This window comes from Mytilus trossulus, chromosome 6, assembly GCF_036588685.1.
Source record: "Mytilus trossulus isolate FHL-02 chromosome 6, PNRI_Mtr1.1.1.hap1, whole genome shotgun sequence".
NCBI classification, from domain to species: domain Eukaryota; kingdom Metazoa; phylum Mollusca; class Bivalvia; order Mytilida; family Mytilidae; genus Mytilus; species Mytilus trossulus.
The window spans coordinates 72,902,876-72,963,823 of NC_086378.1; the positions used below are offsets into that span (position 1 = coordinate 72,902,876).

Consider the following 60,948-nt stretch of genomic DNA (forward strand, 5'->3'; position numbering starts at 1 on the left):
GCAACCTATGTAAAACTGGTAAATTATTAAACCAGGGATATCGTTACAATAAATTACTTAAAACCTTTACTAAATTTTTCCATAGATATAAAGATTTGGTTTTGAAGTTTGGTTGTACCTGCAGAAAACTTATTTCAAACGGGATAGCACATCCTCATTTTTACGGAAATGTTGTTAACCGTGCCCGGAAATTTAGAAATGATCCAAGTAAACTTGTTGCTCCTTTAAATAAACTTATTCTAAAAGGTAACCTATTCAACACTGTAATAAGACCATTGAATATTGTTTTTATTGGTATAAATATTGATTTTGTTATCAGTAGATTAAAGCTAACTAAATATTACTAGTATGTTATATACATATACATTTTCATGGATCTACAATCTGTCGATACCTGTAACTTGGCATTGCACAAGGTCATGTTCTTCTCTGGCTGTTTATGACGTCTTTATACTAAATCCATTGCATGTTGGATGTGTACGGATTGAGTGTTTAGTCTTAGTCTTCTTTTTTATTATCTTTAATCATTTACACATAAGGAAATGCCTGTACCTTGTCAGAAATATGACGGCTGTTTCACATTCGTTATATGTGTTTAAGCTTTTGGGACTTTCAATTTTGAATATCCCTTGGTGTTCTTTTTCTTAAACTTATTTCCATACCGTAGGTCGAATATGATTACGACTACGCTGAGGTCAATCACTTCCAGAAGCACAAATAAAGACTAGAATGAGATAATAAATATAGGAATTGATACAAGTCCTTCAGAGACTGTTCTGTTGTACATGTAGTTCTTATACTCCTAAGTTTCTCTGTATTTAAATCAAACATATATTATATCATAAATGTAGGGTAAAGGTTATAAGATAGTAAATATAAATATTCAAGGAAAACTGGTCTTTAAATCGTTCATCTGTTAATTTTAACAATCAATTCAAAGTTTAATTGTATGAATCAACAATTTTCCATTTCGGTGAAGTTGCTTTTTGTTTGACGCAAAGTTATCTGCGAGGTTATCTGCACAGAAAAGAGACGGATTCTACCATTTAATACATCAAGTAGACTGGCCAACATTGAAAGATCTAATTACAAGTAAAGTAAAACAAATAACATTCAGCCCAGAGATTCAAAATGCTTTACATACAACCTACTTAAAGTAAGAGACGTGAAAATGTCACAGTTTTGCACACATTTTAAAAGATGTGGACACATCCATCAGCTTCATCACAAAAAATAAGTGAAAAAAGGTCTTACTTGTGAATTACACTGAAAGTTGAATACTTGGTTTGATAGATAGAAGGTGTATTTTTGTTTATTTGTTTATAGCAATAGTGATATAGATAGTTAACAACTTATGCGTATCATGACGTATCCATGCATAGATGACCTAGTCCGTATTTAATTAGAATAATTTCGTGCATTGGTCGTTGAATAATTAAGGAGAATAAAGGACTAAATAATAAAATAATAATAATAAAAGATTTCGGAATATTTAAGAATTCAAAGTTCCATTCAACAAACATTCATGCAGATTTTAAAATTAACGATGATCAACCTGCTTTAAAAAGCAACAAAATCTAAATTTCTGAAAACCTTGAATGTTTAAATCCAAACAATAAAATATTAAAATCAAGGATTTGACATTAAAATAACATAACTGAGACCCCTAAGTATCAAACAAAATGGAAAAATTGGTATATAAATTGGGAATAAAATTTGGCTAAATCTAAGTAAAATGAATATTAATAGAAAAGTTAAAGAATTTCCATAGAAATGTGTACAGAGGATTATATATACAGAAAACAGACTGCAAATAATGCATATGTCAAATGGTAAACGTCACTTATGTGATAAAATTAATAATATTGAAATTCTTGAGCATTTATTTTATCAATGTAACAATGTTAAACCATTGATAGAAACGGTAGTTAGAAATTTTAAACTTTTTAACCTTATAAGCGACGAGGTTCTCGTCGAAAAAAAGATATTTTATTTGGAATTCGTACAGAGGATTCGAATAATACCATTGTTTGTTCAATGATACTTTATTTTAAATGGGTGATTTTGAAAATACGCAATAAATGCAAATTCGATAAAATTGAACTGAATGTGCAGTCTATACAGGCTTTGCTAAAACTGCACATGAAAAACGAATTAAATATATATATAAAAAATGGGGAATAAAAGACAAAGGTGATATATTACTTACTGCAGATATTAACAATGAATTTTGTCCTAATAAAGGTACATGTAAAGGTAAAATAAACTTCAGCGGAACTATAAAAAACAAGGAGCCCCATTATCAAAGATAAAGATGAATGCTCTTTTAAAATGTTAAAGAATACAGAATATAAAGCTTTCCGTTCAGACCTTCATATGGGATTGATGAACATTAAATTTGATTAACGGTGCCAATTCTTAAGGACCAGATACGCATTTCGACAATAAATGCCCGGGGCCAAAATATTTGAAAACTAATTAAAAATGCAAAGCTTGTATACTAAAAAAGACAATAGCGTATAGCCAAAGATGGTCAAAGAATCAAAGCTTTGCACAAGGGAGATACAGTGATTGCTGTGAATTAATTTCAAACGCAAACATTCAAGTAAAAAACTAGGGAGTGACAATAAAGCAATGTATACAAGCTTTCAATTTTGAACACCTTCCTTTCAATCGCTGGAATATTAGATGATATTATGATTAAATATAAACGTATACTTAAACAGCCTTTAACTTTGATTTTATTTTTCAGTAGTACTTATGTCTGTATATGTAAAATGACAAGCTCTTTTTTAACAGTCTTGTTGAGTCAAACTTGTTTGTCTTGCTGTTACTGGGTTTGATATATCATAATGTTTGTTTTAAGGAACCAATCAATATTTCTACAAAGCTACTGGTAATGCCTAACACGTAGGACTGTCTGTATGTCTGGACTGGTATTTTATCAACGTGTATATATATATATATATATGAATTAATCAATTGTCTTTTGTCGTAGGTGACTTTTACTACAAAACACAATTCCTCATGTCTTCCTATGTTGGCGTTATAACTCAAACCTTTGCACGCTAAATGTAGCATTTTTGTTTTTATCATTCTTTTAGTGTTGTATATCTATAACTAAAATGTATACTGCGTTTACATTTTACATTTCTAACTTAATGAGAAAAATAGTCTTTGATAAATCGACATAAGCATGTCCGTCTGCCAGTTACGTTTGGTTGTGATTTAGACAAAGAACATGAACACAAGAGCAATGCATTACTATCAACATAATAGTACATAGGAATAAGAAAATACTTGTGCAAAGTCTCATAGAATAAATGATCTTACGGCTTAGGATGATATTTTTTTAGAATACTATTTTAACGTAAGAAACGTTTGTTGAAATCGCAGTATATGATAAAGTCTCTTGGACAAAAAGTTATCGGTCAAGTAAGGAAATATTTTTAAGACGCTTTGGTATCAATTATGTAAAATATATCAGAATAATAACAACAACTTTGTCATATAAATGTATTCAAGAGGATAGCTTGTTCGGATAAAAAATAATCTGACACAAGTCTAATACGAGAGCTTTCGTTTGAGTATATAAACACTCAGCTTCATAACCAATTGTTGTTTTTTTTTCTTTGCTACAAATGCAATTAAGTAATTTTGTTTTTTTATGTGTTTCTGTTCATTACTAAGAAATTATTGTATTCTAAACTATCCAACAATCATCTTCACCGAACCTTTGGACAATTCATCACAATTACTTCCCTTAAACTTATAAAGAAATACTATAACACAAGTGTTTGATTTTTAATGATTTATAAAAAAAAAATGTGTCGTAGTTAAAAGTATTTCTCTCTCCCATTTGTTTTAATTTTATTATGAAATTAATTTTAATTATCTCCAACTTTCATAACACGGAACATTACTGTCCTATTCATCATTTTCTATCTGTAACTGGTCAATTCACATTTATTTTTGAGACAACAGAAAAGAAGAAATTGTTGTACTTTAGGTGCAAATTATTTTTCGCTGTCAAGATCACAAACACTAGTCACTATGTGAGGTAGAATAATCGAAAAGCTTCAGTGCAATATATTAGAAAGAGTGATCGAACCGATGAAGTATGTCCCGTTTTAACAATGACATTTACACACCACATCAATTCAAGACAACTACAGTAGAACAATGCATCATTTCAATAGGCCTAACTGTTGATTTCATACAAAGGCTACTTATTATAAACAAATATTACTGTCCAGCTAACGAATAAATTTATGACATAAAATCAGAAGAGGTGGCATAATTGCAATGAAGACACCTCTAAACCAGATCGAAAAAAATAGAAGTTAACAACTATAGTTCACCGTATGGCATTCAACAAAAAACAAATCCCCTACGAAACAGTCAGCTATAAAAGGCATTGAAATGAAAAATTAAAACAATTAAAACGAGAAAACATACGGTCTAATTTATGTTAAATAAAATAGTGAACAAAATACAATTATTATTATATGCAACAACAAACGTCAACTGACAAGAGATAGACACATACATAACATGCTAACGGGAAGTACAATAACAGAAAGTTATTATTATATCTCACATATCTCTTAATTTTCCAGTGTTGGTCATAATAAACTTTACGATTGAATTGTCAATCATCTTGGAACCTTGTAAAATATCAAGCTATAATATAGGGACACCCGAAACAAGTGTTCACAGAGTTAGTCAAAATGATTTTTGTTATATTCACAAATGAATGTACGATGCTACTGTTAGTTTATAGCAATTTCTTTAAGCCTTTAGAATCTTCATTACAAACGTCATATATAATTTGTCATGTTTGTTTAATTAACAGTTTCACATACAATGATATATGATTAATATAGAGATAATAAAAAGGTTTGTAAACACAATTGTTAATAATATGCTGTTTACAGTGTTAATTTAATTTTATATAGCATAATTTGACATTCTATGAACTTTTTTCTTTTTGATGAGTGTTATAATGCAGGCTAGGAGGACAACAACTATGATTAGAGCTCCAATGCTTATTCCCACCAAGAACGCAATACTTAGGCCGTCTGTGTTTTCATCGTCAAACCAGTATTGGTCATTTAGTATAGAAACGGTTATGATATTTGACAAATCGCCGGTATTGTTTTGATCATCAACTGCTCTTACTGCTATGTAATATGTTGTATTTCTTTGGATGTTTGGTATTCGAAAAACGAAAGACTCGGTTTCCCCGGGCTCTTTTGGAATTATTCCAGCAGTAATGGATTGCTGATGTCCAGGGTTTGTTTTCAATGTTTGAAACTTATCAGAATATCGAATGTCGTAACTAGTTGCTGCAAAGAAAACAAATTATAGATGTCATGTTAGTTTGTTCAGTGATATTTGCGTATTACATATTTTGATTTCGAATAAATGTGTCTTATGGATCTGTTCTCACTTCCAGAGCACCTGATATCAGTCCGGGTTCATGTTACCTATCTTTTATATTGATATGTGTGTGTTTTTAGATTATACTATTTTTGTCTTTGGTCGTATTTAGTTTCTTGCAATGGCAATATCAATTTATGTTTCGATTAAGTAATTTGATCATCCTGTCGGCATCTTCCGTCTCTAGTTTGCAATTGTGACGAATGTATATGAATATCAATTATATGAAATTACCTGTTGACAAAACTTTGTTTTTTTCGAAAAATAGATTACTTTAGCCGTATTTGGCACAAATATTTGTAATTTTGACTCCTAAATGCCTTTTGACTTTGTACTCGTTTGTCTTTATAACTATTTTGATCTGAGCGTCACTGATGAGTCTTATATAGACGACACGCTCGTCTAGTGTTTAAATTATAATCCTGGTACCTTCGATAACTTTTATATATTCGTATAACTTTTTCGTGTGTACTTTTTTTCTTTTCCATTCTATTTGATAGTGTAATTACCCTACAGTTCTCTCAAATCGCGGACCTCACCTCAACCTTTTATTTTGTCAAATTATTTGATGTACATCGTGGACTTGTTTCCTAATAGATCAATGTTATTTCAGGCAAATCAAAACGGCATTTGTTAAATTTCTTCTTTGCTATAGTCATGATATGTTGATATTATCCAACTAAAAAGTCAGTTTTCTATAAATTGATCAAACAGGCCATTTAGATCATAATCAGATCCAGGTTGAACTAGTATGCGCTATGTTTTGTGCATATTTATGCTCTCCAACTTCATTTGGTCTTTTCAGCTTTATCTGTTGGAGCGTCACTGGTGAGTCTTTTGAAAAAAACACGCGTCTAGCGAACAACATGTAAATCCTGGTATAAATGATGAGTGAGTTTGATTTATAATAAAGAATAGTTTTTAAAGAGCTTATTCTTCGTTCTTGCTTTTGGTTATGACAATTTAGTAAGTTACTTAATAATATGAAAATTATATTTTTTTCTATCATTCCATGTTCTCGAAATGGTTGAGAAGTGCATAACAGGTAAAGTGTGTCACCTGTCATGTTGCCTATGGCAAATACAAATATTGGTTTACCTAGCATTCAAATATTGTCATAAACGAGGAAATGAGAAGACGATTGTGCTTAGTAAAAAAAGGAAAGATACTTGGACATGGTAGTGAACTCATTCTTAGTTTGTAACTACAACCCTCCTTCAAATGTTTGTCATGCACATTGTCAGTAACTACACACAGATGTTCACTATATCTTATATCAACTTATATTATTGGTGATAACTTACCATTTCCTTTATCTAAATCGTCGCCGACTGCATACCATGTTATAGTATATGTGTTGTCTTCGTTACTGATGTTGGTTAGCTATAGAGTTAAAATTGGGGATGGTGGTATCAAATCAATATTTTTATCGAGAAGTGTATAATTTTTCACAGTTATTTCTCTAGAAAGGGCGACTCTCATGAATGGACCAATAGGCTGCTCTTCAAAATCATCTGAAAGAAAAATAAACAAGTAATACTGCGGGCTAATGCTCACTGATGATTCCACCGTCCAAATAGTTGACGGTTAACAGGAAGTTGTTAAGTGATAAATGTGAAAACGCATCACAATGTTAAGTTGGCTCTTATAAACACAGAAATCCTTGTAATGTAGTTTCTGAGAAAATTGTGACGAAACTTCAATGTCATTTGTAAAATGATGTGAGTGTTCTGTGAAAGGGAAGTTGTTGAGTGATGAATCTGAAAACTCATCACGTAAATCTGCCTCATATAAACCAAAATTTTATAAATATTTGTGATTTAGTTCCTGCGAAAGATGCAACGAAACGTATCCATGGGTAGGACGAACGGATAAACAGCTGCATTGGTGGATGGACGGACGGATATCCGGACGAACGGACAGATAGAGGTAAATCTTGTATATATTTAGATTGTTTTTGTTTGTATTATCGTACACGTATACCTTTAAAGCTTTGCTTTTTAGTTGTAACGGAAACTTGGCAAAACATTTAGGAATGTTTGGTCCACAGTGCTCTTCAATTTCGTACTTTATTTCGACCTTATGAAGTTTTTTAATTCGAGCGTCACTGATGAGTCTTTTGAAGACGCAATGCGCGTCTGGCGCATATACAAAATATCAATCATGGCATCTATGATGAGTTTATAAACTACTTAAATCTGGTAATTTTATTAATTGCCACAATGATGTATGCCAACTTCACTTCAGGGTTCTATACAATATTTGTTTTACAAAATATTTTCTTGAATGTTTCAAGTTTGTAAAAACTCTTCCCTTTAATTGCATTATGAATAAAAACAAATATCTTTAAAGGTTTCTACAAATAGATAATATCCCTATGTTTAGTGAAAAAAAAACAGATAAACTCAAACATGCAAATTAGCTTATTTTTTGCCGCGAAGTGCTGTTATATATATACACATGATGCTTAGAACGAAATTGCCAATATACATATTGTATCAGTTTTAATAATATACCGAAAGTATAAAACAACAAACCAGTAAACTTTGTTCCAGGTGCCCTTGTTACTTCCACAACAACTTTTGCAGAGTATCCTTCTACTATAACTTTGATACTTAGGCGACCGTTAGCATTCAATTCATTTGGTAGAATATAGCAAGAGTAAATACCATCATTCAATGAGACGTCAGCACCTAAAAGGTTTTAATATTGTATATAGATACGCATAATTGATTTTTGTATCCTACCTCATGGTGAAAAGCAGCTGTCAGAATAAGGAATGCTGCACTTGATAATTCTTTTATTTAAAAACAATCAAAGTCACTTCTCCGTCATTTGGTCTGTATTGAAAAGAGAGTTACTGTGGATTCATTTATTTTCGTTGGTACCAATTTTCCTGGATTTAGAAAAACTTGAATATTCGTGGATATTTATTTTCGTGGTTTTGCTGAAGTCTGCATTCAAATATATAGAAAAATTATCATTCGTTGAATATTTAATTTCGTGGTTTGACTGTGCCCCCAAAATCCACGAAAATTGGTATCCAACGAATAATAATGAATCCACAGTATATCGTTTGCAATAGTAATAGTACACCATCTTAGTGTCAGTCATAACGAGAGAGGTGTCTTTATCATTTGATTTTTAACAACCAAATTAATATGATCGACTGTAAAACGACAAAGTTCAAATGACTTAAAGAGATCAATTAAACATCTCTCTCTCTCTGTCACACAAATACATAGATACGTATACACACATTTAAAGACGGTTACCTATAGCGTTGTCTTTCAATATAGTATTGAAACTATCTCCAATTTCATTCTCAATTACAGCGATGACAGTTGCATTGTTTACTGGCATTGACCCTTTGTACACGGCTGCATATAATGGAAAGAGGAGACCTGCACTGTGTTGTATTTCTGGCTCTGTATTCAAAACGTTTACTTGTAGAACAGCTTGTTTTGATGACACAGGTTTTGAAAAGATGCTTAGTGTACCAGATATATCATGCGTCGTAGAAAAGAGAAATACATCATAGTTTCCAATCTAAAAAATATGCATGTTTATGATGTGACTTTTGCAATCAAACCGTCACAGTACAGTCTTGAACCTTGTTTGCCTTGCATTTTATATAAGCAGGGTGAAGTGATAAATATTCCAGGTCATGCCACCAGTCAGTTTTATTCAAAGATCAATAATTGTATATGTAACTTTTGTATAGTTTCATATGCAAAAAGTAAAATAACAAAAAACTCCCCTGAAAAATTAAAAAGAAACGTCCGTTATCAAACGGCAAAATCATAACCTCAAACACGGGAAATAGTTGGATAACAACTGCCATATTCATGATTTGGTATGGACATGCTCACATGTAGAACATGGTGAATTAGACCTTAGTGTATAGCTTGTTAAACCTCTCGATGGTATGGTAGTAGCAAACAATTAAAAAAATAGTTATCATTGTAAATATTTTTCTGATATCATTCGAATGCTCATAGCGTCGTCGATAGAAAAGAAGGAAAAAACATATCAAGAGGCAAACAAAAAATGACACAAATATTTTAAGAATAGCTAAGTTGTATTTTTTTCTGAATTTTTAGAAAATAAAGGCATTGGTACCACAGTATTTTAAAATTGACGTCTTTGAAAAAAACAATAGTAAATTGTGTAATTTAAGTTATCTACATATATATTTATCTTATTTACAAAACAACAAAAACAAATCAACGTGTTTAGTGAAACAATACATTTACAGTGTACATCATGGTTGCATACCTGTGCGATTCCTGGAATCTTGACGTAAATCACACTATTATCTCCTGCAGTGCCTATTTTGGTATAGGTCATCTCTGAATTTTGTATTGTTAAATTAACATCCCTAACTACATGTGTCGTTAACTGAACAATGGTGTCTCTGCCAATGGTATCATCAATGACAAAATTTGTTTCAAATACTTGTAGTGTCGAAATGTCAGCATGTACAGTTTTTATCTACAAATAAATACTAATTAGACATTGAACAAAACAATAAAACATCAGTTAAATCATAGACGTTGACTAAAACAAATAGTTCGTTTCAAGTGTTTTTACTATTTCCTAGATTGAAGAATCATAAAATTATTTCATTCAGAATTTTTATCCGTTGCATATAAACAAAACAATTATAATAATAATCAGTTTGAGTAATAAGTACACCATGAACCATTAATTCTTTTTACATATTAAATAAACAAAAATCAGACAATTCGTGTATTCTTGTTCAATTACCACAGTTGATTTAGTTTGCAGTGTGATAAATATAAACAGCATCTTGTTCCTAATATATACGGAGTGGCTATTTGTCCGGCTAGCCGGACGAATAGTGCCAGGGCTATGTGTCCGGCCACTGCAATACGCATGTCAAATAATGTGTATTCGGAAGTGCGTGTTATATTATCTTCAGTAGCACCAGTGGATCGCGTGTAATCCGGTCACTGATTTCCAATGTTAAGATCATGTCTTGAAACGGCGATATCAAAATTTGTGATAAATTTTGCAGTTTTCGGAATTTGACAATGGAACACGATAGTTTAATGTATGTGCTACAAAGAATGATACAATCTTATAAAAGGCACTAAAAAAATGAAATCACAAAGAAAACGGAAAATAAAGATAATTGATCGGATAACTATAGAAAGGCTTTTACAAATGCATGTCTAACTGAATAATAATTAGCTTAGTTATATTCCGAAAATGAATCTTGCAAGTAGCCCTTGAAGTGGTATATAGGCGGGGATACAGATTCCAAACTTGAAGTGTGGATGTTTGATATAGGATTATGTAAAGGGGAGTAATGAAATACACGGGACATCAAAGATGGGATCATGATCAGGAGAAAGAAAGGAAAGAGGAATTTATTGAAAAGGGGCACACCGTGTCACCCCGACCCCCTCATGCAAATAAAATAAAATCCCCCTTAGAATTTCCGAATAAGATTTTAACAGTCATGTTAACTTTTTGGGGGTGGAGTGGGGGACATTATAGGAAAATCTTCCACCTCAGTCTTGCTCAAAATATGGATAACTTTAGGTCAAGAGGTCTATACTCCTCTTTGACAGCTACAGACATAATAATTTTGTTACTTTTTTAGGTAGACAAAATCCTCTACGTTAACTTAAAATGCAAGAGTCATACACTACCCAAGTTTGTTTTACAAATAATTTCTTCTCTCTTCTTATGTAAAAAATATGGCCGGATATATATGATTGTTTTCTGATTATTAGATACTAGTATGAAAAAAACAATAAATTAACAATTTCAATTACCAGTAACAAATTTCTGTCCTTGCAATAAAGATTACAAACATGTGCTACCCCCCTCCCCCTCCCGGCTGCTGCTGAAGATAATATTACCTGATTACACGCACACACAAATAGTGACATGTGCATTGTATTGGACGGACAAGTAGCAACTGCCTGATATATATTACATGGATATAATCCTACTTATAATTTTTTTTCAGATAGGAGCAAGCAACTGCTTTTTTATTATTTTCATTTCAACTATTTACAAATGTGTTGAAGAAAAATTGAACAAGATTTTTTAATAGATATAGAAAGATGAGGTAAAAGTGCTAATGAGACAACTCTCCATCTAAATAACAATTTATAAATGTAAACCATGTCAATGTATGGCCTTCAACACGGAGCCTTGGCTCAACCGAACAACAAGCTATTTTGATACTTAATCATTTATAGATAGGAACACTAAATGATTGCATTTTATTGCCATTGAGATAATTCTGAAGTCGGGATTTGTTGGATAACAGCAAAATTATTTACATTTCTGAAGGCTTACTCATGACTGTAGACGGAGAGGGCTATTTTTTTAAAAGTTTACTTTCCATGTTAGGGTTGTCAACAATGCAACGTGCTACATTTTCAGAAAGACAAAATTATGAGACACCATTTCCATTCGTAATTAATCACATAGACTAAATCTTACACGTATAATTTTATCTTTTGAAGATTCTGTAAAAGGTTCAATCAAGGCATCAACTAAGGAGGTTGAATCAACTGTTTCACTTGAATAGAAATAACTAGAGCCACCTGTAATTTTTGAAATGTCATTCAATTTTTCATCAGCCAAGCTTCCAATTGCCAGCGTATGTATTACAATTCCCTTTTCCGTCAAACTTGGAAGGACTTCTTCTGTATATGGTGGTTCATTTTCCTCTCCGTCAGTGGCTAAATAAATGACCGATCCAGTCACATTTTTCAAAGTCAAAAGCTCCTATAATCATTCATGATAAACAACATTTAATTAAATACATTTTAACAGAAAAACTATATTTAAAAATAATGCTTTACATCGTTTTCATAAACAATCAGAAACTTGCATTTATCATATTTTCTCAAGGATCAAAGAGGGGCGAATACCAGAGGGAAATTCCAAAGTAATATTCTAAAAACTTACAAGAGTATAAAAGATACAATTGTTACAGTTGAGTTTGATAGAAATACAATACCTAGACCTTCAGCTAAGGTTAAATGAAAGACCTTTTATACTTATCAATGGCGTTTCTGTTTAAACAAAAACCCAATTGGCTGTATTGATACACAACTATAAACAAAATAACTGTAATCCTAGTTGAATCAACCACTACAAATTCAAAATGCCTCATCAAATTAACACATATTGTTTTAAGTTTCATTGTCAATAGCTTGAAGTGATTGTTCCTTAACTATAAATTATTTAATGACAAAAATGTTCAGCAAGTTAAGTAAATCCCCGTATTTTCTTTACTGAGTATCGTGATGTCATTTAATTACCGCATCTTTTCATTATACATGTAATTATAATGTTATTATATTGGACTTACCTGATAGCACGTTTCTAAGCCCGCACCTATTGAAGTGCCTCTATCCGCTGTGGCCGGTAAACTATAGGCCAAACTATTTCGAACTGATTCTGATGTTATCTTTGTCATTCTTTTTAGCAGGTGACCCTTGTCATTAAAACTTACAATTCCAACATAGCTTTCGTTCGGAAGTATAGTTTTGATAACAGTTGTCAACGCGTCTTTTGCATCGTCAATAAAATTCTGAAAAAAACCAACAGCTTCAGGCATATTAAAAAGTATCAAGAATACCTTGCTATTTTTTGAAGGACATATCTCATATTGTAAGGAATGTGAAGTTACTGGCTGGTTGTTATAATCGTTGTTATTTATTTAAAATTCTTTCCAATTTCACTAACGGTATAATGATTAAAGAAAGTGTGAAATCACAAAAATACTGAATGCCGAGAAAAATTCAAAACAAAAAGTCCTTTATCAAATGGCAAAATCAAAAGATGAAGCACACCAAACGAATGGATTTCAATTATTATTTTCCTGACTTGGTACAGTCATATTTTTATTTAGTAAATGGTGGACTAAACTTGGTTTTAATGCTTTAGTAAAAGTTACAAAAAAGTGGTAATCTAATTGGATTTCAAAGGCGATATCCATATCGTAAACATATTATACCTATTAACTACGAGAAGTTTTAATATTTTCATAGCTTTGTATTTTTCTCGAAAAAAAACAAGTATATAGATAATAAATTTCATGCCATAATCAATCAAAAAAATTCAAGAAAGATGAAATACGGTAGCTCGATAAACATTTCCAAAATCATTAATTACAACGGTGAAACAGAATCATTATTAATGTAATACCATAAAATTTAAACTTGTATTGAAAACAAGACTCGCAAATACTCAAATATTATACAAGTGTTATGATCAGTCTGATATATTTGAATATGTAGGAAAAAGGTTTTTCAGTTATTGTCCGATAACTTCTCACTGGCTAGCTACATTACTCAGACTTAGTTTTATTAGTTTTAATTATTTATCAACAAATGTCATGACTTTTTAAATTAAATTTTGTGTCATAGGACTAACGTTAAACTTGCGATTTGGAAGAAAATACAGATTTTTTTATAATCATAACAGTAGAAATTATTACGGACAATATGAACCACTTAAGTACAAGAAACTACTAACTTCCATGCTCCCTGAAACATCTATCAATAAGCAAAACCGTCCACTAATTTGCGTTTGCTGAAGAATAATTTCAGGTCTGGTATTGTCAAATTCATTGCCTGGAGATGTTGCTGTGTAGGAAATATATTTTTATTATAGTAATGGTATAAAAAATAAGAAAACAAATTGAAAAAACTTGTTCGTGTGAACTGTGATCATTTATAAGGTTTTTTCTTCACTTTGATACCTAAGCCTTATGATATCAAACATTTTAAGTGGGGTTCGTGTTGCTGACTTTTTAGTTTGCTATGTTGTGTCATGTGTACTATTGTTTGTCTGTTTGTCTTTTTAATTTTTAGTCATGGCTTTTTCAGTTTGTTTTCATTCTATGAGTTTGACTGTCCCTCTGATATCGTTCATCCCTCTTTTTAAGCAGTATCAAACGGGCAATTTTTTATAAGCCAGCTCATCATCTAATCAATTAGTAAGACATTAAAAGGCAAGCGACATTGCATTTAAAAAAAATGAAGTTCGTTTGGTGTAGTTCCAAAACAAACCTCTATGTTCATTCGTATATTATAATACCTTTGTAATCATTGTGTTGTTTTATGATGTCCCACGAACTCTGTCCACTGCATTTATCATTTTGCATATTTGGGGCTTCAGCGTTGTGCTTCGTTTTTTCGCCAGTTGAATCGGAATCACAAAATTGAGAAATCTAAATAGAAACATTATTACTTTTATTTTTTAGCCTCATGACATTTATATTGATGAAGGATTAATAGAATAAGACAATAAAAAAACATAACCTGATAATTCTGTACTTTGATAATTATTAATTTATAGATAAGGAGCACTTAATGACAACATTTTATTGCCATCGAGATAATTCTGAAGTCGGGAATTGTTGGATAACAGCAACATTGTTTACATTTCTGAAGGCTTTCACATAAATGTAGACGAAGATGGCCATTTTTTTTTATGTTACTTTCCATGTTAGGGTTGTCAACAAACCAACGTGCTGCATTTTCAGAAGGACAAAATTATGAGACACGATTATCTTGCTTGTTCTATTTCAATATATGAAAATTTAATGCATTCATTATCATAATTCTCGTTCCTTCAAAACTTCTCAATCGTTATTAACTACTAGTATAAATTTGGTCAATTTTTACTTTGACTTCTATTGTGAACATAATTGTTAGTTTTAGTATCTCATTCCGTATAATTTAATAAATTTCAAGATTATAGATAGTTCACAAAAATACGTCACGTTTTGTGGCGTTGGTATATTTTTGTGAATTGCAGTTTGTGGTGTCCTGTGGTGTCATCAATGTGAGATGTCTGTTGTTATTCATTAATGCATGTCTCTGTGCTGAGTGTACTTTTGTTTGCTTGTTATGTATTCTTTTCCCGTAGCATTGTCGTTTTAAAGAATTTTTAAACATTGCAATATAAGTGGGATGTTTTGCTAGCCATAACATCAGATTCAGTCCACCAATTTTTTTTGATAATGTTTTGTACCTAGTCAGGAATATAGCAGTTGTTATCAAATAGTCCGCTTCTGTATATGTTGGGGGGGTTGTTAATTTTTTGTTGCAGTTCAGTTTTGTTGTTGTTCATTTTTTGTCCTTTTATAGTTGATGTGTTTCCCACGGTTTACGTTCTTTAACTAAAACAAAATGTTACAGGACACTTCAATAACCAAAAATCCGTAAAAAGAATTTGACCCTACGAAATAATGTGAAAAATATGATCGGTTTTAATCGTATATGCATTCGAGTTCTTGCCAACAAAAAGAACGTGTTGAAACCACACGTCAACAAACAAAAGGACATGAATGCAGCTCCTGTTCAAAATAGATTTAATAGATTTGACAAATATACTTTTTTATACGCATAATACGTTTTGTAATGATATGCTCTATCATTGTCGAAAATGGCGGCAGATTTTGTACAACAAAATCACTTGCTTTTCAGCTGGTTCCTCGTCATCTTGGACTTTTCTGAATCAACAGGTAAGAAATCTATCGCATTAGTTTGCTAAAATACGAGGAGCGGAACACGGAGCCCGCTTACTAAACATGGCCATTTTCACGCATCCATGATGATTTGAGGCATAGTTTGGCCTGGTTTGGTTAAAAAAAAGTTACTTACTCTCTTCTGATAACCAATTAGAAAATTGCCTTAACCTTTTATTTTTAAAAATTATATTGGTGTTTCAATTTCATTAAAAGAAATAAAAATGTCTGAAAATTTTAAAGTTATTTTCAGTTATTTCATTTGTTCATGCTTCTTCTGATACGATTTTACAATTGCAGTAGGAAATGTGTGCTATATCGCTATTCCTCTTTTTGTGTATAAACCACTGTTATTGTAAAATCATATATTAACGAAAGAATTTTAATAGGGATTCAGAAGTAACTAAAGAAAATCTAATGTTAACGTCGAAGAAAAATAGCCAATACCCAAAACGCCTTATACGTTCGGACTTATCTTTCCACAGGTTAAGGCGTTGAAAATCGATTCTAACGGAAGTAAAAACACAGTAGGATATTTTATAACTATTTGTACATATTTAATGATTTTTAATCAGGTAAACATGACTATATAAAAAAGAAGATCTGGTATTATTGCCAATGAGACAACTTTCCACAAAAGACCAAAATGACACAAACAGTAAAGAAAAAAGTCCATGATCATTACAGTTATAGCTTTTAATTGTTTGTACAGTGTCTCAGAAGTCTTTTTATGTTAGATATTGATCCCTTTTTATGAAGTTAATTGTTTCGTAATTTTATTGTAGATCAATATGTGACACTTAAATGAACTATTATTTATCTTATCTTATCTGCTCAAATGAATTAAAATATTTGAAAAATTCCTATCATTTGCATATAAAAATGGTCAAGGAATATGAAAGTTGTTATCCATTCGTTTGACGTGTTTGAACTTTTGATTTTGCCATTTGATTGGGGACTTTCCTTTTTGAATTTTCCTTGGAGTTCAGTATTTTTGTGATTTTACTTTTTGCAATCATCAAAAATAATTTTATATCGTAAATGCTTACTAGAAACGTCCGTGCAATAACTATTAATTGTCAAATTTGCTTAGTGTTGCTCTTTTGTGTACTCTTTTGTGAAGTGTGCCTCGCACTTATAGTTGAAGCGGGAGTCATAGTTAAAGCAAAAACGTATATTTAATTGTATATCTTTGGTTATAAATATCATTTGAATATACAAAGAAAACGTTAATCTAGTTTATTGTTTACACCTGTATTTACAAGCAATTACCATCCTTTATAATTTATTTTCATACTAGAAGTTCATATCTAATATAATAAATTTTCATTGTTGTATTCAAAAGGATAAATATATTTGAAAATTCATGATTACCAGGTTTGAAGATCACTAATGGTTATTCATAAAGAATACATTATGCAGAAAGTAATGTTTTCATTCATTTGTATTTTGCCCGGCAAATGGGATATGTAAGATATGCAGGAATCACTGTCAGCTACCCTGAACTGCTAAGGTTTTTATGTGCCAGGTGATTTGAATAATAGATATTATTCAAATAGCAACACATCCATTATTCTAAAGTTGAGATTTTTAGGAGATTTTACAGGTAAACGATATATAATCTTACTTGAATCGTATAACAAATTATTTATGTTATAGATAATGCGAATTTAAAGGTTTTTCTTATCGTCTAACACACCGCGGGGTTTCAGCATTACATTAAAAGATCTACCGTAGGCATGTCTTTCTGTATGCAATCCCGAAATGTGTTATACATGTTCTACCTACCACAATCAAATGAATTAATCTTATCTGATGCTTTAACCTTACAGCTCATTCATTATATGAAATAAAACTCACTCATATCTAGATATAAAGTTTAGAAATCTAGTTACAATAAAACATAATACTGTAACTGTATGAGGCAAGGTTCGCCTGAAGTGTTACGGAGTCAATATAATATCTCTTTGAATTGATTGTATCATCTTAGTCTATGAAATGGGATGAATGTTATATTTTTTCAGTTTTTTATGATATTTTTATCGCAAACAAGTAGATTAATTTTCAACAGTTTTTAAACGAGCTATTTAGGGTTTTTTTTCTCTTTTGTCTGGCAATTTTAGCTGACAATCAGGATAAGAATTTTTACTCCCTCCTGCCACCCCATTATAAAGTACGTGACTGTTATTTGATATAGGAATCAGTCGAAAAGCTACATCAATTAAAAATAGGAAAATGCGTGTTCTAAGTGTGTATGTGTTTTTGTTATAATTTGGTTGACTAGTCTTTAGATTGACGTAATTTTACATTTAGGGTATATTGTTTAATGTTAAATTTCTGGATTATTCTTGCTTATTTTAAATTTTAATATTTACTTACTGAACTGATGTATGCATGTCCCATCATTGATGCTATTGCTTTCGATCCAGAATCTGCTGCAAAAGAACAGTCCGATTCTGGTTTACCTTTCGAATCTAGTTTACAATTTCTGTTGGAAACATAATTAAACATCTTTCCCTCAATTTCTGTTGTACACCTACAAAAAAACATCACACTGTTAAAAATATGATTTTATTGATTATAAATTTCATCTTATCGTATTTCAATATTAACGGTGTGAGATTTTTACTTAAATCATTGCTCTTAAGAACTTAGAATATTCTAGAATATATAACATGTGAAAGAATTTTGCATTGTAGGTAATTGACAGCAAAGAATGTAAGCGGCCGGTTCGTTATTCGACATTCAATAACACATAGGCTACTTTCTTTTTGACCTGTGTATAAATATTGGCTATGTTGACTTTTAATTTCCTAAACGCGTTTATTAAATGTTGAATTTAAAAACAGTGAATGTATTAAGGACACAAAAAACAGATAACGGATCAATGCCATCAATTTGTCTTCATCACAGTGACTAATTCCTCATCCAGAGGTAGACCTCAGCTGGCATCTAAACAACAATGTGTACAATTTCAATAAAAATAGACGTCACACTAAACTTTGAAATATTAAAATGAATTAAAAAAATACAAAAGCCAAAGGCTCTTCACTTTGGGCAGGCTAGAAAATGCGGCGGGATTTAACCGGTTTTATGAAATCTTAACCTTTCCTCTATACATCTAGCCAATGCAGAACAAGTTTACACGAAGCAATACGCATTATAAACTCAATATGGAAAAAAGTTCGAATCCGATGTCAGAAAAGGTAACTGACTAAGTAAAATGACAATGATAAATTAATAAACTCATCATTGATAACAGGATTTAATTTTTTTTTATTGGCGCAAGACGCGCGTTTTGTCTACAATGACTCATCAGGCTCGAATTAACAAAGGACTACTATCATTAACTGACATGCCAACTTAACACCTTAATTAAACTATTGAAAAGTTATATCTTCATCATATAAAAATCTAGCACAATCCCTTCCGTTTGGGGTTAAGTTCCATACCATCATAAAATATATGAAAGAACACAACTCGTTGCATATCAAGAACTGGTTAATAATAAATGTGTTGATTTTCGATGCAAAAACTCTGAATAAATATTAATTTCATAATATGCTATATTTAATGACTTGACAAAACTATCGTGACCATACCCTTTTAAATAAATATGTTTGAAGGCTTGGTTAGCTTTTGAGTAACATGTCGAAATTGTTGTGCTTTGTAAAGAATATTACAATAAAGGACTGGATGTGAAATACCTGAACGTATAAGATGTAAGTATGTTGATTTGAACTGACGAATGATGTCCTTGCACCGGAGTTAACATTTAGTACATGTTGTGACTAGTTTGTAATATCAAAAACCCTGGGATCTCTTACGTTAAAGTCAAATATACTGTTACATACTCGAGTGATAATAACAGATTGATATCTTTAAACACCTTTGGATGGTAACAGGTGAATATTACCATCTAAAAATGAATATTAAACAATAGGAAATGTAAAATTATCTGTTTTATTATAATTTTTTGTATCAATCTTCTCCTTTAAGATGAAGATATCAAGATCCAGGAAAGGGCAGTGTTCATTGATATTATTAGCTTTTTTGTGAGGTCAGTAAAGCCGGAAAATCTCTTCATTGTACTTACTGAAGTCATCATTATTGAGACCCAAAATATCATCCAAATATCTAATTAGTTATCAAAGCTAACTGAACAAAGTTAAGATATATAAACACCATAATATGGTGACAAGGGTGTATAACCATCTTCAAATAGATAAGCAACCAAAAGAAATGAAACATAATCTCTTCTAGTTTAAACATATTTATTTATAGTGGATTGGGAATCAATGTGAATTAATGAATTGAAGTAATAATCAATTAAGTGTCATTAAATTTCAAACAATTTAATAAAATAAAAGGGTTAATTTAATTAAGTTAATTTACATTTACCTCAATTCCATTTTAATTTTCGATTCCTGAATCGGCTTCGGGGGTCCTCAACTTTGTACTTGATTGGCTTTATAAATATTTTGATATGAACGTCACTGATGAGTCTTATGTAGACGAAACGCGCGTCTGACGTACTATATTATAATCCTGGTACCTTTGATAACTATCACGACCAATGTGCTTTTTTTACCTCTAATAAACTTACAGGAACATCATTGGTTATTTTGGATTAGATCACTAAGAGTGTTTATTTTACATACACGGTAAGTGGGCGTGGTTATGTCGATCACGCAATTTGTAGTATTTCTTTGAAATTAAACTGGGACACAGTTTATTTTAGGTTTCCATAGATTCTCAAGTAGAAAACCACTAATAAAAGTTATGGTATCAGACCGTGCGAAAACAAATGTAGTATAAGTGAAGAAATCGAAAAGCTTACCTTATCACCGACTCTTCACGTTCAACGTTTAAAAGAGTAAATTTGTACAATGAACATTTGAGAAGGAACTTGACGTAGAGTTATTGGTAATAATTCTGGTTTAGTTCTTACAAATCTAATGTTGAGACTGTAAGTGAATATAACATTTCTTGTGATTGTGTATCGTTTATAGACAGTGTACTTGATTCATAATGGATATTTTTGTCTACATTTGTTTCAATATTTCCAATTGTAAGGATAAAATACAGTACATACAACAGAACAATCATGTCTAATCTTATATCATTTGTAAAAAAAAAAGAAATTGAAGGGAAGAACAACAAATTTGCGAAAGCAAATTTACAGATCTAACATTGTTGGGTTGATGTTTAGACGAGATGTTTATATATGTATGTATTAAATGCCTAGAAAATCAACCTAACGATGTTAGAGTATATCTGATTCGTAACTTCCTCACCGACCGGGGATGGAACCTGTACTTTTTATTTCTAACTTCTACGACAACACCGCTTAGCATTGCGAAGAGACCTTATCCCTTCTTCTAACTCTGGCTTATAAAAATAAGCTTTCGTTTTGGTATATGTTACCTTCTCGTAGGAATTAAACAAGGATCTCTGATACAATACACGAAGTATTCTTTTTAGTGTACATAAATTACCATCTACTCATCTCCTCACTATAATTATAGGATGCTAATCTATATTTAGAAGCATACAATCACTGTAAATAAATATATGTATATGTCTGCATATGTGCCTAGAAAATCAACCTAACGATTTTAGAGTAGATTTGGTTTGTAACTTCCTCCTCTACCGGGGCTGAAACATATATATATAAAATGACTGAATAATAGCCAACGATTAACCTTACGGGGGATGGATCATAATATGATTATACAGTACACTACAAAATGTAATATACAACCCGTCTAAAAGGGTACGACATCATCAAAAATAACAATAAACTGAACAAATGTTACCAAAATATCTAACATTTGTTCATTTTATAGTTATTTTAGTGACGTTGTACACTTTTAAACTGGTTATATATATATATTTGGTCTCAACATCAACCCAACAATGTAAGAACTGTAAAGTTGCAAATTTTTGCTTTTGCAAATTTGTTTGTTCTTCCCCCGCCGGGAATCGAAATTATGCTACTGAGAAATCGTGACACCAAATCGCCTGTACTGTATAGGACGCTAGACGCTAGACCAACTGGGCTTCACAAATAATAAAGCTTTCGGTGGCCGGGTGTTGCCTTTTCTCGTCAGTTTAAATTCAGTACATGATATATAAGATATAAAAGGCATGGATTCGATGATGGAATTGTTTCAGATCAGGTGAAATATCTATTGTTAATAATCATATAAATTAATGCGAGATACAGTCACAGAAATAATTATATTTATATTAATTGTATTATATCTTAGACGTATTTGCACTCTATATAAACATGTATATTAAGTGTAAAGCTAATTGCTTTTGGAAATAAAGTATAATTATTAATAAATTTTCATTTCAACTTATTTAAATCGAATACAAATCAGAATTCCAATGTATACTATGGGCCGATTTTGGGGTCAAATTTCAGGTTCATCTGCCGAAAGATTTTGAACACTCTTTGAACACTTAAGTGTTTATTTCAGTTGATTCGATTAGTTTGTGTGAAGGATTTTAACTGATTTACTCATTATTAACGCTCCGATTCAAACTTAGATATGAAAAATCAATCAAATATGCAAAAGAAATGTCACTTTCTAGATTGTTTTTTGTCAAAAATGAAAGTGACCATATCCGTGTTCATCCTCAACCTTTATAAATGTAATATTATCATCAAATACAACTTACATTTCAATTTTAAGAATGAACACAAATGCGGCCACTTTCATATAAGACGGAAACCATCTAAAATTCAACTAAAATGCTAAAATTGTGAAGATTTCAGTAATTTTGCATGACTTAATCATGCTAGTACCCGATATATGTGCATTTTATTGTAAAAAACAGCCAATATTTATGTAGTAGAAGCATTCTTCTTTTTGTAAAACTGCTATATGTTGAGGCCAAAAAGAGGTTTTAATGGACCTACTTCTTTAAATATCCTGATTTGTATGGGGATGATACTGAAATTTCAGGTCAAATACATAATTAATTTTTAACCATTATGCTAATTGTTATAATACTTTGTATGTAAGAATATTAACATGCAACAACTTCTATTTAAAATTGAAATCTTAATAACTCAAATATTAAAGTTAATAATTCCTAGAATAAAGTTGAAGATTCCAAGATTAAAGTCCAACGGGACGAAAGATACCAGATGGAGAGTCAAACTCAAAGATAGAAAATAAACTGAAAACGCCATGGACAAATAATAGTACAGAAGACACAACATAGAAAACTTAAGCCTGAGCAACACGAACACAACCAAAACCTTTGGTGATCTCAGGTGTATAGTGGCATTTTTCTTAAAACCGATAAACTTCATCGTAAACTTCCAAAACAACAAAGCTGAAATAAGTTGTAGCATTCCTTGTATGGATATACATTCAATTGACTTTTTCGATCTAATTATACGGCTGGTTCCATACTAAAAATAAAATTTCAAAAGCTAAAATATGATAGTTTTTATAGTTTGTAGAACATAGTGTGATATACAATGACTCTTTATATATTTAATGCGTCCGAAGAACCTTTTATCATTTACCTAAAACACTCAAATTCCAAACTCATTGAAAGCCAATGATATTATATGGTCAGAAATGTCTATAAAGAATAGCATTATCCAAATAATGTCTACTTTGATCGCAATAGTTAAAAAGTAATCATTTCTCAATGAAACAAAAAGTATTAAAAAATTGGCATGTCAAAATCATGTCCGAATTAACTCGGTGAATACTGATTTGATACCTCAGACGCGTAATAGTCTGCATAAATGTCTTAAATGTCTATATTTATCTCAGCAAAAACACTCGATGCCAAACATTTTGCAAACTATGTTGGTGAAGAAATAAGATAAATGCCATGATAATGTCTTGATATGTTATAATAATTTTGCTTCAAGAAGGCGCATTTCCTTTTGAATTAAAATTTGAAAGGGATATTATACACTGTATATTATGTATCACTTTCTGAGATCACTTGCAAGATTGTTAAAATATATATATATACCACTCGACAATGTTCCTAAAAGTTAGTGCAATAACTTTTAAAGTATTGAAATGAATAACTAAAGTTACCGTACTGGTTCCCAGCGTCCATTATGTGAGTAGAATTGAATGATTTTATTCGTATATTTATCTCTGCTAGTAGGATATTCGTCGAAAAGGCCCCATCTATAGTGTCCCCATTCATGTACCAACACTGTAGCTATGAAATTTATAAAAAAAATTATTTGCTATTACATAAAAGGTTGAAAATATATTTATCTATATGTGAAAAGGAAAAGGAATTCATACTAAAAAGAAAAAATAGTATTGAGTCCCTGATTTTTATTGATAAATCATTAATGTTTTTAAAAAAAAACATCTTTTTAGGAGACAATAACATGTATGTTTTATAGCATCGGCTTTTCTTCTCCTCAAATAATATAAGACACTGTGATTTCATCAGGTTGCAATGTTATGACTCAAACGTGAAAGGTAATCTCAGCACTTGATATATATATTAATACGTCAGCAATACAAATAAACACATTTTTTGAACGAAAAAACCTACGGAAAAGCCGCATTTTGAGATAAACAGATTAACTTTTATTCAGTTGAAGTTCAATTTATTACAAGGTAGAAAACAAATCAATAACAAGATAGAAAAAAATAGATATTGCACCATGTTGGTGCTCTCTTACTAAATTCTGTACACCAACGACCAAACGACACCATAATCCCTATGGAAAACACATTTATCAATAGTATTTTTAAATGATTCGTTTGCTGATTGACGGAAACCCGACTTTTACGAATTTAAAAAAAAACATAATATTTTTTTGGCCTTCGCCATCATTTGTGCCCAGTCGCTTGGTTAATTCATTTATGACATTAATTACATACACAGTTTAAAGGAGGGGCGGAAGAAACAAAAGGGAGGACAGCCAAACTCATATATCGAAAATAAACTGACAACGCCATGGCTTGCAAAGAAAAAGACAAACAGACAAACAATAGTACACTATACAAAACATAGAAGACTAAAGACTAATGAACACGAACCCAACCATAAACTGGGGGTGATCCCATGTGTTACGGAAAGGTCATCAGATCCTTCTCCACATAAGGCACCCGTCGTGTTGCTTATGTTATTAAAATGCAGTAAATAGTCTGATACGGTAGTTCCAAATGAGGATATGCCATCACAAATACTGCTACGGGAAAGTGATATAAAATTACAAATTTAAAACAATTTGAACCTTCAAAGAGTGATAAAATTAAATCATGGAAAATTGACTGAATCATGTTTTTTCCATTCTGTTTTATTTCTTTTTCATACTAAATCAATTGGATGTACAGGTTGATTTAATTTTGTCTGATAAACATAACTTATGTAATATATATAAATGACTTTGGATTAACTTTCGGTAACTGTGCATACTTTTAGATAAATACTTTTTCATTAAGATTTTTGTTTACAGTGTTTTCTTTTCTGATTTGTGACGATCTGATGATTTTTAAGAAAAGAAATGAATATTTTGTACTGATAAAACCCTTTCCCGGGTTAGGGATTTGAGCACATTTTTTTACAATTCAAACGGAACTGAGTATGAAAAAGAACGACTGAAAATGAAACAACATAAGTTTAACGGTCACCATCACAATTTGATTATTTATTGATGTCTCAACTTCGAAAAGAAAATATACGTTTGCCTGCGTATCGTTTGAAAATCATAAGAGGATCAGATTCAATACAAAATCTCGTGTACGTTGATTTCAAGAAGAAATTTGGTATAAATTGTTGAAATAATGATTTCTTTTTTTTTCTTTGAAAAGGACAGACCCAGACAACAATGAATGACAACACACCAAAGTGAAATGAAATGTGACTTTCACAAAAGTTTTATATGTTACTTAAATGAATAATTAAATTGAATAGTAAAAATTAAAAAGTTACTTTTATTACCTAAATTTCCAAATCCTGCATCTTCTCCTTTAACCATAACATCTGTTGTAAAATGTATATACTGTCCTCCAACGCCACATGCGGGCAAACAGCATGCATGAGGATTGCTTCTCTCGCCTTCTTTTGGAGACTCGATACGTATATCTCCTTCTTTATTGGTTGATGCACTTGTAACAATGTATTGGCCATTGTTTGACCATTTTTCTGGGATACGAATTATTATTTTTTTAAAGAAAAAACGATATTTTGATGCAATGTAAAGTTTGCTGGATGCTTCAATTAACCAATCCTAGAATACAAAAATGTAACTTACAATGATGAAAAAAATAAACCAGATATAGTATACCCCCGACCTTTCGGCTGTTAAATGTATAGTTAAGCAAGTAAATTTATTTCAAATATAACATTTGTGACTATTGAAAGGCAACAAAATAAATCCACTCAAATGTATCAAAGTTGTTTTATGACGTAATCGACAAGTTTCAAAACTTTTCATTAACTGTTAATGCTTAGGAAAACGATAACAAGCAAATTTCAAAATTTACAATTTACAACACAACCTTGGCAGTTGACCGTGAACTTAATTTTCTACATTTAGACCACTGATTTACATATCAATTTACTCACGTTATTTGGGGGTAAATGGTTTATGGGTTTCGTCATATGCGAATGTCAAACACTGAAATAACTCTGTTTAGAAGTTACTAGATCGGTCCATTTAAATTTATCGACATTTTTAAAAATTTCCTGTTTTACAAAACTTTGAGTTTTTCGAAAAAACAAAGGATTTTCTTATCCCAGGCATAGATAACTTAGCCCTACGTGACACAACTTTTTGGAATTTTGTATCCTCAATTCTCTCAAACTTCGTACTTACTTGGCTTTATAAATAATTTGATATAAACGTCACTGACGAGTCTTGTGTAGACGAAACGTGCGTCTGGCGTACTAAATTATAATCCTGGTACCTTTGACAACTATTGTAGGCATACGGTAACCTATAATTGTTTACGTCTATAGATGTCATTTGTCTCTGTTTGAGTGTTGTCTCACTGACAAACATACAACATTTTCTTATCCTCATATTTAGATATATTTTATGAATGGCTTATAAACACGACGGGTGCCATATGTTGAACAGGATATACTTACCCTTCCTGAACACCTGACATCACCCCTAGTTTTTCGTTTGGTTCGTGTTGTTATTGTACCCCTATTTGTGACACTTTGTTCACGCATCTATGTCAATATAATGGAATTTGATGTGACTGTCGTACAGGTGAAAGGTTAAGTGCTATAAATCCACATTCAATTCACCATTTTCTACATTGGAAACTGCCTGTACCAAGTCAGAAATATGACAGTTGTTGTCCAATCATTTGATTTTGCCGTTTAATTAGGGACTTTCCGTTTCCGCTTTGGTTCATTATTTTGGTGATTTTACTTTTTATTACTTTGCGGTCGTTGATACAAATGAGAATAAAAAGGTGAAAAGGTTTATTAGAGCATATGCTACATTCCTCTTGCTATCTGAATAATTTATAAAATTATCAGTATTCAAAGGGATATATATATATATATATATATATTGTTTGTGCTGTTTTTAGACCCTGCTACAACGAAATTTGTTTGACATGCACACGTATAAAAATTGCGGTTTTTATCCAACGCAGTCATAGGTTTGAACGTAGTTTTCAATTTAGACTCGTTTATATTTTTTGTTTGGGCATGTATCATATTTTCCCTCCGGTTTATATGATCCGTTCATCCTATATATTGACTCTTAAAATTCAAGAGTTAATCTAAAAATGAGGGTACTTTCTCTAAAAATGAGGGTGCTTTTTATATGGCCTTCCAAATACCGTTTCGATCCCTAACATCACTGAAGAGACATTTATTGTCGAAATCCGGATATGGTGTACTAAAGAAATATTGACACCGAATGTTTGTGGCACAACATCCTGTCCACAAGTTAACAATTTTTTTTTCTGTGACGTATTAAATTTATAATAAGATCCATTTTGTTACAACCTGTGATCAATTTTATTTGGCAATCGCCAATGGCAGTCAGCAGGGTTAAAGAACATCAGTTGTTCGACCTGTTAGTCAAATGCGTTTTGTTTAAATATACTTTTTCACTCTTTTGGTCTTTTGGAAAATGTTGTTTGTGCTGTTTTTAGACCCTTCTACAACGAAATTTGTTTGACATGCACACGTATAAAAATTGCGGTTTTTATCCAACGCAGTCATAGGTTTGAACGTAGTTTTCAATTTAGACTCGTTTATATTTTTTGTTTGGGCATGTATCATATTTTCCCTCCGGTTTATATGATCCGTTCATCCTATATATTGACTCTTAAAATTCAAGAGATAATCTAAAAATGAGGGTACTTTCTCTAAAAATGAGGGTGCTTTTTATATGGCCTTCCAAATACCGTTTCGATCCCTAACATCACTGAAGAGACATTTATTGTCGAAATCCGGATATGGTGTACTAAAGAAATATTGACACCGAATGTTTGTGGCACAACATCCTGTCCACAAGTTAACAATTTTTTTTTCTGTGACGTATTAAATTTATAATAAATTAAGATCCATTTTGTTACAACCTGTGATCAATTTTATTTGGCAATCGCCAATGGCAGTCAGCAGGGTTAAAGAACATCAGTTGTTCGACCTGTTAGTCAAATGCGTTTTGTTTAAATATACTTTTTCACTCTTTTGGTCTTTTGGAAAATGTTGTTTGTGCTGTTTTTAGACGAAATTTGTTTGACATGCACACGTATAAAAATTGCGGTTTTTATCCAACGCAGTCATAGGTTTGAACGTAGTTTTCAATTTAGACTCGTATATATATATATATATATATGTACACAGCCATGTATCACCATCATTGATGGCGATCCGATGGATACATCTGTTGTAGAGTTGTCACTGACTCAGACGTACTTATGAATATAATTATTTTCTGTGACTGTATCTTACATTAATTTGTAGGATCCTTTACTATAGATAATTTAGCTGATCTGTAACCATTACATCTTCATGCCTTATATATCATGTACTGTAGTACGCCGCTAGATTAAAACTGACGTGGAAAGGTAACATATGGCCACCGAAAGCTCTTTTTTTGAGAGCCCAGGTGGTCGTGTGGTCTAGCGGGACGGCTGCAGTGCAGGCGATTTGGTGTCACGATATCACAGTAGCATGGGTTCGAATCCCGGCGAGGGAAGAACCAAAAATTTGCGAAAGCAAATTTACAGATCTAACATTGTTGGGTTGATGTTTAGACGAGTTGTATATATATATATATATATATGTATTGTTAATCATGTTAGTTTCCAAACACTGACAACTGAGCTGATGAAATCATGCTATAAAGGATAAATATGATTATTTTTATTATGTTTATAAACGTGACATCGTGCACTTTATTCAAATAGCTTATGTCCACAAAAATTTATATGAGTGATACCAAAAAGTCAGGTTAACCTATAGTAACGAAATAATTGTATTTCAATCTTTTCTCTAGCTATCTAAATTCGATTTATTTTTTTGTAAAGCAGATCAAATAAGTTGTAAAGAATATTGATTCGCGTCGAACAATGTAGTTCACTAATTGTAATATTTCAATCGACTGTTAAGCATTCTCAATGTGTTGTGATCAAATATTGCATATTTCTTATGTATTACATAAAACTACAAAATCAGAACCATATAAAAAGTAGTAACAAACGTCGATCTGAGCGGAAATCCATAAAACTAGATAAAATCAAATGTTAATCTATATCAACAAGCAGAACAAACGGTTACAATTTATGACTGTTACTGGAAGATCTTTTTGGTCTCTTTATCTTGAACTCGAAAATATAAAAAAAAGTACGACACAACATTCTTTAGATTGTTCAAATGTTATAAACGACACCAGTCTGTCGGTTATAAGTATTCGTAGTTTTTATGATTCATGACGTTCAAGTTTCCTTTATGTTCTAAAGTGTTCAATTTATACCAACCTATTCATTACTCGATCAAATTACCATTGTAGTGAGTGTTTGATTAGTTTTACTATTTTTGCATTTTTCAGGGGTCAAAAGAAAACAATTAAGGCTCTCATAATACCTCTTTTCGTGAATTCAGCTAGATTAATTTAGTTACACAGTGAGCATAATGACATAATACGTAACATAACATGTGGTATTTAGATTAGTGACAAAGTGATCAAATCTTATTTATATATTTTCATTGGTCTATTTAAAAAACAACAAAATACCAACAATAACAATTTGTAAACTTTGGTGTGTTTACTGCATTTATTTCCAGTCGTTCGTCATCAATGTCTTTATTTCTTGTTTGGGTAAAATGTTTCAGATTTGTTAACAAAGTCAACTTTGTTTTCATAAAGGGATGTAACTTTTAAAAGTATATTTAAACGTGTGATTACTTTTTAACTATGATATTCCTACAAATTTATAGAAGCTAACGCAAAATTTTCGCCAAACGCATTCGGGTTCGTATTGCTTAGTCTATAGTTTTCTATGTTGTGTCAAGTGTACTATTGTTGGTATGTTTGTGTTTTTTTATTTTTAACCATGGCGTTGTTAGTTTATTTTCGATTTAAAAGTTTGACTGTCCCTTAGGTATCTTTCGTCCCTCTTTCGTAATTTAGAAAAACAATTTCACATAACATTGTGGATATGTCTGGCCCAAGCCAAAAGACTAAACCATCATATGATTAAACTTACTCGATGGTCAGAAATATCGATATATTGTTAATGATTCGTAATTATTTGTTCAATTAAGTTAGCTTAATGGGGCACCGGATCACCGATTTGACTCAAATTTTAATATTTGATTGATAACAATGTAAAACATTTATCTGAATTATCCACAGTATATAATAAAGAATATACAGGGCATGGGCTTGAGAATATGTAGCTTCGTTTCGTTTGTATTTTCGTCCAGACACCATCTAATTAACTACCGAGTTTACCTGCGAGGACTTCCGATGATCAAATAAGCGATATAATCATAATATAAATACAAAATATAGATAGATATGGAACTCGTGTAATTCGAGTTGTCTAGGTCTGTTAAATTTCATATTATAGAGTAAAAAATATATGATATCATGGTTTTTACTTGTATAAAAATGATGTTTTGATGATCGAATCAGTCAATCAAATGATTTACTTTCGTTTACTTTCAATGTTGACATTCTTTCTATAACTCAACACGCGCGATTCATGCGTTGTTCGTCTCTAACTAAAGGGTTAAACAGAAGTTCACATGAATATGGATTCATTAAGGTTAAATTCTTCACTTTCGAGTGAATAATTCATCATTATTGTTTTTCTAGCTTATTTTGACGAAATTAAACCATAATGGCGATTAATATTACGCTATTTCACTTTCTTTGATGATTAAACAAAAAGAGTAATATTTAATCTGTTTATATATCTCGAAGCAAGTGGCCCTTTAAACATTCTTATAACAATTAAAAGGTTATAGTATGCTATTGAGGTATATGCTGTCCTGAACTACATGTACTTTGAAGTGGATCACTTGTTAATTTTTATCAAGTGTATTTTCTAGATACATGTAATCCAACATTTCACTGTACTGTATAAAGTTAAACAATCTTTACTCATGAATATCTTTTTACTATATTTTTCGAATTTCTTCAAATAACCATTTTTTTTCTTTATTTCAGTACAAGTCAGTACAATTGTATTATTAATATGAAGTTAAAAAAAATCAATGTTTTATTTGAAAAAGCTTTTATAAATACCTGGAGGATCGAAATCAGTTGTGTATTTTCGGCAATATCATCTGCAACTGTTACCAATATGTCTGTGTAACCATTTCCTGTAAGTGATATAGTCGATTTAGCAAAACCTAGACCACTTAGACAAATAGAAATAAAAAATATTAGTTTCATTGTAAGACGTCTTTTTGACAGAGAAGACGTGAAGCACATTGAATAGAATTATTTTATCGTCACATTTAACCGGTGAATGTTTAGGAACAATTCATTGCAACCTTGGTCATTTAATATCGTAGTTTTATTGCGTAATGAGTGTAGTGACTTTTCCTACGATCATATTTATCGAAAAAAAGTGTTTTTAATAATGTGGTTTTCCTATGGGTAGTTTTTTTTAGGCTTTCGTTTTTGTTGTGTTAGTTGAAAATATGAACTGATGAAACACAAGTGATAAAATTCATTTCTTTCCAGGAATATTAGAATAGTTATCAAAGGTACCAGGCTTAAAATTCAATACCCAAGAGCTGCGTTTCGTCTTCACATAAGACTCATCAGTGACGCTCAGATCAAATTAGTTATAAAGTCAAACAAATACAAAGTTGAAGAGCATTCCAAAACGTTTTGCCAAATTCGACTTAGGTAATCTATACCTGGGATAAGAAAGGCCTTAGTTTTTTTCGAAAAAATAGTACCTTAGGAAACAGGAAATTGAAAAAAAGGACCATATAGTTGAATTTATAATTTAATTAAATCAATCCTGAGGGGACCACTTGTCAGCAATAACATTCATGATTCATGTTCTTAATTTATAGCTGATTTTTAAAGAAATGGTGTATGTATATATTTATGGGGACATTTTTCTACGATGTACTGCCTTGGTTCAGTTAATCCCTCGTACTGCTTTGTGAATTAGGATTAATGTATATTTCAAATTTATGTTATATTACGCTTATCGTCCTTTTTCACTGTTGAATAAGGTTCATTGTAACCTTGGACTTTTCCCGTCCGGCAGTAAATAAAGGCTAGAGTAGTTTACCGCTGTTCGTCATAAATAGATAGAGAGAAAACAAATCCGGGTTACAAACCAAAACCGAGGGAAACACATCAACTATACATGGAAAACAACGAAACAACAGAAACACTCATGTGAAAAACAAAACAAACGGCGATGCAAAACACAGAAACGAACTATAAAACCTCTTCTTATGGGGGTCGTCCGTTTTGGCTGTATAAGTACGCAAAATATCCGGTTCCGCTTTATAATTCTGTTTTGTTGTTTTACATTTTATCTGTTGGATGTGTAGAGATACTTATAGTCCGAGTGTACAATATTCATTTATCGGTTTGTTTGGTTTTTTTATTTCAATGAGAGTAACCTATGTATTACTTGTAAATTATCAAGTCAGTGATTTCGTTACCACGAATTACTTAAAACCTTTACTAAATCCGTTCTGAGATACAAAAATTCGTCTTAAAGTTTAGTTGTACCTGTCGAAAATTTATTCTAAACGGCATATCAATCTCTTAATTTTACGGCCATGTTGTAAACCGAGTCATGTAATTTCAAACGATCTTTGTAAGTGTATACATCTCTTAAATAAACTTTTTCTAAAAGGTTACCTATTTCAACACTGTAATTATATCTTTAAATTTAGTTTTATTGCTTTTAATATGGATTTTGATATCAGTAAATTAAAATCGTACTAGATATTACACATATGTACTTTCTCGGTATGCCTATAGTTTGGCATTGTTTTTTCACTGACTGTTAATGACGTGTTTATACTAAATCCATTGGATGTTTGATAAGTAATGATCGACACTTCAAGCTTAGATACTGAATTAATTTATTAGTTGTTATTTGCTTAGAACTAGCTGCCAGTAACTGCGAATGCTCCAATAGCTATAATCAGTGTCATTTGTGTCATTTTGTTTAGTGGATGTATAAGTACCCGTCCACGTCCACTCATTGACTATGTCAGATGTGTTTCTATTTGTATCCATCTGATAAGTGAAACCTTTTTCAAATGTTTTTAACTAATTCTAAAGTTGAACTGTATAATACTGTCTCATGTTGGTGGAGGGTTGAGCGCTCTAAAATGTCATATTTTCATGTCTTGGCCTTAAAAGCAGTTCAAACGTTTTTTCTCATTATTGAAGGCCGTATGGTTGCTTATAATTGAATATATCTACTTCATTTGATCTTTGATGAAAAGATGTCTCATTGGCAATCATACCACATTTTTATATTTACCTGTCATATAGGCCTGTCACAAGTCAGGAACCTTTTAATCAGTGGTTGTCATTGGTCGCTGTCTCTTTTATTTGTTTGTGTTAACTGTTGTGTCATAAACCAGACCAGTGCATTCAAACTTGAATTATTCTGTAATTTGTTATGTTAGAGATTTGAATATTGTTGTGAATCATAAAAAAATCTTATTTTGATGGACATGAAAAATGGTTGAAAAACAAAGGTATCAAAGCAAATATTATAGTGTTATTCACTGGCAGTTTCTGTATTGGCGCTGCCAATACAGAAACAGCCAGTTCATCAAACTTTAATTAAAAGATTATAAGAAAATTAAAAACCAGAAGTGAACGTCCCGAATTAGCCCATGGGCCAATACGGCTTTTTCCCCGCTTTTTTCTGTTTTGGCCCTGTTTTTTCTGTTTCAAAACTTAAACGTTACAAAACATTGCACATCATTTAATCAGTTTATTCTATGATTTTAATTTTTTTTTTAAATATTTTACAAATGTTTTTGTGCATAACGATACTTCCAAAGTTAAGTAATGGCGTAAGGAAATTAATTGAAAACCGGAAGTGAACGTCCTGTATTAGCCCTTGGGTCAAAACGGGTTTTTTTTCCCGCATTTTTCTGTATTGGTTTTGTTTTTCCCGTATCGGCCCTGTTCGAAGAACAATATTAAATCTTGATTTATATCGACAGTTGAGGTAGCATTACACAAATAGGAAAAAAACTTTAAAAAAACTTTTAAACACCCTCTTTCCCCTCCTTTCTAACAAATAAGGCTTAATATTTGTGTAATGCATGTATATATCTATAGAAAGAGAATATTCCATAGATTTGATTCTAATGGTCATAATGGTGACATATAATTCCTTTTATGTGCAACCATGGCAACAATCTGCATTTCTTTGATATATAGCAAAATATCAAAATATCACAAAAAGGGTGAACATGTCACAAAAGTCTCCAAAAGTTGGTCCAAAGAACAATTTCAATCAATTAAAGTGATAACTTTCCTGAAATCATAGGTTCATATCTATCAAGTAGTAAAACAAAATCATATGCATTTCTGTTCGTTTTACCATAAAATTTAATTGAAAAGATCGAGCGCAAAATCTTTGTTGATTTACTCTACAATAATTTACGGATAGGAAAATACGTACTGTCAAACAGATAAATGGCCTATGAAACATGCTAAAAACAATCTAAATATTTATATAAACCCACTAAAAAGGCTATATTATTCTACAATTATCTTAAAATCAATTTTATTGTACAAAAACTTTCATATTTCAAAATTTCACAATGACCATAATGCAAAACTATACTTCTAACTGTGTATTACTACCTGAAAGTTTTCAGTATTGCTAATGCTGATTTGTCCGTATTAAGGTTTAGTTGCTCAAATAATAATATCAAATAAACCATTGATCGATAACATATTGAGTTAAAACAGACATTGGGTATTCGACTATGTAAAAATTCTGCGCCCCTATATCCCAACTTTTTCTTATATGAAACAGAACTGATACAAAATTTATTGAAATATATTTGTGTACTTGAGAAAAATGCCACCTTCTAATAAATCGTAAATAATTTTGATATCACCAATAGAATGCATGCAGTCAAATAAAGACTGGTCATACAGTTTCAAAATATACAAGCGAGACTGATCGTACAGTGAGAAATTCAAACAAGTGTAATTTTCTTATTTGTGGCTTCAAAGATCTGGTTGAAACGTTTACCATCACTTGAAATATACTTCATTTAGGAAATCTAGTATTTACGTTAATTTGTACACTGAGAAGATAACTATATTGTTTTACGTCTGCATAGAACGTTAATAAAACACGGATAGAACAAAGAATCATCATCGTCAGTAAAACGGAAAATAATGAATTCCGCTTTTGCCTTTATTCTTAGTCCTTTTTGGTTTTATCAGATCTTAGAAGTTTGTATTATGTTTTGTTACATTTTAAAAAAAATCCTTCTACCATAACCCGAGAGAAATTCATTGTCAAAATTATCATTTGATGCAGTAAAATTTTAAATATCTTAAATGTTATTAAATATATAAGTTACTGTTTGAGTCAAATAGATATAGGAAGATGTGGTGTGAGTGCCAATGAGACAACTCTCCATCCAAATAACAATTTAAATAGAAAACCAGTATAGGTTAAAGTACGGCCTTCAACACGGAGCCTTGGCTCACACCGAACAACAAGCTATAAAGGGCCCAAAATTACTAGTGTAAAAACATTCAAACGGGAAAACCAACGGTCTAATCTATATAAACAAAACGGGAAACGAGAAACACGTATATTACATAAACAAACAACAACTACTGTACATCAGATTCCTGACTTAGGACAGGTGCAAATATTTGCAGCGGGATTAAACGTTTTAATGGATCCAAACCTCCCTCTTTTTGAAACAATAGCATAACATCACAACAAAGAAAAACACACGATAAAATATCAATTGGCAGACTTAACTCAATCAAAAAACGTATGATTACACAATGAACGAATAAATTTGATCTGCAATATCTGAATACAAATGCACAGTTAATTAAATATCAGAGACAAACATTCATGACCAAAAAGCTAACAAACAAATTCATGGCAGGACATCACAAAGAAATATTTAACCCTTCGAAAATATTGATCAATATTCACTTAAGAAAAAAACCGGTGTTAAAAAAATAATTATCATCTTGAAGTTTATACAAATGTAGTAAGAATATGTGAAAAATTGAAGATATTACAAATAATCAAAGCTGGTGTACAGACAAGATCCATATAAATAAAAAATAACAAAAAAGCATTATAAACAGTATCAACAGGTCGAATTAACAAGAAAATACGAATTGAGAGTACTCGCAGTTACTGACAGCTAGTTAAAAGCCAAAACCAATTAATAATAAAAAATCATGCATCAGAGACTAAAATCAACTAAAACACATCCCAGGGATTTAGTATTTAACGTCATTAATAGTCAAAGAAGACATGACTTGTGCAATGCCAAAAATAAATGTATCGACAGGTAGTAGGATAGTGAAGAGCGACTTCTATAGAAATAAAAATTAACGTGTCTGTGTCTCTATACATCTCGCCTCAAAAGATAATGAAATTTAGTTATGTTTTAATTTGCTAATGACAAAATCAATATTAGTGCCAATGTGAACTATATTCAGAGATCTGATTACAATATTGGTACGATAACCCTTACTTATAAGTGTGTTTAAAGGTTCAATGAGTTTACAAGGATCACATAGTGATTTCCTCGCTTTAAGTACAATATTACCATAAAATTTAGGATGTGAAATACCATTTTTAATAAGCTTTCTACAGGTATAGCCAAATTTACTTTGTATCTATGAAAGAATTTAGTAAAAGTTTTAAGTAATTTATGGTATCGAAATCCCTGACACAACAATTTACCAGTGATGCAAAGTTCATTTTAGTGTTCCTTCGGAAGCTTTCATTCAACAACTTTAGATTTGGTTTTTAAAAATATTAAATTTTAAAAACAAAAACAAAAGCTATAAGTGAGTATTATTGTTTGGATGTGAAACATGGAAAATCACAAACCTTGAAGAAAAGAATGTTAATACTGTACAACACCAATGCCTAAGAAAAATCCTAAAAGTAAGATGGCTAAGTAAAACCTCAAACAAAAAAAGTAAACAAAATTGCTAACTACAAAAAAATCATCAGGAGACAGTGGACACGGATAGGACACGTATAAAGGCATAAAAGAGACTACAGCAGTGATGTAGCATTACAATTGGCATCGGAAGTGAAAATAACTAGAGGAAGACCAAACAATATATGGAGAAGAACAACACAGAGTGAAAGAAACTAACATGAATGACCTGTTGGAACATGACAAGAACAGCGGCAAAAGATAGAAAAGTATAAAAGCAACGTGAAGGCTTAAGTCAACTTCTGGCGTGTCGAAATTTAAGGTAAAGGTAGGAAGTGAGTAAATATTTTATTTTTAATCACAAAAATTCTGAGATCCAGAGAAAATTCAAAAAGGCAAGTCTCTAATCAAATAGCAAAATCAAAAGCTCAAACACATCAAACAAATGGATAACAACTGTCATATTCCTAACTTGGTACAGACGTTTTCTTAAGTAGAAAATGGTGGGTTGAAACTGGTTTTAAGGATGTTTTTTGGCTTCTTATGTTTTTTGAATTTAAGTCAGATTTTCGAACTCCTCTGTTTGCCTAAAAAACATGCTCGTGGACCCCTATTGTTCTTTTCATAAATCTTTTGCATGTATAATTATAAGCCATTTGTAGAAGTCTTATAAAGTCTTATTCATTTTTTAATAGTTTTTGAGAATTTTAACTGGTCAATGACAAAGCTATGAAAAATCAAGACAGAACATTTTCCCGCCAAAATTCCAATGGTTAATATCTCGAAACAAGCACATTGGCCCCTATATTATTTTCCCAAATCAATATATACTAGTGTTATGGAAAGCTATTTATTTTGAAACTGAGCAGCGAACTACCTTAACGCAAGCTAATCCTCTCACTTGTATGACAGTAGCATCAAAATCCATTATATTGACAACGATGTATGGACAAAACAGATAGATTCAATAGATAAAAAAAAAAGTCAACATTGTGTAATGATTTTAATCACTTTAAAAAAAACAAATATGAAACAAAGAAGCACAAAATGGTTTATAGACCAAGCATATTAGCTAAAATTAAAGACAAGAATACACAATTTACCATAGTACAATAGGTTTCAGACCACCAATAAAAAATTCCTATCTGTTCAACCAAAGTTTGCAATTTTCACAGCTTTCTCAATATCTTACCTAAACTTTAACTTTATTAAAACCAGGTATATCCTGAATTGTACATGTATCAGCTTTTTACATGCCCATGTTCACCATACCTTTAAAGCCTTCTAATGAAATAACTGATTTTCGAACAGAGGTACTCCAAAAATAATCCCAAAGTTTTCTGGAAATCTTGAATTAGTATACTATGAAGTATACAATTTTTAATGCAAACTCAAAGACAGGTAAATTTTGGCTCAAAGAGGTCTAAATATTTTTTTCTTTCACCAAAAGTTTCATTTCTGCAAATTCGTTGGTTAGTTTAAGTAAACAAGGGCATCACAAACACTATTTTGTGTCAGAGTAGGACTATTTTTACATACGTTCTAAATTGGGGTAGTAATTGGTGGTCTGACACCAATAACATAATGACGGGATGAACAAAACCACAAAGAAACATCAAAAGGCATATAGAAAAAAAGCACAAGTTTGCGTCTATGATATAATGCAGAACCTGTCGGGAATACGTGAATTAAGGTATAAAACGCTGCATGTTCAAATATGTGTAATCGATCTATATAAGCCCAAGTATACAAGTGACACGTCACAAAGTCCTGATAAGACATTAGTGACGTTCCCGCGTTGTGTTCTCGCCGTATTTACAACATTCTTGGGGCAGCAAAATTACAAAAATTCAATATGAAATACTATCTCAAATTCGAAAAAGAAATTTCAAATTAATAATATTTACGCTTGAAAATTAAAGTCTCTATGTGTAGAAAATAATTATTGTCCCTGTATAGTGGTATTGAAATTTGACACTCTAACACTTTAATAACGATTCACAGTTCCTGTAAAAAGGGGAAGTCAACAGTTTACATCTTTCTTTCATCATCTCGATTTGATTTTAGATTCATCCTCACCATCTTTAATTCTTGCTTGATCTCTTGGACGGTCGAATGTCTTGGACGGTACTTTGTTCACACGCATCTTCTTTTTTTCTAACTCAGTGGTGCGGTATGTATAATTTTGATTGTTGCGTCTTTCGTTATCAATTCTTCGAACGAAACTCCTTTGCTCTTTGTTCTTTATTGCATTGTCATCAGCTTCGCGATAGTTGTTTCCTTTATCGGACCGGATAGACGGTAACCTAGATTTGATTTCACTGCTGTATTTCGATCTCCGCGGATGATCTTTATGGTCTCCAACAAACTGCCAATAGTAATCTGCTCCTATCAAAACGTCAATTTCGAATATACTTTCGTCTTTGATCGGATGAGCCAGATTTAATCCTTGTTGATACATGTACTTGTTTTCAGTCAAGTCTAATTTGCGGATATGATTTTTGAATGGAAAACCTGATTCAGGTACGACAAGTCCATCAATTGGTATTTTCTGTTTCTCTGTCTCGACCAGTAATGTACCTTTACCTAGGTGTTGTATAGTATTGTCAGTGTCTCCGAAGCATGATATTTGTATAGTTTCTGTGTTGTCAACTTTCAGTTTTAGTTTCATAGCAAGATATTCTGTTATGGTCGAACGTTGCGCGCCTTCATCAAAACGTATATTTGCGTCGATACATATACGATCAAACCAAATGGGTGCAACTGCTGTTTTTAATAAAACGGTAGAATTTTTCTTAGGCGATGTGTGAAGAACTTTTGTGTCGTCTTTTTTTCATTATCATTCACAATGTTAACATTTATGGATTGTCCTTATGCAAAAGTATGCTCGTGTTCATGCTCGTCGTTTTCTATACGAACAATTAGCGTTTGTAAATGGGTTCCATCAATAGTATGTGAAGCTTCACCTCCAAGTTGTGATTTTAAATAGTTGAATTTCTGAATATCTGGTAGACTTAGGTCCATATGTACAGCTGATTCGAAAGAATCCCAGAAAGATTGGCATTCAATAATACTTCCACTGAAAGTGGGCAAAGTTAATTTCGGAAGATGGTATGTTTGACTGCTGAACGTTGACAGTGATTCAATGTTTGATATGATGAAGTAGACTGCTGATTTTTATGATTATTCGAATTGTCTAAACTTTGTATGAATATACGCATGTGTTTTAGTTTTTTTTTCTAAATCTAAAGTATACTCATCTGTGTTGAGAATTTCTACTTCAATATCCTCTGCATTGATTGCACTTATAAGTTGTTGATTTTAATCTTCCAAAAGTTTCTCCTTTTGTTCCACACTTTTGAATGTTGCTAAAAGATCTCCCTGGCTAACTCCACTTCGTTTTTCAAATCGTCGATTTTCCTCAATTGTCTTGTAACTACACTTCTGTTTGCTTTCCTTCAGCTTAATCAAATCCTTTGGGCACGGCACCAAAATGTCGGGAATACGTGAATTAAGGAATAAAACGTTGCATGTTCTATTATGTGTAATCGATCTTTATAAGCCCAAGTATACAAGTGACACGTCACAAAGTCCTGACGTTACAATATAAGACATAAGTGACGTTCCCGCGTTGTGTACGCCCCGTATTTACACTAAACAACTTGAATTAATGTTTGTTTATAGTGATGTATATTTAAAACGTGTTAATTACACCCCTGCTGGATATGGAACATTCAAAATGGATCGGGGTACCTTAAATATTGGTTATAAAAAAATGTTATATATTAAGGCCCTCAGTCACCTCTGGTTTTGCCATGTTTACAAAACATGATAAAAGCTGGCTTATGTTCGCTTTTTCGCTTTCCGAAGATTGAACAAATAATGTTGTATTTACCAGTTGAGATCTTTATTGTTTTAAGTAAAAGGCTTTGCGAAAAATTGTTATAATGAATTATTGTTTACTTAATCATTGTGTTTATGTTGATAATTTATAAAAAAAAAATTGGTTGTGGTAATACATATTGTAAAACAATTATTACATCTGACTGAATAATAAAAATGCCTATTATAGATATGATCGTCCCAAGAGTACTTATACCCGTTCCATCATCAAGCATTTTAAGAGTTATAAAGGGTAAAGTTGAAATCATCCCTTTGTAAATTTTACGGACGCATTACGAGTTGGTTGACCGTTATGGAATAACCGTTTCACAATTGATATCGGATATGTTCCTTAGGTCGTAACTACAATCCCCCTTCCCTTTCATAAATGTGACCTACCGAATTAGACTTTTTCCCGGATTTGTTATCACATAAGCAACACGACGGGTGTCACATGTGGAGCAGGATCTGCTTTCCTTTCCGGAGCACCTGAGATCACCCCTAGTTTTTTGTGGGGTTCGTGTTGCTTATTCTTTAGTTTTCTATGTTGTGTCATATGTACTTTTGTTAGTCTTTTTGTCTTTTTTGTTTCATTTTTAGCCCTGGCGTTGTCATTTATTCTCGATGTTGTCGGAAAATACGCCAAGTACTAACATTACGTTATGGTAACGTTGTTACCATAACGCTATACTGTGTGACGTTATATATTATATGCATTAGCGATCACAACGATTAAACGTATAGAAAACACAACGCATGATTTACTTAGATTATTCAACATTTAATGGTGCCGTAACCTTTGGATATATATGGATTCAAAGCTGAAGTCAGTTCGTGCTGGACACAAAGGAGCCGTCACGAAGCTACTTGTGAAATTCGACGATTTAAAGTCAAAAACAGACACAGAAGTTGACGAAGTGAAAGCCCTTGATGATGCCGTCACGCAGAAACAGAAAACATTGATTGACCTGAATAACAGACTTTTGGAACAGACATCGGAGGAAAATCTGGAGCAGGAAATCACCGACTCAGATGAGTATATGTACGAACTTGATTGTAAAATTAGACAAATTCGGAAATTTATTAAGTCCTTTGAAACAAGTGCTATAATTTCGCATGATATTGTTGGTCCTTCAACGAGCAGACTTAACCCAGACGCATATAATTTCACACCCGAAGCTAGAGTTGATATGAACACATGTGCAATAGATTCTATCAACCAACAGTATTCAATGCACGCCCCTGCAGTTCATACCCGTCCGTCAGAGAATGTCATGTTTCAAGTCCCGTCAGAACCGAGATCTTCAAAATCTAATTACCATAGGCTTCCAAAGTTAGACTTACCCTATTTTAATGGAGATATTCTCAAGTGGCAGACATTTTGGGATTGTTTCGAGTCATCCATACACTTCAACGACACATTAACTTCAATCCAAAAGTTTAATTATCTGAAAGCCCAGCTAGAGGGAAGCGCCGCGCAAACAGTAGAGGGATTCGCTTTGACAAATGGTAACTACGAAACCGCAGTCAACCTTCTCAGAGATCGGTTCGGACAGCCTAGCAAACTGATACATGCTTACATGAAAGCACTCATGAATTTACCCGCACCGACAAATGATGCTTTTAGTTTGAGATCTTACGGAGACAGATTAGAATCATACGTACGAGGATTAAAGTCACTTGGTCAAACACCAGAGATGTATGGTTCGCTTTTGGTACCTGTAGTTTTGGACAAGTTACCGATTGACATAAGAAAGAATATTGCAAGAGAACACGGAAGAGATAATTTGATATTAGATAATTTACGCAAATCTATAACTAAAGAGATCGACATACTCGAAGCTGGAGAAGGAGTCACAGATTCAGACAGATTGTACGCTACTGCATTTTTCATGGGTACGCAATCACATTCATACAAGAGCAAATTCACAGACACACATCAGAAGACAAATACACGTACATGTATTTTCTGTTCAGGTGAGCACTATCCGACGGAGTGCTTTGAAGTAACAGACGCAAACGCTAGAAATCAAATCGTAAAACAGAAACAGTTATGCTTTAACTGTTTAGGGTCACACCGAGTGGCCGCATGCAAGTCTACTAAACGATGTAAAAAGTGTAACGGAATGCATCATACTAGCATATGTAGAGGCAAAGAGGTAATTCCAGGTACGACACCGGAGCATACAACACGACAGTCATCAGTAAACAAAGTTGAAACAATAAACGAGACTAGAGTAATGTATTCATCACAACAGAATCACAACATTCTCCTGAAAACAGCAATTGCACCAGTTGTATATAACGACCAAGAAGTAGAATGTAACATCTTATTTGACGAGGGAGCACAGTGTTCTTTTATAACTCAGAAACTAGCTGATCAATTAGAAATAAAACCCACAGAAAAAGTAAGCATTCAACTGTCTGCGTTCGGAGATTTATCTCAGAAAGTTCGTAACTTAGACACTGCAACAATACAACTACAGACCGACACAGGAGAAAAGGTGCATATTAATACACTTATTGTTCCAGAAATTGCCGTCCCAATTAAGAACAATATTTCCCTGACAACAAGGAGCTTGCCACACTTAAGAGAACTTAAACTTGCACATTCTATGCAAAGTACAGAACGTTTCGTAATTGACTTTCTCATAGGCGCCGACCACTATTGGGACATTCTCGAGGACAAAGTAATTAGAGGAAACGGACCCACCGCTGTTCAGTCAAAGATCGGATATCTATTATCAGGACCGATCAATAGAAACATCAACCAGCCATCAACAGTTCTTGTAAACGTCATCGCACACAAGAACACAACTATTGATAACGAGAAAGGCAATTCCACAGAAGAGTTGTCTCAGAAACATAACCATCAAGATGATGTACCTTCAGGTATGATCGTTACCAAAAGAAGACCATTTGAGGAAAACATCCAAGGAAGTGACTATCTACCAAGACCGCCCGAACGAACACACCCTCAACTGGTGGAGTCAAGAAGCCACATAGATACAGGACAGAAACTTATAATGAAAGAAATTTACAGCTGAGCCTGAAATTACCGTGTGCGCTAGAAGGAACATCCATGAATGGACTAAAAGATAAACTGTAATTGTGTTCAGTCAAGGTTAAAGAACTAGATTATTTTATTTGAGATGGACATTAATTTTAAATTATTTATCTGTATTGTGAATTTTACATTTGATTAATTGTCGTTACATATTTCACTTTTGTCGGCCCCCAGAATGTCGGAAAATACGCGAAGTACTAACATTACGTTATGGTAACGTTGTTACCATAACGCTATACTGTGTGACGTTATATATTATATGCATTAGCGATCACAACGATTAAACGTATAGAAAACACAACGCATGATTTACTTAGATTATTCAACAGATGTATGAGTTAGACTGTCCTTCTGGTATCTTTAGTCGCTCTTTTGATATTTGGATAATATAAATAAAAATAGGGGGAAAATCAAAGGTTAAAATAAAGCCATATACGTTGCGAAAGAATAAACGGCGACATGCCGGTCCAATAAACAAGTAAAGAGACTAACAGTCCACAAACCATTACATATTGTGTCTGTTTGTTTGTCATACATTATTGTCACTAAATTGCGACTGTCATACTAGTGATAGGTTTAGCTAAACCAGGTTCAATCCACCACTTTCTACCAAGTTAAGAATATGACATTTGATATCCATTCGGTTAATGTGTTTGGGATTTTGATTTTGTCATTGGATTAGGGACTTTCCGTTTTAAATTATTCTCCGAGTTCGGTATTTGTGTACACAACATTAAAAACTAAATATTAAGAAAACAGCTGGGGTTATATTAAGTGCTGCGAATGATAAGTAATTTAAATTCCACTATATAACACACCCATGTCACTCAATGCAGGTAAAAAAAAATAAGAGAAATATATGATAGTCGCTTTTGGTGATTTCACAAAAATAATAAAATACTTACGCTTTAGAATTTAGTATGTTTTGTGGGGGGAAAAATATTTTAACATACCATAGAAAATCATTACACAAAATTGAAACACAACTGACATATTAATTAATGGTCATAAACACTTAGCGCGGAATCAGATTTATCAACATAACACATAAAAAACAACAATCTCAGTAAAGGACAACTTAATATTTAAACATCAGGTTGTTGTCACATATCTTTTTTTTTCATACAAGTAAAAGGTTTATCTAGCTATACAACCTTATTCTATCCACCATTTTATAATCAGAAAATGCCTGTACCAAGTCAGGGATATAACAGTTGTGATCTATTCGTTTGATATGTTTGAGCTTTTGATTTTGCCATTTGATTGGGGACTCTTCGTTTGTTTTAACTTTTCTTAGGAGTTCAGTATTTTTTATCTTACTTTTTATATTGATATTTGTGTTTTGCTTATAAGCCATGTTGGCGGTTAATGCATACTCGGAAAAGAACAGCATTTAATAGGTATCCTTTGCAAAAGTGGCAGAACCGGTACAAAGCACTGGAAAATTAGACTGTCAATAAAACAGAGCTGATAGATGGATGTAAAGCATTAGATCTTCTGCCAAGCGGGTCCATCAAAAGATTAGTTTAACGTGCAAATACTGTGCCACTTTCTTTTAACATTTTAAAGAGGCATCGGTATTTACGTTCACAGTGACTGCCTAGATACATTGATCCCTCGCACCGACCCCATTTAGCATTAGGTGTCTAGGTGACAATACGTGCATACCCCCAGAAACTTTGGAGTCTGGTAAATAGCAGAGATTGCTTTATGACCAACACTAATCGTGAATATAGAGTTACAGTAAAATGTATTTTCGATTAATTTATGCATTTGTTCATTAAGTCAGAAATAAACTTATTTGGTCGGAATGTTGTCTCTTTGACACATTCCCCATTTCCAGTCTTAATTTTATTCAATACGTCTACTTTAAAGGTATCCACCAGTACTTAACAAAACTTATCAAAAGTAATAAAATTGCAATCACGCAATAATTATTTGATTTCATTGAAATATAATATCATTTTGGTCGATAAAACATGAAAAGTTTGGCAGGGGGTATTCGACCTTTTTTCAAAGGAATTTAAAGGATCAAGGATATGTTATCTTGCACGATAAACTATAATCAATTAATAAATATTCCCAAACATGACTATGAACGCTGAGTAATGAAACGTACACCTGTAAATTTGATTATTTCATATTAGGTTTTTAATGAAAACGATTAAATCAGATTATTTAGAACAACCATGGAAGTCAAATGAAATATACATGTGTAAAACGTCAATGGAACAAATAATTGAGTATACTGTTTCTATATATTCTAAGTTTACGTTTGCTAACGTGGTGCTAAAGGGCATACGATACAGTTTTGAACCTGTATTTACAAGTTGATAAAATTTGCATACAGGCTATTTTTTACCTGATTAAATCAAATAGGTAATAAAAAATATACCTTCATGTGATACTTTTTGAGTAAAATGAGATCGAAATTTTGAATATTGGCTCAAAATTCCACTATTTACAGTTTTATAAATTTTGGTCACATAATCTGCATGAAAAATGAAACAAAATGCCGTTTTAAAAAAGTGGGGTCCATGAACTCGTTTTCAAGATAAATCAGTTTGAATGATAAAAATCAGTCGAAACTGCATCTTTTTCCCGATAAGCCATAGTTTGACGTCGCGAAAATTACAATTTATGTTAACGACGTCATTACCTCCTCTGTAACTGTGTTGTATGCCCTTAACACAATTGGATACTATTGCATCCAAAAATTGCAACTGAATAGCATATATATGTTTAAACTTTTCATCATTTTGAATGATTCTCTTTTAAAAGATAAACGGCGATTAATCTTCAATAATTGAAGAATCGCTAAATAATTAAAACAATTAAGAAGAGTCCAGTCCAAAGTTCCTCTTTCTGTGTGCAAAGTGGAGAAAAAGTCAAAATAGCATAGACGCTTCCGGTTTCATTCAATCACATGTGCACTTTTCTTGTGATGGCTGTGACAACATTATACAAATGAACTTACATTTTCTTTTTTATACATATATAAACTTTTTTAATTTGTTATTTCATATTTTAATCACTAAACATATATGGCACAATATTTACCATATAGTATTTATATATACTTAAAACAATAACAAATAGTTAAAATCAATAATGACCGAATGAATGAAAATGCCTGTAACATATCTGGTCGTCCTATAAGTACTTATTTAACGTAATAAACAACTCTCTTATTTCCTTTTAGCTATGATCCATATGAAATATATTTAAATCAACTTTTACTAAAAATGTCAAATAATTGTATCATTAAATTTATATACAATAAATATCTATATACACCTGTCGTTTATATAGGTATTATAGATTTTTACCATCAGTATAGAAACTTTATAGATGATCGAGAAATCGTATAGGTTGGTTTACAGTATGAATAAAAGGTAACATATATAACAGGATTCACCTGGGCTATTTCTGAAAGAACTTGTATACATTCATTACGGGATTAAATTTTTATCTGTGTTGAAAGGTCTAGGATTTACATCTTGTTTAAATTTGTATGAAATAAAATCTTCGATCAATAGAAAAATTTTGATATGAGAGGACGTTTGAAGTCGTGATTTGATTTTCCACTTAAGAGAAAAATATATATTGTAGAAACTGTATCGAGCGGAAGCAATAGTATAACGGGTGTATATTGAAATATACTGAATTGAATACTTAAGTGATACATGGAATAATTAATAAACACACATTGGTGTCATAGGTATACAAACTCAATCACTTCAGTTGACTCTGTAACAGAGAACTTTAAATAGAAATTTTGAGAACTGCAATATTACTGAAACAAAGACTACGAAAAGCCAAAATGAAAATTATACTTTGAAACTGCATGGGAAAAGTTATCTATACATTTTGAAATAAGAAGCACCTTTCATAGGAAGTGGTAGATTATATAGTTTGAAATTGTGGCACTGCACGGGAGAAGTTATCTATACATTTTAAAAAAAGAAGAATCTTTCATTAAAAGAGATAGATCCTTATTCTGGCAGAACTTCGGGATGAACAACCATAACCATAGTCCGTCATCGTCATGTGGGAAACTGATTCCGATGTCTTGTGTTTCATCTTTCTATGAACTCTCAGCGATACTTTCCAATGGTAAAATGGAACAATTTGCAAAGTTTGACGGGAAAGTAACATTGGTGGTCAACATGGCGAGCTGTGACAAGAATACCAAAAAGGAATTATTACAGGTGATATAAATTTATACATTGAAGAGATGTCGTTCAGCAATTGATTGGTGCTTTATAAATTGTTATTTGGATGGAGAGTTGCCCCATTGGCACTCACACCCCATCTTCCTATATCAATTTAAGAAATAAAGAAACGTTGGTTGTTTTAACAAAAGGTTTTTAATATTTTGTTCAATATATTTTAGGTCAGTAACAGTTTCTAGAACATATAGTATCATAGTGATCCCTGGTTTGTCTTTATCTTATGTGTTATTTGCTGTTTTCATTTGTTTAAAATCTCAATTCAGGATGAAATCTTGCCTTCTCATATTCTATGTAAACTTCAGTTGGTTACTTCTTGAATGCATGCTTTTGTTTGCCCTTCCTGTGTTTGATTGTCACTGTTTATGTAGAAGTAACCAACTGAAGTTTACATAGCATATGATAGGGCAAGATTTCATCCTGAATTGAGATTTTTTAAACAAATGAAAACAGCAAATAACACATAAGATAAAGACAAACCTCGGATCACTATGATAAGTCATAACCATATTTATTTTTCGGGCGCACATCATTTAAATATTTTATCAGTATAAAGCTATCACTTTCGTAGGGGAACATTTGTTTTCATTTAAGACATGCTGTTGGCTAGGATTATGATGTATAATTTAATATATACCGAATATTTAAGAAGTGCGTTATAAATTGTAGTCATAACACTTATGAATCAAGTTTAAGATTACGTGCATAGTAAATAAAATTATCATATTAATATTTACAGTAAGATAACTTGCATAAAATGTCAGGGATAAGACGCAAGGCATCTGAAATTGAACACATATTGAATTTCAAGTACCATTATGTTAGGGTGATCCTTGGTATTATTTTCTATCTTACGAGTTGTTTCTTGTGTCCTTGTACCAATTTATAAGGCTTGTATCTTCGATGGTTTTTTTCCGAAGTATTATGTGATCACTGTGTAATTAATTACCATAATATATTTTTTTTAAAAGGGGGACACAACAAAAACAATTCCAGGAAGACGACGAACTTTTACTAAGCTTAGTAACGCATATAAATGTTAAGTTTGATAAGTTTATAATGACAGCAATTTTTTCCTGAAATCAAAGTCGTGTGTGATCTTATTTTACATACACTTTTTTTATAAAAGTAACATCCGACATACGAATTATGTTTATGTTCTTGTACCAAATTACAATTTTGGTATCTTCCTAAATGACTTTTTCCAAATTATTATGCGATCAAATTTCACAAAAATTTCTGTAGCAATTGGTTACGTGCAATCTAGGACAACAAAAATGTAATGGAACACAAAACAAACAATTTTATAAAGAGGATGTACTCTTGTGTAGCTTAGCAATACATATAAACGTTAAATTGTTTAAGTTTGATAAGTTTATAATGACAGCCATTTGTCCTGAAATCAAAGTCGTGTGCGATCTTATTTTATACACCCTTTTTATAATAACATTCGAAGCTACAAACAAACATAAGGGTGCATAGTAAAAATGCGTCCAACAAGGACTGTCATTTTAGTCAACTTTCGTCGCTTAATGTTTGGCTAAATAAATTTATAAGGCAGTCAATATTCGTTTTTTATTATCGTTAATGTGTATGTTCATATTAATGATGATTTAACGCACCATATGAAGATTAATGCGATATCTTTTTGCCTGGTTTTGTTTAAAGTTCGTCACTCAGAACATAAACCTTCATTTGCTGTAGTCTTACTATATAACTCCTTGTTGCAAATCCTAAAAACAAACAAAAACCGAACAGCAAAACTAAAGGTAACAAAACTGATGCAAAACAAATAGAGAGAGATATTTTAAAAACTAACACATGGAAAACGTTGGTACTTACAGATAAACCATTTTCAACCATTTTTCATTTCTGGTTGACTTTCAAGGTTTAAGTTTTAATACAATAAGTTTGCTCTGTGTCGTTCTGTGAGTTGTTTTATTGTTTCGCTTATCGTCCGTTTACTGCTTTGTCATCGCGCGTCCTGTGACATTTTATTGAAGACTTACAATTGTTTTAAATAAGACAGTGATTTCAGTTAGATATATAGTTATCAAAAGAACCAGGATTATAATTTTAAACGCCAGATATTCGTGGAAAAAAATATAGCTAGTAAATTAATATCGACTGCATCATAATTACGGGGGGATAGGTAGGAGCATCTAAGGAAATATGTTATTGAAGGTATAACATAATACTTATACAAGTTCTAGTAATAATAAAATTTAGAATGTAAAGTAAAATCACAAAAATACGGAACTCCGAGGAAAATTCGAAACGGAAAATCCCTAATGAAACTAAAATATAATAAATAAAGGCAACAGTAGTATACCGCTGTTCAAAACTCATAAATCCATGGACAAAAAACAAAATCGGGGTATCAAACTAAAACCGAGGGAAACGCATTAAATATAAGAGGAGAGCAACGACATAACACCGAAACGTAACACACACAGAAACGGACCAAGCATCAGACAAAAAACCACGAGAATAACAAATACAACATGAAAACCAAATACATGAATTTGGGATAGACAAGTACCGTGCCACGTCTTATCTCAATATCTCAAATAATAACTGTCATATTCCTGACTTGGTACAGGCATATTCTTATGTATAGAAAATGGTGGATTAACGATGGTTTAATAGCTAGTAGTCTCGATTGGCAAAAAAATGTAACTATGCACCATAAAAAAGTTATTGTTGGGCACCTAGGCGTAGAGTAAAGCCAAACAAATATATATATATGATTGTATAAAAATATTTGAAAATGTTAGGACTTCTTTCAGGCATATACATTCGTTACTGTATGATCGTACGTCAGAAAAAAAGGAAATGATTCGCAAAGCATTTGTGAATGTACAATTGATATAACTACGGTACTTGCAAAGTCATCATAAAACTATTAAAGGACCACTTACTTTTCAATATCCTATTGATAAAATGCAACAAAAAGGAAACATTTATTGAGCGAATCATTAATGCATTCTGATTATGACGAAGTATCACTAAATTTTAAAAGAATGCAAAATACAAATATCGTTGACTGTTTTTAAGTTCGACTTCAAGACGTCAATGTATTTGATTATTTAATGCCCTGATTTTATAGATATTCACCAAAAGTAAATATTTAAAATCAATACCAAAAGGTTTCATAATATTTTAATATTAGGGTAAGTTCAGTGCTATCACATATCTATCATCGTTCAATGTGGATTAACCTATTTCTCAAAATATACAAATAATGGAAAATTGGGTACTTACACGTCAGAAAAAATGATATGTTTATCAAAAATACGCCCCTTTTAAAACATAATTCAAGGTAAATATTTTAACACCGTTATCGTGTGTTTTGTGGGAGACGTCCTCTGTGTGTGATTTTCTGTATGATCTCCAATTCAGGTCTGCTCTTTAGTTGATCTTAGGATTGATTGTATATATATTATTTTGTTAACGTCCAGTAGCCGATTTTATGCCTTTTTTCGGACGAAAACACATAATTAACAATAAATACAATGTTAATCGATCAGGAGGTTGGGTGAATAATTTGGGATGACAATAGTCAATTAGGTAAGAATAGAGAGAGACTGAAAATTAGTCTTGCAAAAGACCTTCTACGGTTCCTTCATAGAGTTGTTGCTTGGTTCCTTAATAACCGAGAGTGTGGCATTAAAATGCATCTGATTTAACTCATCACTATTGTGACCAGAACTTGCTACGAATTTTTACATCCCGAATGACCAAACAGACATCACACTTTTGTAAGGGATACCGATTCACTGCCGATAAAAAAGACCAAGAAATTACCTTCTTTCTTATCCCCAGTAACCCTTTCAAATTCCTGGTCATTTGGAAAATGACTTACATTAAACACTTATGAACAGCCATTGCAAAATTTCTGACTGACTGATTGGTTGATTAAGGAGTCTTGATACGAGTATACACACATAATTATTATTATGTCGTTTACTTTTATCCTATTAACATCAACTTTGCAAAGGTATATACGAAGTAGTTTACAAAACTTCTTTATATATAACAGAGAGGCAAAATGAATCTCGGTGATTCAAAGAATTTAAAGTTGCCTGAACTTCGCGTGTGGTGTTTTGATAAAATATTGGGTTAAGTTCAGATATCAAACCATTTAATCAATATTCAGATGTTTATAACAAAAATCATTACATCATATTAAATTAGTCATATAAATGTAAATAACAGTAAGTAGTACATTCTGTAGAAATATACAAAGAATAACTGATCTCTCTTTTTAAATATATACATCCTATGGAATGTATTGGTTTGTGTTGCACTTATTGATTAACGTAAACTTTTCACTAAGAAACACTGTTATTGTACGCTAAAGCTTTTGGGGTGGTAACGTGTAAATGAATACTTCAAAAAATGCATTATATATCTGTTTTCTAAAAAGTCAAACAATCAATGTATTTTTCTCTGCCATGAGAAAATACCTATTTTATATATCAGTACAAATAGAACAATTGTAACATTGTAAACTCAGTTACTCTCAGATGATAAAACGATTCAAATTACATAAGGGTTTTTAATCTGTTTTACATATCAATTTTGATTTATTAAGAAAGTAAAATTAGATATATGTTCGAGATTAATTATTTATGAATTCCATTCATATGCCGGTTCGTACTAATAAACATAACATATACAAGAAAGTTGTTTTACATACAGACTGATGTATATCCTATTAGTTTTTCGATTCTTATTTTGTACAAAATTTATGCCATTATCCATATAGACTTTCTGATTTGAATTCTTTTACATTTCGGGGTCTTTCATAGCTAGCTATGTTGTATGGGTGCGGGAATTTCTCGCTGCATTGAAGACCTGTTTGTGACATTCTGCTGTTGTCTGTTCTATGTTCGGGTTGTTGTATCTTTGACACATTCCCCATGTCCATTCTCAATGGTATTTGCTCATTGTTAAAGGTCGTATGGTTATCTAATATAGTTGCTCGCCTCTATGACACTTGGTATCTGGTATTGAGTTACTATAATATTTAAAAGGATGATTCATAGACAAATATATATGCCAAAAGCTACTACAATTGCAGTTCTTATAAAAAAAAAAGAAGATGTGGTATGATTGACAATGAGACAACTGTCCACAAGAGACCAAAATGACACAGACATTAACAACTATAGGTCACTGCACAGCCTTCAACAATGAGCAAAGTTCATACCGCAAAGTTAAAGTAGTCTCATGTGAAAGTAACTGACCATGTGAACGTTCTTTTTAAAGTGTTGTTACTTTATCGAATGCCCTTAATACGAAACCGAACAAAACATTGGATTTTACAGTCATATTTCTAAACCCATTTACGTGGATATAAAAAAATGCACTAAGATGACAGACATCACACGTTTCTTTTCACTTTTTGGAAAGTTGCACTTCAATTGCTTCTTTATTCTTAGTGCAATATTAAATTGAAGTAAAAGTCAAATGTTAGTAGCATGTCATAAGTGAGAGAAATGTAAACCCTTGTGAATGATCACAATAATACGTAATGGGGGGCATTTATATATCCTGTTCTTTTTATTCCTTTTTCATGACTTCGACAAGTTAATTTCACTGCTAATAATTTAATTATTTTTTCACTTTTTTATAAATTGATGAATTGATAATGTAAATTTCTTCTTCTTTCATACTTTGAACTTGTCTATAACAGGTTCACACGATTAAAGTAATTGAACTGGGTCAGTGATTTCTTCATACTGTTGTCGCTTTATTTCAATAATTTTTTTGTTTTTGTTTAAATTTCACCTTTGCCTCTTAAACTCTTAAAAGAACGGGTAAATGTCATTGGATTGATTATGCGGTTTGACCAAATCGTTGTTCTTTTTAAGTTCATACCAATATAAAAATTTCTTTCGTTCATATTATTTATAAATTGGTTTTATTAAATGATTCAATACCCACAAATGATATTTATGAATAGGTATTTATCATGACTGATACAAAACACGCTTGTAGTGGTTGCCTTAAAATTGGTTTGAAGTCCTGTTAAGAAGCGGCAATGCATTAGATCAATGCAGTTTTCGCATTGGTTCCATACCTAAAAAAGACACTTACTAGTTATATGAATATAGTTGACGACAATCGAAACACGCGTTTGCTTCACGATTATTAAGAATTTGCAGATACAGGGTAAAAGATTACCATAATGCATGATTTACCCTAAGGATCATAAGAAGTCGTTTTTACATATCTGTATAGAATTGTACGCAGAAGCAGCTTTTTTTTTAATATGATTTTATGAATTCCTCAATTTGAAATCTGAAGGATTATGGATACTTTTGATAACATTGTTTGCTTGTTGCTATTAAAATCTTGTTATCATATTGATATTGACAATAAATATTTACTCTTGTTACACATTAAAATTGAATTTTAAAAACAAACAATATTTGACATTCTTGAATGTGCATAAAGCGCTGCATAATTTAACATTTCATTTTTATGAAAGCGATAAAAGTATTGATTTCGTAACCGGATGTTGATATATTACCTTCTGTTACATAAAAAATCACTTGTTTACATTGTGGTGCCTATTAAATGCGTGTTCTTTAAATAAATTGTAATGTTAGTTTCACATTCGATATCTTTTTCTTTGTTTTATGACTTATTAGCTTCCTTGCAATTTTATTGAATGGATATTGTGATATGTGTTTGATTGTGTATACAATAAACAGTAGTTGTCAAAGAGTTTGATACAAGACGTGCCATAGAACTACTCGCATTTCACGCAACATACTGCATACTAAAAATGCAATCATTGGCTTGTCTGTAAATCTTCATACTGAGAGTATATGCTTTAAACTAAACATACGTATATGAAACAAAGGTTATGACTTGTCTTTAATAATATATAATTTTTTTTAAAAAAATCAGCGTACAGAAAGCGCGAACTAAAAAATGATTGATTTGTGTATAGTAACTTAAATATGGCGTTAAATCCATGGCGGTATTGTCACATGATAGAAATTCGCTTAAACGGTTGATGATGTTCCTACCGGAACATACAACAACCGTTTTATTCGCTTAAACCATACATCGGCTAATTGGGTGTGTTTTAGTGGTTATAGACAAATAACATTTTCCTTATGTGAAAAAAAATTAACTCCGTTGTTTTAGATTAGTAATAGTCATTACAAGCATTTAATTTGTTCGTATTTTTTTCATTTTCAGCTGAATGAACTTGTCAGCACTTGTGGAACAAGAGGACTGGTAGTTCTTGTGTTTCCCTCTAATCAACTTGGAAAACTGGAACCACTGGAGAACACAGAAATGTCACCGTTCTTCTACTATGTACGACCAGGATCAAAATTTGAGCCAAGATTCGTTTTATTTTCTAAAGTTTTAGTAAATGGATCAGATTGTCATCCGATTTATGAATTTTTGAAAATGAAACAGCCGTATCCAGCAGACGACGACTGTCAAATCTCGCGAGATCATACATTTATTTGCTGGGATCCCGTTACGCGCCATGACGTTAGTGGAAACTATGAGAAATTTATTATATCGCATGATGGAACTCCAGTAAAACGTTATACCCAAAAAGCACCATTCGAACAAATCAAACGAGATATAGAAATACAACTTAAACGAATACCAAAGCAGCCAAAGGAACATCTTCATGTTGTTCATCACTGATTCATATATTTTGTAAGTGAAAAAAGTACTAAGAAAGTTGTGGATATTTTTATACTATCTTTAAATAATCATATACATCGACAAAAATTGCATATGTGCATAGACTTTGGTCTAAGTCTTTTTCATAATGACAATATTTCCATGCAATATATTTTATACAGACTATATTTTTTTACAAAATATATCCTCGGCTTCATAGACACTTTATAATACAGGGACTTTTTTTATTAAATGCTTGAGAAAAAAAACTAGTCTGAATACTTCGTAGTTATCTTTTTATGATTGGCATATACAAATAACTGTACACAAAAGGACGAATATCCAGGAGTCAGTAATTCCCCTTATATAACACAAATACCAAACTTCTTCCATCATGTTAATTTTTAATTATTTGAATGACAAGTAAAATGATATAGTCCTGACAATAATGCAGAAATTTTATTTGAGATGTTACTGTGGCGCAATAAAAGAGAGGCGGAAGATACCAGAGGGACACCCCTATTGCTTAAAAAGAAAATGCCCAACAGGCAAATAACAAGTCAATAGTACACAAAACACAACATAGAACAACTAAAGATATACAGACTGCGCAGAACAACGAACCCCGCCAAGATTGGTGGTGATGGCATGTAAGCAGATTCTGCTCAATTTGTGACATCTGACGTGTTGTTCATATTAGTACAAACTCGGTTTTCAGTCTTATTCGGGAGGTCACATTCTGGAAAAGGGGACGGATTTGTACACATTGTGTATGAATTCCGCTTTATATGAGATAAAAATAATTGCACAGTTTTTATGAACATGTGTAATTAATTCAGTGTATAGTTTTTAATAAATAAGTTTTTCGTCACCTAAAACAAGCAAACTGTGACTGCGATTTTCATTACTGTTAAAAATTGCTATCAATTTAAAAGATGTAGTCGATCTTTTAGTTGAGTATATGATACATTAGGGTGTGTATTGCTGTAATACGATTGTAGTATTTCAATTTATATGCGCTCAGTATTTATGAAATAACTTCATCAGAAACGCCGGTTATGAATAGACTATCGGGTTTTCTACAGATTGATATCGTAAAACAATATACGCGAGCAACAAGGAAAACCATTTTGACTTGTGAGCGAGGCCAACGAGCTAAACCAAAATTCACATTAGGTGGAATAGCTGATATTCAACTTTATCAAAACGTGAAAAATTCAATAATCTATTTATATTTCAATATAAGCAAAAACTAATAACAGACTGATAGACAAAATTTGAAAATAGATTTGAATATATTTTTTTCTACAGAATTCATTTAGATAAGAAGTGCAGGAATCATGTATTACAATGCATATAAACTGTCAACATGCTCATACTGATATATATGTACGAGCTGTAACATTATTGAAATTAAAGCATATGTGCATTCAATGAGCAAAACAAGAATCAAACCACAACTTAAAATGTAAGCACAAAATGAAGATTAAAAAGGCATACTGTAAAATTAAGCATATCAGTTTGCATGAAATTAACAAAAACTAAAAACTAAAAACAACGTTAGATCATCCTGCTTCAAAGTATGCACTAAGAATACACACTCTTCTTTTCGCCATTTTGAAAGTTGCACTTCAATTGCTTCATTAAACTTAGCGTAAATGAAGCTGAAGTAAAAGTCAAATATTAGTAGAATGGTATAAGTGAGTGACTTACATAGAAATGTTCAATCATTGTGAATCAACATTATAATACGTTATGTAGTGCATTTTTGCATATCAGGTTCTTTTTTTAATTCAATGTTCACGACTTTGACAATTCAATTTCACTGCTTTTAATTTAATTAATTGTATAGTCTTTTTTAAATAAATTGATGAATGTATTATGTAAATATAGTGTGTTTCTCTCAAACTTTGAACTTGATCTATACTAGATTCAAACGATTAAAATAATTGAACCGGGTTAGTGATTTTCTTCATACAGAAGACCTTATTTCAATAATAAGTTTTTTTGTTAAATTACACCTTTGCCTTTAAAAATAAACGGTTAAATGTCATTGGATTGATAAGGTTGTTTGACCGAAGCGTAGTTCTTTATACCAATATAGATAATTCTGCGGTGCACATTATCTATAAATTATTTTTGTGAATAGAAAATTAAATTACCACAAATGATATTTGTGAACAGGTATTCACCGTGCCTGGTACAAAGACCGTGTGCAGAGGTTGCCCTAATAGTCACCAAATGTACCAGGATTATAATTTAGTACACCAGACGTGCGTTTCGTCTACATAAGACTCAACAGTGACGCTCATATCAAAATATTAATAAAGCCAATCAAGTACAATGTTGAAGAGCATTGAGGATCCAAAATTCCTAAAATTGAATTTAAGTCTTTTAAAGAAGAATGCATTAGATCAATGCGGATCCTGCATTGGTGCAATAGCTAAAAAATATATCTTATTTCGTTCTGGTTGATGACATTCTGTATGTTTAAACACACGTTTGATTCAAGATTGTTAAGAGTTCGCAATTGAGGTTTGAAAAAATAACATAATTTGTGATTTACCATAAGGATCATATACGTAGTCGTTTTTACATTTTCTGTATAAAATTGTACGAAGAAGCAGATTTGTTTTTAATATAATTTTATGAACTCCTCAATTTGAAATCTGAAGGATTATGAACACTTTAGATAATTTTGTTTGTTCGTTGCTATTAAAATCTTGTTATCATATTGATATTGACAATAAATATTTACTCTTGTTAAACATTAAAATTCGATTTTAAAAACAAACAATATTTGACTTAAGCAGTCTTGAATGTGCATAAAGCGCTGCATAATTTGACATATCTTTTTTATGAAAGCAATAAATGTATTATATAACCGTATGTTGCTATATTACCTTCTGTAATATAAAAATCAATATGTTTACATTGAAATGAAATGTTAGTTTCACATTCGATGAAATATTGTTTGTTGGTTTTATGACTTATTAGCTTCCTTGCAGTTTCAAAAAATCAAAGTACAGAAGGCATGAACTGAAAATCTTTGATTGATTTGTGTTTTGAAACTTGAATATGCCGTTAAATCCATGGTGTTCTTGTCACATGATAGCAACTCGCCTAGACGCTTGATGGTTGTTCCTACCGGGAACATAAATCAACCGTTTTATCTGTTCCTCTTAACCATCATACATCAACTATTATTCAATTCGTCCTTTCGTTTAGTGAAAAATGATGAGTCTTATGTAGACGAAACGCGCGTCTGGCGTATAAAATTATAATCCTGGTACTTTTGATAACTATTTACACCACTGGGTCGATGCCACTGCTGGTTGGACGTTTCGTCCCCGAGGGTATCACAAGCCCAGTAGTCAGCACTCGGTGTTGACATGAATATCAATTATATGGTCATTTTTATAAATTTTCTGTTTACAAAACTTTGAAAATTTCGAAAAAATAAGGATTTTCTTACCCCAGGAGTAGATTACCATAGCCATATTTGGCACACCTTTTAGGAATTTTGGATCCTCAATGCTCTTCAACTCTGTATTTATTTGGCTTTTTAACTATTTTGATCTGAGCGCCACTGATGAGTCTTATGAAGACGTAACGCGCGTCTGGCGTATAAAGTTATAATCCTGGTACTTTTGATAACTATTTACAATATAGCTGACTGACTGACTGATAATACACATTCGTGTGTATTTGAGTGTTTGAGTGGTTATATACGAATAATTTAAATCGCAAAAATACTGAACTCCGAGGTAAAATCAAAACGGAGTTCAGTATTTTTGTGTTTTTACTTTTTCCTAATCAAATGACAAAATCTAAAGCACACACATCAAACGAATTGAAAACAACTGTCATACTTTTGACTTGGTACAGTCATTTTCTTATGTAGAAAATGGTGGACTGAACCTGGTTTTATAGCGCTCTACCACTCACTTGTGTGACAATGGCATCAGCTTCTGTTACATTGACAACGATGTGTGAAGGAAACAAACATACAAGCCAAGCCTCCGTGTTGAAGGCTGTACATTGACCTATAATGGTTTACTTTTTTTTTAAATTGATATTTGGATGGAGAGTTGTCTTATTGACACTCAAACCACATCTTCCTGTATCTATATACTAGTACATGTTATGTAAAAAATGTCAAAATAGGGATACAGCGGTCAACACCGTGTCATAATCTAATAACAACAGAAACACGTTATATTTACCAAAGAAACATAAAAAGTCACACGGACACAAAGCATACAAGTAAAAATGAAAAATAATATAATCAACTCAATGCCGGGATGCATAAGTACAGAGCCACGTCAAGTGTTTATCACACAAAAAAACAGAACACAAAGTAAAAGTATATTTAAAAAGACAAATATAAGAACACTTTAACAAAATTATCCATTTGTAAAAAATATAATTTAGTTGTTCATTTAATTGCTCGGATCCCGTTACGCGCCATAAATACCAAAGCAGCCAAAGGAACATCTTAATGTTGTCTATCA

The 60,948-nt window shown here is 31.8% G+C and overlaps 3 protein-coding genes across 3 annotated transcripts; 2 read left to right on the forward strand and 1 right to left on the reverse strand.

The window, feature by feature from the left end:
* Positions 1 to 4,450: 4,450 nt before the first annotated feature.
* Positions 4,451 to 31,865, reverse strand: LOC134722996 (calcium-activated chloride channel regulator 4A-like). The gene is made up of 13 exons (XM_063586626.1): positions 31,716 to 31,865; positions 25,928 to 26,216; positions 24,055 to 24,184; positions 18,353 to 18,509; positions 14,539 to 14,671; positions 13,975 to 14,084; positions 12,806 to 13,027; positions 11,929 to 12,216; positions 9,721 to 9,936; positions 8,718 to 8,991; positions 8,011 to 8,135; positions 6,747 to 6,825; positions 4,451 to 5,348 (listed from the first exon to the last, which is right to left on the reverse strand). The coding sequence occupies exons 1-13, from the start codon at positions 31,863 to 31,865 to the stop codon at positions 4,951 to 4,953; spliced, it is 2,571 nt and encodes an 856-aa protein (XP_063442696.1). The 3' UTR covers positions 4,451 to 4,950.
* A 10,414-nt stretch (positions 31,866 to 42,279) lies between these two features.
* LOC134722997 (uncharacterized) lies at positions 42,280 to 44,517 on the forward strand. Its single transcript, XM_063586627.1, has one exon. The coding sequence runs from the start codon at positions 42,280 to 42,282 to the stop codon at positions 44,515 to 44,517; it is 2,238 nt and encodes a 745-aa protein (XP_063442697.1).
* Positions 44,518 to 47,840: 3,323 nt separating this feature from the next.
* On the forward strand, positions 47,841 to 58,078 carry LOC134721812 (glutathione peroxidase 1-like). The gene is made up of 2 exons (XM_063585050.1): positions 47,841 to 48,748; positions 55,991 to 58,078. Exons 1-2 carry the CDS (start codon positions 48,554 to 48,556, stop codon positions 56,453 to 56,455), a joined length of 660 nt encoding a protein of 219 aa, XP_063441120.1. The 5' UTR covers positions 47,841 to 48,553; the 3' UTR covers positions 56,456 to 58,078.
* Positions 58,079 to 60,948: the final 2,870 nt, after the last annotated feature.

What these genes read in the sequence shown, in the direction of transcription:
- LOC134722996 (XM_063586626.1), bottom strand. Translation starts at nt 31,865, where the DNA reads ATGAAACTAATATTTTTTATTTCTATTTGTCTAAGTGGTCTAGGTTTT. An exon ending in CTGCAAAAGTTGTTGTGGAA is followed by an intron (nt 6,826 to 8,010) that starts GTAACAAGGGCA and finishes TTAACTCTATAG; the next exon opens with CTAACCAACATCAGTAACGA. An exon ending in CGATTTAGATAAAGGAAATG is followed by an intron (nt 5,349 to 6,746) that starts GTAAGTTATCAC and finishes TTTTCTTTGCAG; the next exon opens with CAACTAGTTACGACATTCGA.
- LOC134722997 (XM_063586627.1), top strand. Translation starts at nt 42,280, where the DNA reads ATGGATTCAAAGCTGAAGTCAGTTCGTGCTGGACACAAAGGAGCCGTC.
- LOC134721812 (XM_063585050.1), top strand. Translation starts at nt 48,554, where the DNA reads ATGAACAACCATAACCATAGTCCGTCATCGTCATGTGGGAAACTGATT. An exon ending in CCAAAAAGGAATTATTACAG is followed by an intron (nt 48,749 to 55,990) that starts GTGATATAAATT and finishes TTTCATTTTCAG; the next exon opens with CTGAATGAACTTGTCAGCAC.